We start from the raw sequence: 72,089 nt of genomic DNA, 5'->3' as shown, positions 1-72,089 counted from the left end.
AGCATCCTCTAAAGCAGTGGCACGAAAGCTGTCAACTAGATTAGTTTGTCTGGTACGAGACATACCCACCTGAAACTCAGGAGATGCATCCATCGGTATTGAGACATCTGGACCTTGGGTGTCATTTTGGCAAGTAGTATGTGTTGGAGTCACTCCTTGGTTGGAGATCCCTCCACTTGATGCTGCCAAATTCGGCGATTGGTGATTTCTTGCACAGAGATTGGGCCTCTTGTTTTGTGATGCTTGTTTACTTATCAAAGCTCTAAGGCGCTTTGCAGCATCATCAGCTCCTGCACCCTTGCATTTACCTCCGGGATTTTTTGTGCTAGTGCCAAGCAAATGCTCCCTTATTCTGGGAGCACCCCCAGATTTTACCAAGCCACAAAAATTACACTTCCATTCGACAAATCTAGAAAGATTGGAAGCAAATTGCCATTCAGGTCCCGGTGATTTTCCTCCGCTCCTCCTCTTGCCACTTTGAGACGCAACATTCAAAGTTTGTGCTGTCATATCTCGTTGCAAGGAAACTCCACTAGTTTCTAATGGTCTGTTGCTTCGTTGGGTTGATGTGCCGCAATTAGAAGCAACCATTGTAACACCTAAACAACAATCATGCAAGATTTGAGATCCAAAACAGCCTGAGTAAAACTAAAATATGCAATTATAAAGTCTAAAACCCACTTCTTGCCAATGCAACCGAACGTTTGGTGAGATGCATTTGAGGCAATGCATCCCTAAATAGAGATGATGTCCCGAACATCTCACCACCTATATCCTCCTCTAGAGAAGCTCCTACCCAGACCAAATGGCACTCGAGTAGACCACCCAAGAGGAGGTATTGCTAGTCGACCTAAAGAAACCAAACGTTTGGTGAGATGCATTTGAGACAATCCATCCCTAAATAGAGATGATGTCCCGAACATCTCACCACCTATATCCTCCTCTAGAGAAGCTTCTACCCAGACCAAATGGCACTCGAGTAGACCACCCAAGAGGAGGTATTGCTAGTCGACCTAAAGAAACCAAACGTTTGGTGAGATGCATTTGAGGCAATCCATCCCTAGATAGAGATGATGTCCCGAACATCTCACCACCTATACCCTCCTCTAGGGAAGCTCCTACCCAGACCAATTGGCACTCGAGTAGACCACCCAAGAGGAGACATTGCTAGTCCACGTAACAAATACGATAAACCATTTACAATCAAAATCTTATAAAATACAAAATATTATTAACAAGCTTCAAACAAAAATCCAGAATATTTATACTCACCTCTTGTGTCTTTTAGCCTGAGGTGAGCCACCCAAGTGCTTTGGTAAAGCACATTTGGAAGTGAGGGGAAACCCTTTATATAGGTCCCTCCAAAACAGCCAAGTTTTTGGCGCAAAAAAAAAGTCCCCGGGGCCCGCCGGGCTGGATAAGTAACCCGCCGGGCTAAACAGTGGCCCGCCGGGCCAAGCTAGTAGCCCGCCGGGAAAACCGGGATAGCAAGTTTCTCCCGGTTGTGTGAATATCTATGATATTAACAAGTGTGTGAGAGTGTTATTAACTAGTGTTATTACCACTTCGCGGTTAACGTGATCACGTGAATGAAATCCCAGCACCAACCATATACCCTTGCTTGTTCTAATCACCTCAATGCCAAGAAAGAACCTTAAATCACCAAGGTCTTTCATATCAAACTCTTTGCATAAAGAGGCCTTAACCTCATCAATGCCTTTCCCACAATCACCTGTGATAATCAAATCATCAACATAAATGACTATCATCACGATACCATCATGTGTCTTCTTCACATAAAGTGAAGAGTCTGCATTTCCAACCACAAATCCAATACTGACAAGATATCTGCTGATCTTGTCACTCCAAGCACGAGGTGCTTGCTTCAAACCATAGATTGCTTTCTTTAACCTGCAAACAAAAGTAGGATATTTTGGATGTACATATCCTTCTGGCTGTTCCATGTACACCTCTTCTTGTAGTTCACCATTCAAGAAAGCATTTTTGACATCCATTTGATGTAAAGCCCAACCTTTTAGTGCTGCTAGTACAATGATAGACCTCACTGTAGCCATCTTAGCCACTGGGCTGAAAGTTTCATCATAATCAAGACCATAAGTTTGTGCATATCCTTTAGCGACCAGCCTTGCCTTATGTCTCTTTAGGCTGCCATCTGACTTGCACTTTACCTTATACACCCATTTGCAACCAATTGCATTCTTTCCTTGAGGTAACTCAGCCAATTCCCATGTATCATTTTTGTCCAAAGCATCCATCTCTTCATCCATGGCTTTCTGCCATACATGCTCTCCAATAGCCTCTGTATAGCATGTAGGCTCCACATGCTTTACCATAGATGTCATGTATGCATAGTGCATAGCAAAATCTCTATATGTCAATCTTTCAACTGGATATCTGACTCTCTGGGATCTCCGCAATGCATGCGGGTCACTCTGTACACCTGTAACACGAGCATGTGGTGGTACATATCTGTCCTGCCTAGCACCAACAGGTGTGCGTAAAACAGGTATTCCGAGCTCCTCATCCAAACTTTCTGAACTAGAGGACTCATAGCCTGTGATCCCAATTCCTTCAACTTTCTTCTTGCCTTTATCCATAGCACTACTCCCAGTGCTCACACTCTCATGCCTCAAACGTCCTGACCATGGACGTACACTGCTACTCTCAGCTTCTGCTGTTGGCCCAGACATAGTAGTAGAACTAGAACTTGCTTGTGATGGCAAGTTCACAGGCACATTAGCCTCAAGTGTGTCAATGACTCCCTCATCTCTTGCTTTGTACCAACTAGCAAGCTCATCAAACACCACATCACGTGAGATGACTACTTGTCTAGTTTGAGGGTTATAACATTTGTAGGCCTTTCGATCCTGTGCATATCCAACAAATACACATTTCTCTGCCTTAGGATCCAATTTCCGTCTTCTTTCATCAGGCACATGGACATAAGCTACGCATCCAAAGACTTTGAGATGTCCAATGTCTGGCCTGTAACCTGTAAACCGCATCTCTGGCGTGCTTCCATGAATGGCTGCTGTAGGTGTTTTGTTCAGGATATACACTGCAGTAGCACATGCTTCTGCCCAATAGTAATCTGGCATGCTCTTTTCATTGAGCATTGCCCTTGCCACTTCACATATGACTCGATTCTTTCTCTCAGCCACACCATTCTACTGAGGTGTATACCTGCATGTCAACTGTCTCCTTATCCCATGCTTCCGCAAGAAATGCTCAAAAGCTTTTGAGGTGTATTCACCACCTCCATCTGTTCTTCTCAGACACTTAATCCAACAGCCATATTGTTTTTCTACAAGAGCTTTGAAATCCATGAATTTTTCCAGCACTTCACTCTTCTCTCTCAAAAAATATATCCATGTCATCCTGCTGAAGTCATCTATAAATGTCACATAGTATAGACTTCCTTTGATAGATGGGTTTTGTGCTGGGCCCCATACATCACTGTGCACTATCTCAAGTGGTCTCTTACTCATGTTTCCTTCTCTAGGAAACCTCAACCTTGCCTGCTTTCCAAACTGACAGGCTTCACAAACATGCATATGTCCATCATATTTAAATCGAGGCAATCCACTGACAATGCCTCTTGTTTGCATGTTCTTTAATCTCTGTATATTGACATGTCCAATCCTCTTGTGCCACATGTCAATGTCCAGCACAATCCCATTGCTCTTTGAAAACATGGCTGAGCTCAATTCTGGTATGCCTGCATCCAATTTGAACAACCTTCCTTCCTTCTTGCCCTTGGCAATCAATCTACAGCCATGCTTAAAGTCTTCCACAAAACAGCCATTCTCATTGAATCTTACTTGTAATCCCTGCTCAACCATTTGGCCTACTGATGCCAAATTCTTTGTGATGGATGGTACATATAACACTTCTGACATATTCTTCACATTTCCATCATGCATCCTCAAAGGCACACTGCCAACATGTGTTATAAGATGCTGAGTATCATCTCCTGTGACCACATAACCATTTGTATCCAATGGTTGCATCTTCTCAAACCACTCCCCATGACATGTCATGTGGTTTGAGGCACCTGAATCCATATACCATGACTCATCTCCAGCATTCTGAGAATCCATTGTCCCCATAACATGCTTCATTGCAAAAAGATGATTCGAACTCCCATCATTGTTACTGGTAGATGCATAATTTCCATGTTGTGGTCTTCCATTCCTCATATCATTCTGCTTTTTGTAACAATCTTTTGCCATATGTCCAAGTTTGCCACAATAGTGACATTCAATCCCATTCAAATTTTGTTGAGGACCTTGCCATCGTCCTCTACCACGAGTACCTGTTCCAAATCTCTCCCTATGGGATTGAAATCCACGACCTCCATGTGATCCAAATGATGACTGTGAATTCTGAAAATTCTGATTTGATTGTGGTTGAGTAGACCTGTCATTCCAACCACGTCCTCCACGACCTCGAGGGGTAAATCTCCCCCTGCCTCGAAAGCCTCTAGATGAGTAAAAAGCCTGATTCCTTGCATGTTCATCATTGCTTGACGAGGATGCACTACCTGTAACACTCATACCACCAAGGCCAAGCTTCAATTCTTCCACAATGAGCAATGACACAAGCTCATTAAAGTCTGGCATTCCTCCCAACCTTACTGAGATGGAAGTATCAAAAGATTTGTATTCTTTGCCTAAACCACGTAATGTGAGAGCAACCAAATCATCATCATCCATTGGGGCATGGATTGATGACAAGGAATCTGCATAACCCTTGATTTCCTGAACATACTCATGTATACTCCTATTCCTTCGTGTTACACTGTAAATCTGTTGCTTTAGTTGTATCTTCCTTGCACCAGTGTCTGTCTCATACATTCGGCACAATATACCCCATGCTTCTTTTGGTGTATCTGCATCTTGGATGTGAATAAGCAAGGCATCTGTTACACATATGGAAAAATAATGCAACACCTTCGAAGACCGCTCTACCCATTGCTTGTGAGCCAGTAACTGAGCATTATTTGGTTGAGGAGGTAGATATGGCTCCGGGTCTTCCTCCGAGACGAGACTCCATAAACCTTTTCCTTTCAAAAAACTCTTCATTTGAAACTTCCACACTTGAAAGTTAGTGCGATCAAGCTTCTCTCCAACAATCTGTATCGGACCATCTCCCATTGTTGCAAAAAAATTGTAGTAGATGTACCCCGTCGATCACAATGTATGAAGTACTTGTAATGCTCCAAATCTCTCCAAATCACATCAAATTCTTGCAAATTGTGTGCATTTACATCCCACAATGATTCATCAACAATGTACACTCGATCAAAGTTGAAAACAAATGATACTCCTTCACAAAAAATTTTCTGGTTTTTTTTTCTCGCCAGAGAACCAGTCAAAGATCTTGCTCTAAATCCTTCAAATCTTGTCCAAATTCAATGATTCAACTTGCATTGGCTTCCCAACACATTGCTCCAACATATCCTAGAAGGGTTTGATCAAATTCTTCAAGGTGAATGAGAACCACCAATTTTTGTAGCTCCCTGGTTTGCTTTTTTTTGCATCTGTCAGGTACCACCTCTCACTAAAAATGCTCTATCTCCTTCAAATCTTATCCAAATCCAAAAATTTTTGAACCAAAAGTTTAGCAACTCATAGGACTCTACTTGTACCAAAGGAATTAGGCCAATTTGATATAGACAAGGATTAATGCCTTGATTAAAACTGCTCTGTTTCTGGACAGACTTTCTGCAAACCTACACACCTCTGATAAATCACTTCAATGAGCTCCAAATACATCAAATGAGCTGCAACCAAGCATCACAAGGCCTTAGCAATGTCTTTGCTAAACTCCCCAAGCTTTGAATGGCATCAATTGGATTAGAAATGAGTGAATGGCTTGATATTAACTGAGACTGTCCAGAAATCTGCAGAGGGATGCGCCGCCTGCTCCTGGAGCTCTAGGAGAGAGGGTTTTTCACAATTGACTTGGTAGGTCTCTTAGCAATGACCTAATCTATCATGGGTATGAAGGGCTAGCTCCAATTTTGAGTAGAATTGCCACATTTGATCCTCCACGGGGCATATGTTCTCTGATTTTTGTAGAGTCCAAAAAACCAGAATTTTTTTCTTCACAAATTGCCTGTAATGCATCAATTTTCATGCAATGGTTTGCTCCAGTGTTGCTAATACATGTGCCCTTTCACAATACATGAGAACCTCTGTGTTTCCTTTGTATTTGCACCAATACTTTTGACAAAATACATTCCTTGACAAGCTTTCCATGAAAGCTTCAAAACGAGAAATTTTCTGCTTGCTTTATGTACTTCAATCTTCACTGAACTTGCTCTTTGATACCTGCAATCCGCAGAGGGGGTCTTGCTACACTCACCAATGGTCCTTAGCTCTCAGATCTGATGCCGATGTGTGCTCCACAGCTTCTCCTTTGCTCCAAGCTCCAATGGCTTCCTTCACAGCTTTTTCTTCTTCTTCCCTCTTCTCTCACTCACTCTCACAACACAGCTAATGAGCTCTTGGCTCTGATACCATGATAAAAAACAAAAGCAGGAGACAGCACACACAAGAGAAGCAAACCCTAATCCATATCCATCAATCATAAAGAAGGAGAGAAGCCATAGTCACCATCTCTCTCACACACACAAAGAAGAACACAACATAGTGTTATGTCCACACTACAAAGTAAACCTAATGTAATGTCCACATCACACATGACCAGCTGGACGCGGTCATAAACACACCACACGATATCTACTTACCATACTGTCACTCTGTCAGTCACTCTGTCAGCACCCTCGTGCTATCCTCCAGCTGTATACGAGCTTGACATTTCAACATAATTCTTTAGTAAATGAATGCTTCTCATTGATAAATTCTTAATTCAAAATCAATCTCTAAGCTTGTTAAGCTAGAGGTTAAGAAAATGGCTTTTTTATGCTTTTATGCTAATAAAATTATGGTAAACTTATGATTTAATTCCATAAATTGGATTTAAGTCTAAGGATAGTTCTTCTATCCTAATTGTATTACAAAGTCTTATTCTTTCTAGAAATATTAAAAATTATCAGTAATAGCCAACGAAGCTATGGTGGTGAAGTTAACCTTATTCTCAGGCTTAAGGGTTTTGAACCACTGATGAGCTTTTCCTTCTAAGGTCAGCGAAAAAGCATGTATCATGGTCACATCACTGACTGGTCTGCATGTTTCACATGTAGATTCAAAAATCTCTACATGTATGCTGGATAGGATCTCCATCCCCAAAGAATTTTCGGACAAGTTTTGAGATGATATGGGGTTTCATCTAGGAAGGTCAAGGTTCTAGAGTAGAACCTAACTCCCTGACCATCCCTAATAAGGAGTAGACTTATGATGGGATATCATGAAATTTGTTGTGAGCTCCTTAATTACGTCATTTATAAAATACGTACCATTGTCACTCACAAGTTCAAAAGGACAACCGAAGCATGTGATTATATTTTTAAAGAGGAACTTGGTTGTTGTCCTTACATCTGCCTTACGTGTCGCTTTCTCTTCAGACCATTTGGTCATATAGTTAGTGGCCACAATAATATAACGAGATTGTGTGTTGCGGGCCGCTGGGCTAATTGGACCTACAAAGTCTAAACCACCCCACTTTTCAAATGGTTGGTTTACTTTGATTGGATGTAGGGGCATCTGATCTTTCGGCTCAAGCGAATGGCCAAGCCGAGAGTACCAACAAGACTTTAATCTCTGTTTTGACAAAGACAGTTGAAGCTCATCGCACGGATTGGGATCTACAGCTTACGACAGCTTTATGGGCCTATCATACTGCGTACAAAGTGGCTATTAATTGCACACCATTCAAAATGGTATATGGCCAAGAAGCAATCATGTAGTGGAAATTTGTCATTCCTAGTCTTTGTGTTGCTACTCAAGAGGGTTGGGATGGTAATCCCTTAGTAGAGAGACTGTATATCCTTGAGCGGAAAGACAATTGGCTATGTACAATGCCCTTGCGGAGAAGGATAGAAGGAAAAAATGGTTTGATCGCCACCTAAAGGACAAGGACATCAAGGTTGGGGATAAAGTCCTGATGTATGGATATGCTGGGTGGTAAGGGACCGTATAGAGTATGTGAAATTACCCCGCAAGGTACCATCCGAGTGGAGACTCTCAACGGAGTTGAAACTATTGGATTCCTCAATGGGAGTAAATTCAAAAGATACTATGACCCCCTGAGCCAAGAGGAGTTACATGCAATCCATCAGAAGAAGGCAGCTAAAGAACAAACTGAGCTTAAGAAGATACATGCAAGAATTGAAGCCAAAGAACATCAACAGCGTGCTAGGCGCCAACGAGAAGCCAACTTGGGAATTACGCAAGTATTTTTTGAGGAAGCAGAGGAGGATTCACTGGAATCTGACCCACCTCTAAGATACCCAATTGAGTTACAGAGTCCTTATTATGGGGAGGTGCTGTATAATGCATTATTGGATACAGGAGCTCAACACAATTTGCTATCATATGGCGTGTGGTGTCAACTTGGAAAACTACCTTTATCCAAGAGTGCTATCCAAATTAAAGGTATCAACAAGAAGAAAACCCCTATCTCAGGAATTCTGCACACTCCGGTTGTCTACTATGACAAGGGAACCGTAATTCAAAGCTTTTTGGTTATGCCTACTGGTACCATGGAAGTAAACTTAGGGCGCAAATGGATGTTGGCCACCAAGTGCAATATCGATTGGGCAACCAGACAAGTCACAACGCAAGAACCAACACTCAGTGTATGACCGCTCAAAATCTCGCTCCTAGGCCATCGACTCTGGACAAAATGCTGGATAACGAAAAATCACAAAGTCCAGTGGCAAAACCATCTTTGATTGTTTGCCACCCCTCTAACGCTTCAACGCCAAGAGTGGAAACAGGCAGATTGGTCTCTAAGGCTCCGCTTACTATGCCAAAGAGTACATACAAATGGGTCCCAAAAGCTTCGTTAACAGGTGCTTCCCCCTGCTCAATCTCGTTCAGACAAGAAGCCTCGTAGAAGGAAAGCAGCTACCCACCCGAGTAAAAGCAATGTAACATCATGATGGATCCCTAAAAAATTATTAGTAGCCGAAGGGTACTACGAGGGGAATGACCAGATTTGGGTCCCTAAGCACAAGATGAATCCCTCTACATCACCTGTAAAACTGTCACGTAGGCTGTAATGCCTGTGATGACCAACGGGGCAGACCGCGGATGGCCATGTCCGGGGTTCAGTGGGAGAGGACGCCCATGCGGAGTCATGGGCGACCAGGCTAGTGTGGACGGCAGGCCACACACTATATAGCCTAGGGAATGAGGGGCAATCCTCATTCTTCCTCTATGGCTGGGTGGTGAGCCAGAGGCCGTCCCCTCTCATCGTAACGCTCGTAGTGGAGTTATGGATATCTAACACTAGTATCAGAGCGTGGTTGGATGGGGTTGTCAGAGTCCGCGCGTGACCGGGGGACCGGAGCCCACTCGATGGTTTTCGACCATTCATCTCCTCATCCTTATCTCCACAATGGAGTGTGTGGAGGGAGGCGGCCAAGAGATTTTTGAAGGGAAGAACTCTCTCTCTCTCTCCCCCCCGTCACACACAGCAAGCAAATTGGAGGTAAGCATCTCGTTTTTTTTTTCGTTAAGCTTGTCTGCGAAACAATTTGTGGGTCGTTTGAGGGGGGGCGAAGAGCCACCCGTAGACTATGTGTGGGGGTGGGGGGGCGAAGACCAGCCCCACGACTTGCTGTAGAACGCAACATATTAATGCAACATTCTCGACTGTGTGTGGGGGAGAGGTGGGGTGGCGAGAGCACCCATTTGCGCCATTTTGTGCACCGTTTGTGTGGGCGAAAAGTCTGCGTGAACTCTATGGCTGGAGGAGGCGCTGGCTTGCGTTGAAGAATCCAAGCGGCCAGCCCGGCGGCCAGCCAGGCGACGGCGGCGGCCACCAGAGCAGCCGGCGAGAGGCAGCCGACCAGCGCAGCAAACAGCCACGAGAGGAGAAGAAAAAAACATTTATTTTTTTAATATATTTTAATTATTCATTTTTAATTTATTAAAAATGAAACTAAATTCAAACGAATCCTCTCTCGGCTGGGGAGGAGGGATAATCCCGGCAAGGGATAATCCGAGTTTTTCAGGCAACTTCCCGAGCGAATTAAATTTTTATGAGTTGCAGGCATTTTTTCTCGTGGATCGGAGGTCCCGGACTAGTGACGCTTGTAGAGGCTCATAGGAAACACAAATCGACAGGCGACCGTAAAGGGGGTGACTATTCTCTCTCCACCACTGCTCATTTTATTAGCATTCTTTTTAGTAATTTTCGAGTTCTCGCATTGTTTTTTTGCAAGAATTAAAGATGTCTGCTAGGCGTAGTGTGTCCCCACTGCCTTTTACTTCTCTAGGTTTTTCAAGTCTCTTGTCCTCGGTCGCGAGTTTGACCCTGACCGAATTGTCAAGCCGTACACGCCCGACCGTTGTTCGATCCGGAGTACGCTCGTCGATCACGCGTGATCCGCCAGCGCCCTCCTCGTCTATTGACCCCGCCTTAGGACCCAGCGAGCCCGCGGCCGCATTGGCAGATGACCCCTTTCTGGCCGATGAGCCAGAGGACATGAACACTGACGTCGCCCAAGGGGACCGAGGAGGACCTCTTGGAGTACGACGACGATGATTATGACCTATTGGACCCTGCTGATGTCCTGACAGAGACGGAGCTCTCTAGTGGACTGTTTAAATATCTTAATGCCAAATTGAACAATATGGATAAAGTCCAGGCTGATCTAGTCACGATGCTACAGAGCATCTCCACACGGTTAGATGCACTGACAGCCGCCTCGGCTAGTACTCCGACTCCTCGTGGTAGCCGAGCTCCTGCGGCACGGGTGAGCGTAGCCTCGCCAGTGGTTGCAGGAGTACATGCCGATGCGCCTGCGGGGCCGTCCATAGCGACAGCTTTGTCGTTATTAAAAGACTTAAAGCCGCCTAGTTTTCGTGTGGCGGGAGGAGAAGGAGAGAAACAAGGACTCGGTCAATATGTTTCTAGCAAAGTGGTCAGATTTGCATGCACTGCGATAGCAGCCTAGCCGGATACAGCCTGTAGAGGCTAGCCTCTCATTAACCGGCAAAGCGTACAAGTGGTGGATGAGTTTGACAACTCGCCCTGCCACTTGGACGGAATTTGAAACGATGTTTTGAAAAGAATTTTTGCCTGTTAATGAGGCAGAGAGAAGCTGGGAGATATGGGACAAGTGCTCGATGGAGAATAAATCCCTAACTCAGTACATCTCAGACTACAGGGAGATAGTACTCAAGCTAAAGGGAATCGATGCATTCCAGACATTGCGAGGCTTTAAGAGAGGCCTCAAAGATGATTACCTTGAGTACGTAGAGCCCTTACAGCCTAAAGACTTAGCAGAGGCAATTCAATATGCACAGATATTTGATGACATTAAGCGCCGTAGTGCGCGTGGTGGTTCTAGCAGGGCCGAGGGTAGTGAAAAGAGGAGGTCAGGCCTCAAAAGAAAAGGGTTCCGCAATGATAAACAAGGGGATAGGACGGACCAGGAAGGACAGGGTGGTCATTGGTCAAAAAAACCGCGACCATCCAAGAAGAAAAGAAACAGTGAAATCCACAAGAAAGAGCAGTATATTAAAGCGCGAAAGGAAAATCGCTGCTTTAATTACAATGAAGTAGGGCACACGAAGGCTGAGTGTCCAAAGCCTAAAGCCAGCACGAGTGGCAACGAGCGGAAAAAAGATAGTAAATCTTCTAGGCAGTTGCATACAGTGCAGAGACTCCCTCTCAGTTCCGTAGAGTTCAAAGAGGTGACAGTGTGTCATTGTGATGAGCATCACGCTTGTTTAGAGACACCAGCGATGTGGTAGCCTACTGTAGGTCCGCATGACATGGTGCGCATGTATGGCACCATAGGTGGCCGTAGAGTCATAGTTTTTATTGATGATGGAGCTAGCCACAACTTCTTGAACTACTCATTAGTCAAGAAGTTAGGGTTGACTGAGACTCGGAGTGATCATGAGTATACTGTTGGCCTAGCCAACGAATATGACAAAACGGTATGGAATACCATAGTATTGGGGATCCCATTATCTATGCAGGACTACGAGGCTCCTCTTAACTTTCAGGTCATGCACTTAGCCAAAGCAGACGTATATCTAGGCAAGGAGTGGCTGTATGGCTTGGGCCCTAGTCTTTAGCTCGGAATTACTTACATAATACGCTATGTTTTGAGCACGGAGGTAGAGTCATTACCCTGCAGGGCGACCGTAGTGTCCCTGCCACACCACTTATTTCCTCCATGGAGCTGTGTACAGCGGTCCGCAGAGACCAGATAGCAGAGGTATATGCTTGTTACCCTCTTTTGAATTCTGTTTCCGTAGATGAAACGATAAATGATGTTTGCGTAGACAAACAAGGAAAACAAAATAACCTTGGACGAGACCCACTGTTTGAAAACCGTGTTTGGCATGCATGTGATTCAAACAAGAAAAAATCCAAGGTGAATGAGACATTAAAGAAAAAGTACGTAGATACTTTAATGAATTTATTAGAGGAATTTCAAGATGTTTTTCCTGATGATTTACCAGATGGTTTACCACCATCTAGAGAAGTAGACCATGGCATCGAAGTTATGCCAGGATCAAAACCTATAAGCAAACCTACTTATAGATTAAGCCACTCCGAGGCACAGGAGGTGGAAAAACAATTGACGGAATATTTGAACAAAGGCTTCATTCGGCCTAGTTCAAGTCCGTGGGCATCGCCTATTCTTCTGGTAAAGAAGAAAGATGGATCTATGCGGATGTGCATAGACTATAGGGCTCTTAATCAGATAACGATTAAGAACAAGTATCCAATGCCACGCATGGATGAGTTGTTTGATCAACTCTATGGATCGAGATACTTTACAAAAATAGACCTGAGATCTGGGTATCATCAGGTTAGAAATAAACAAGAAGATGTTGCGAAGACAGCATTTAGGACCCGTTTCGGGCATTTTGAGTTTTTGGTTATGCCATTTGGGCTAACCAATGCTCCAGTGAAATTTATGACGCTGATGGACAGTATTTTACGTCCATATCTGGGAAAATTCATAGTAGTTTTCCTAGATGATATTCTTGTGTACAGTAAGACACAGAAAGAACACATAGAGCATTTGCGTCTAGTGTTCGAGTTGTTGCGAGAGCACAAACTATTTGCAAAGAAGAGCAAATGTGAATTTTTTGAAACAAAAATTCACTACCTTGGCCATATTATATCCGCCGATGGTACGCGGATGGAGCCAGAAAAAGTAGAGGCTATTCTTAAATGGCCAGCGCCGAAGAATCTCGAGGAACTGCAGGTTTTTCTTGGCATGTCGGGGTTCTACCGACAGTATGTAAAGGACTATGCGAAGATCGTAGTCCCGTTGATGACTGACCAGTTACGGTCAAAAACAAAAAACATTAGTTAGGGGGAAGCCCAACAGAAGAGCTTTGATAAGCTCAAGGTGACCGTAGCAGCTGCACCTGTTTTGACTATTATCGATCCAAATGAGCCGTTTGTTTTGGAAACGGACGCTAGTAATGAAGCCATTGGGGCCGTACTTATGCAAAGGGGACGCCCAATTGAATTTGAGAGTAAAAAGTTAGACTGTGCGCAGCGTAACTACTCGGCTTACGAGCGAGAGTTACTAGCGATCGTACTGAAAAAGTGGAGACACTATTTATATGGTGCTACTTTTGAGGTTCGGACGGACCATGAAAGTCTGAAATGGCTTTCAAGTCAAAATGAACTGAAGGGTAGAAAACTTTCGGTGGGCGGAGATTCTATAGGAGTTTGACCTTCAGATACGTTACCAGAAAGGTAAGTATAATGTGGTGGCAGATGCACTTAGTCGCGTGCCACAGATTAATGAACTTAGTTTCACAGTCTTCAAGAATCATTTCTTGGAGTCACTACGTGGTTTCTGTGAGCATGATCCATCTTTTACAGAGGCCTGGCGCGCTGTACGCGTACGCACTTCTTCACAGACGCGACTACCTCAAGGGAAATGGGAAAGCATTTCTATGGATTTCATTACCGGTTTACCCAAGACGAGTCGAGGGAATGACTCGGTGTGGGTGGTAGTGGACAGGTTAACTAAAATGGCAAAGTTTATCGCCACGAAGAAAACTGTTAAAATGCCAGAGTTGGCAAAACTCTTTATTGAACATCTCTACAAGCTATATGGCCTGCCTGCAGATATAGTGTCGGATAGAGATAGAAAGTTCAACAGTCATTTTTGGAGGGAAGTCTTCAAAAAGTTGGATACTACTCTGAGTATGAGTACGGCAGATCATCCGGAGTCTGATGGTCAAACCAAAAGAGTTAACCAAATTCTAGAGGATATGTTGCGTTCTTATGTTAGTAAGAAGCAATCTAATTGGGAAGAGTACTTGCCCTTATTGGAGTTTGCCTATAACAGCTCCAAACACTCAGCGACGACCGACGACGACTGAATTTACACCATTCATGTTAATGTATGGATTCCAGCCGAGATCTCCGATGGCTGTAGGCCTAGAAAAGGAGAAGATTCAATCTGTCAAGGATTTCCTTGAAGATATGAATGATATGCTCAGAGCCGCACGTGAGAGCATTCGTAGCGCTCAGGATCGCGCTAAAACTTATGCGGATAAAGGACGTAGAAAGGTGACCTTTGCAGAAGGTGACTTTGTATTCCTCAAGGTTCCTGCGCAGTCAGAAACCATGAAAACGGGAAAGTGTGATAAACTTTCTCCGAGATATTGTGGTCCTTTTAAAATCCTTAAGAAGATTGGGGACGTAGCATATAAACTTGAGTTACCGGAGAGTTCTCAAGTCCATCCTGTCTTCCATGTCAGTAAACTGAAGAAATCAGTTCACGGGTTGCCGAGGTAAGGTACATAATGGCATGGACATGACTTTTTCACCGATGGTTAGCGATGTTGTTCTGTCTTCCCATTGGATATTGCACTTTTTGGCACAAATCCAGGATTGTCCTAAGATCATCTCCTCTTCCATTGTACCTACAGGCATTACAAACACCTTTCCAACCAAGGGATTATTAGTGATGGAAATGTTAACATTTAAATACCCAATGGCATTTGTGGTTGTTGTTAAGTGCACACTACGAACTTTTGCATTCGTGTGTTCCAGGTTTGGTCTCCCTAAGGCTATCCAAGTATCATATTGTCAATCTTTCCCAAAGTTTGCATCTTGAATTCAAGTTTTTCATGCAAGAAACATAGTCTCTCATAGACTCATCTTCCTTCTGTTTGATGTTATGTAGTTGGGCCACAGGGCTCCATCTGTCACCCCACTATGTGCAAACTTGGGCACTTTTTTCACATGTTGAGATGGGGTGCACAATGGGAATGCAATGTAATTGATTTTGATGATATTTGGATGTGGTTGTAAATCTTGGTATTACCAGGCACTTTACTTCACACTCAAGCATGTTTTATCAAAGATCAAGGGATGTGTGGGATTCGAGTCTTCAAGTTTTGAGAAAACTTTAACCACCGACAGGTGTGCGAGGTGCAAAGCCTAGGCTTTACCTTGGTACTTCTTAGATAGTTTTGAACATTAGTCTTTTTACCTAGGATTTTAGGAGACGTCATTTTGGGCTTTATTTTGAGATGTAACCTTTTGGATCATGCATTATGCAAAGAAAGTAACAGAAATCTTGGTGTTCATGTTGTTGTTCTCTATGTTTTTGTGTTTTTCTTGTGATTTCAAAATTCTATTCCTGTAATGTTGTAATGTTGGATTCTGTGTTCTGTGATGGAGATAGATAGTCTATTTCTTATCCTTGTGATTTGAAATGATGATGATGATGTGTGGGGAGTGTTTAAAGCCTATTCTCTGTAATTTCATATTTCTGTATATGTAGTATTTGTTTGGGGCTTTGTTTAGCCTTAACATACACAATGTCTAGCAAAAAAGTTTCATAAAGTGTTACAACACAAGCTTCATTCCAGCCAAGAGTACATTGTGCAAGAAGCTTAAAGCTTCTTGCATGCATGGGGTTTAGGAGCATCAATAGATGTACTTTTTTTGGTTTTTTCTAGCTACGATCCTTCAACCTGTCTAGGTGCACCCTTACTCTTCTTCTTATGTTGCATAGCAATGTCAAATAGGGTCTCTTCCACTTGACCATTGTCTTTGTCCTTCACTGCACTTGCAGTTTTCACATGTTCAGGAGCATTTTTTGACATGACAACACAATCAATTTTTCATGCATGTTATCATTCTACATCAATGTCTCTGAGGTGTTCAGTATATACCTCCGTGTTGTTGTTCTGCATCCCTAGTGGCGTGACCCACTTATGTAGTGTTGTCAACCTCCTCATCCACTTTGAGTATCTCATCTCCACTTAGTAGTTCATCGATACACTCAAATCTAGTTTTAGATTCCTCATCATGAGGATTTTCATTTGCATTCATGCATGTGGCACAAGTCAAAGGACGTGTGCACATAAGTCACATGACATACCAATTCATTGTAACTTCATAGAGGCAAAGACTAGCAAAATATAAAACTCACCCTTAGCCTCCACATATATGGGTGCCCAATAGCCCTGTACTTTGCAATTTCATGAATTTCCTCCCTACACTTACTATGAGCACACGTCGATTTTGTCATACACAATACCGAAAAGCAAAAAGGGTGGTACTTGTGTCTACAGGCTAGAATGAAAAGTCTTGCCCCATCATGTGGTCACTTGACAAGGGTTCCCCACATGGAGCGCACAGTCACTTGCAACGCAAATAGACTTGTAATCAGATGTGCTTCTCGTCGTCGTCGTTGCAGGTGAGGGTACCAAGAGAGCCCTCCCCTCACATTGTATGAACTGAATTGTCATTCCAACAAATGCACTACGGTTTGATAATTCCTCAACTTCAGATTCTACAAGATCATGTTTTTCCTATCATACCAAAAACCAACCAAAGTTACACAGATTAGGGAAGAGAGCAATGTAAAAGGGATATCATTTACGACATAACATAACATATGACTTGAAGAATATTAAAAAACACTTGATGAGTACTTGAAAAATGCATGTACAGTACCAAAATGCACTTGGAGAACTTAGAGTACTTGAAAAGTGCTTAGAAAGTGCTCAAAAAGTACTAGAGAGCACTTTTGAAAGTGTTTGCCAGTACCAGAAAGCACTTGGAGTGCCAAAAGGAACTTTTGAAAGTGCTTGCCATACCAGAAAACACGAAGGACTTTAAAGTACCAGAAAGTACTTGAGAGTAACAGAAAGTACTTTAAAGGACTTTACTACTTCAAATTACTTCAAAGTACTTTACCACTTTAAAGTAGTGAAGTACTTTAAAGTACTTTTAACTACTTTAAAGTAGTAAAGTCCTTAAAAGTACTTTAAAGAACTTCACTACTTTAAAGTGCTTTAAAGTGCTTGCAATATAAACATTAGGCTTAGGAAACCACCAAGCACCTTGAAAAGTGCTTGTGAAGCTCTAAAAAGCACTTCAGGCATTTCAAAAGTGCTTGAAAGTATAAAAAACACTTAAGCACTTGTAATGCAGTCATTAGCTAATTCAAAGTCTTAAAAGCACTCTAAAGTGCTTGAAATATGAACATTAGCCTAGGTCACTAGCAAGCACTTTCAAAAGTGCTTGTGGAGCTCTAAAAAACACTTCAAGTGCCTACAAAGTATAATTTTTCATAATCTTTAGCAATTATTATGTCAAGCCTAGTCTGAATGGATTGTATGGTTCCAAAGTTGATGGGATTTTTAAAGTTGAATACACACACACACACACACACACACACACACACAAAAAAAAAACCATCAATTTGAATCCTTGTTGTTTATCACTTTCAAGTATGCATGGTTTAAAAGCACTTGGCAAACGACTTGCACCTACAATGACTGCACGTCCTTCTTTAGTAGCTGCACTGTTGAAAATATACAAGTGAATAGGGTGTGTGCGGGAACAAGCCCTTGGTTAGAGGCTGTAAAAGAGATGTAATTGTGAAAGAACCTGTGAAAAGGTGAGAAGAATCTACTGGGAGAGAATAAAGGGTAGCATGAGAGAATGTAGGAGTGTGGAGATATTCTGGGAGATATTCAGGGAAAAGAGAAGAGGTGGAGAGAATCAGGCAAAAGGTGGAGATATTCTGGGAGTGAATCATGGAGAAATCAATGGGATTTGATGCTTGATGTAAACTCTATAAATTGAGGCATAGCCCTAATGAGAATTTGCTGGTTTTTGAGTATCCATGCCTACATTAATTTATTTGCTAATTATCCACTAATTACATCTTAATCATTTGCTAATCACTTTGTTAATGATGTTGATTCTAGTGTTTGGTCCACCATAGCTCATCATTATGCTCAAATTTCAACATGGTATCAGAGCCATGCCTAGAATCAATTAGGTTTATGAGCCCATTAGTTAATTAATTAGGATTAGTAGATAATTAGCAAAAAATCAAAATTTTAGTGAGTTTTCACTTCTCCCCTTTACCCCCAGCCAGTGGAGGATATCTAGCACCTTGCACACATAGAATTAGGTCTTGTGCTTCTAACACAAGCTAGCCAACACCCTGGCTACAAGCCCATTGAAACGGCGCAGCAAACCGCCAAGTAACGAAGGAGATTTCGCGTTTTCTGCCGGCACCTTTTTTCTCTGCAGATTTTGCCATTGCTACTTCATCAAGTCAAATCCTTCTAATTCCTCTTAGCCCAAGGGGTAATCAAGCATGCTCTACAAGCTGGTGAAGACAGAATTGAGTTTCATCAAGTCTACATTGAGATCCAAGCTCTTCATCAAATCTGCAGGTGACTTTGGTAAAACAGAGATTAAGCTTTCAATATTTGGTCAAATCTTGTGTTTCTTGGCTTAATCCTCTACTAGACTCATTGCTATTGATGCCTTTGAAAGCATTTGAGCTCATTTGAAGTGGAAGGCACCAGATCTGGACTCCCCGCATACTCTGTTTTTTGCACACAAAATAGAGCATTAATTTGCTAATCAATGATTAATCAGTGCTAATGACTATATTTTAGTGCAATTGAGGGTTCAAATTAACCATTAGGTATCTGATACAGATCCCTATAACTTCAGATTGCAAATTGGAGTTGGTTTGATACTCCAACCATCCCGTACAAATTGGTTACCCTTGATTTAATGTAATTTCTGGTAAAATTATGCTGATAAAATTGTGATAATCATCATTTTGCATTTAACCCTTGGTTAATGCCTATAAATCTCACTCAAATTCAAGATTATTCACAGCCAGAGTTGCGTTTGGAATGTGCATGAGAATGAATGCTATACGCATTATGTATTGGGCACATTGCATCAGTGTAAAAATGGGAACAGACACTGCTCTTGTCCAGATTAAGGCAAGAGGTAAGACCTCCCGCATAAATTTGGGTTTGCATTGCATAATGATACAAAATAAACATAAAAAGCCCAAAGGAACTGTCAGCAAAACATTGAAACATGTTGCTCACATGGAGCAAAATAACCTGACGGACAAGCTCATGGGCCCAGCCATGAAAGAAGAAGAATATCTCTTTCCAAGAAGAGGATCCACACCAAGAAGATCTAAAGGAAGACATGGACATGAGAAGAGAAGCTGCCACGAGAAGAGAAGCTGCCCCAAGAAGACTGAAAGAAGAGACGGACGCGTGGAGAGAAGCTGCCACGACAAGAAGACTGAAGAGAAGAGAAGATGTGAGGCTCCAAAGAGTGAGGAGCCATGTGAAAATCTCAGAGAGAGAGAGAGAGAGAGACCCCACAACCCAATGTAACCTTCCCCAATAAAGTAAAACCACCTCTGAGCCACCGATGATGTAGGCCACGTGGTAGATGTATGTGTGAGCACTTTAGTCAAGGTCGCGGGCAACTATAGTAAGCCTTAGACACATAGAGAGAGAGAGTGTCAAGGACTATGACTTTAGGGACTCGAGGCACTGGTCGCAGGCTATCAAGTAAGAGAGAAACTTGATATAGGGTCCAGGTGTGCTAAGATAACTTGAGGGGAGGAGTAGACACTAGTCGCGGACTATCAAGTAAGGGGAGGCAAACTTGGTATAGGGTCTAGGTGTGCTAGGATTATTCACTTGAGGGGAGGTGTTGAAAATATACAAGTAAATAGGGTGTGTGCGGGAACAAGCCCTTGGTTAGAGGCTGTAAAAGAGGAGATGTAATTGTGAAAGAACCTATAAAAAGGTGAGAAGAATCTACTGGGAGAGAATAAAGGGTAGCATGAGAGAATGTAGGAGTGTGGAGATATTCAGGGAAAAGAGAAGAGGTGGAGAGAATCAGGCAAAAGGTGGAGATATTCTGGGAGTGAATCATGGAGAAATCAATGGGATTTGACATTAACTAGTTGTGACCTGACCATGTTAACGTATATCTTCATCTTCTTTTGGTAGCGAGTCCTGAAAACTGACAAAACCACTTTTCTTCAGGGAGGTCATTCATCGATCAGATCCTTGGGCAGCTTGCCCTCAAGACTAAGCCCGTACTCTACATGGAGCTCCTCCGCCGAATTACAAAACTTTGTTAACTTTGGGTATGCATAATCACCAACATGACTTGGCAAGACAAATGCAATCTACCACTTTAGTGAACATCTTAATCCATATAGTAGGCTGAGGGCACTGAGAACCAAAAGCTTAAAGGGTGCTCACCTTTGATGGAAGATTTTGCTATGGGAGGTAGTGGTTTTGTTTCCAAAGATGCACTTGGTTCTCCTTCCACATACTTTTGAGGGGGAGTGTGTTGGAATTAGGGTTGCAGGAATGCACACACAACTTCAAGAAGATGAGGAAGCTTGAGCACAACACAGTAGTGTATTATGAGTGCCAAAAATGAAAGATAACAAGCCCTAGAAGATAATGGGCGTATATACAATGCACGGGGGAAAAAACCTCCTAGTGAGGGAAAAAGTGCCCCGGCGGTCCTAAGTGTGTTCACACACATCACTACTATAATATGGTAACAAATCCCTCCTGGAGTGATGCGGTGAACAAGAGCTAGCACTCATGTATAGGGAAGTGTCCAGCTATGTGGACGAATCCACAAAAGGGAGTAAGCCCAAAGCTTTGCGAAAAGCTTCGAACTTCTCACGAGGCAGAGCCTTTGTGAAAAGGTCTGCAAGGTTATCCTGTGTTGGCACATAAGCCAAACTGATCTCTCCTGCAGAGAGTCTCTCCCTGACATAATGGTAGTGCACCTCAATGTGCTTCGTACGAGCATGGAACACTGGGTTCCGCGCAACTGCCAATGCGCTCTGACTGTCAGTGAAGATGGTGGTGGCAGATGGCTGCCCAACACCCAAATCAGCCATAAGGCGTCTGAGCCACACACACTCAACCGTAGCTGTGAAAGCTGCCCTGTACTCAGCTTCACAACTAGAAGTGGCCACAGTAGGCTGCTTCTTGCTCAACCATGATATGCATGAGCTTCCAAGCATGAAGCAAAAACCACTCGTGGACACGCGTGTGTCATAACAACCAGCCCAGTCAGAATCTGAAAAAACATGTAAATCTGGCGGCAATGATCCCCCCTTGGGATAAAACAACCCAAGATGCCGAGTACCACTCAAATAGCGAAAGATACGCTTCACTGCCTGCCAATGCTTAATGCCTGGGCTATGCATAAATCTGCTCACCTGTGAGACTGCAAACTGAATGTCTGGCCTCGTAATGCATACATAAATGAGGCAACCAACAGCTGTCTGATAGAGTGTGACAGCAAAGTGATCTCCAGCATCATGAAGACTCAACTTCAAACCTGTCTCCATTGGAGTAGCAATAGGCTTGCAGTCTTCAAGGCCAAATCTCCGCAACAATGTTTCAATATACTTTGTCTGACACAAAGCAATACCTCCATCACACTGCTTAAATTGTATCCCCAAATAATGATGCAAATGCCCCAAATCTGACATCTCAAAAGAGGCATTCAAATCAGCCTTAAAATCAGCAATATGACTCTCATTTGGTCCTGTGAGCAGCGTGTCATCGGCATAGAGAGCAATGATTAGATGTACACCATCCACACGTTTAACATACAAAGTGCTTTCTGTTGGACTATTCTGAAACCCATGTGCAGTCAAATATGCATGTATTTTTTCATACCAAGCTCGTGGAGCTTGCTTTAAACCATATAAAGCCTTTTTTAACCTGCACACTTTGTTTTCCTGCCCTCTTTGAACAAAACCACGAGGCTGCGATACATACACCTCCTCATGCAAATCTCCATTTAAGAACGCAGTCTTTATGTCCAGCTGATGTACATTCCAACCATTATGAGCTGCTAATGCACAGATGCTACGAACAGTGGTCATACGACATGTGGGAGCAAAAGTCTCATCAAAATCAATGCCCTTCTCTTGAGCATAACCTTTTGCAACAAGCCTAGCCTTATGGCGATCCACTGTGCCATCAGGCTTACGCTTCAATTTGTATACCCACTTAGTGCCAATGGCCTTCTTGCCAGGGGGCAAGTCACATAAAGACCATGTACTATTCTTCATAATAGCATCGTATTCTGCTTGCATAGCAGCCATCCAATTTTCTGAACTTTGTGCCTCATCAAATGAAACAGGCTCACTTTCATCGCACATACTAGAAACAGCCAATGCATAACAATCTGACGCATAAGAGGCACCATGAGAGCCAGAACGAGTGCGACTAGACAAAGGGGCATCCAACTTGCTGTCACGCAAAGTCTGCACCAGCCATCTAGGCATGTTCCTAGAGCCCTCAATCTCTTGTCTCTCATCCTCAAGTGCATCATGCACATCTGCATCAGATATAGGCTGATCTGTGCCATCATTTAAAACCTGCATAGGCTGAAAAACTGCCTCATGAGGTATTGCACTTGACTGTGCACCACTGAAAAGAGGCAACAATGTATCATAGACATCACGTGAGCTGATATCTGTCTCCTTAGTACATGAAACCAAGGGCTGAACTGCATCTTCCACAAATACAACATCACGGCTAACCAAAATGCGCTTTGTCTGTGGATGATACAAACGATAGCCTTTGCTCTCAGCACTATATCCAACAAAAATACATTTGACAGCTTTGTCATCCAATTTTCTGCGATGTTGCACAGGTACTAATGCATATGCCAGGCAACCAAAAACACGCAAATGGCCAACAGATGGCTTGCGGCTATGCCAAGCCTCATATGGAGTGACAACCTGTAATGCTTTGGTGGGACACCTGTTTAGTACATAAGTGGCACACATGACAGCCTCAAGCCAAAAACCATGTGGTAGACTTTGACTCTTAACCATACATCTTGCCATTTCCATGAGAGACCTGTTTTTTCTCTCAGCCACACCATTTTGCTGTGGTGTATACGGCACTGTACATTGGTGTTTTATCCCACGCTCAGCCAGAAATGCATTAAATTCTGAAGACATATACTCCCCCCCTCGATCTGAACGGAGGGTGCCCATCTTACTTTCTGACACATTTTCAGCCATAACCAAAAACTGTTTGAAGCACAAAAACACTTCGGACTTTGCCTTCAAAGGATATACCCATGCATGCCTGGTAAAATCATCAATGAAAGTCACGAAGTAAAGGTAGTTTCCAAATGATGGAGTTTGCATGGGACCACAAACATCACTGTGAACAAGCTGCAATCTGCGTTCAGCTCTCACTGATCCATCTTTGGGAAAGGAAGCACGCTGCATTTTACCCAATATGCAGCCCTCACAAACATGCTTGACAGGTGCCTCAAGCTTAGGCAAAGAAGACACCATTTCAGATTTCTGCAGGCGCAGCAAACTTGCAAAATTCAGATGACCAAAACGTGCATGCCACAGTTTTGCATTTGAAATAGCCTGCGTATCCATAATAGCACATGCTGAATCCTCTACACATTTGCCATCCATATTGAGCTTATACAGCCCTCGACATAGTGAACCAGATGCTACAATGATGTCACCACAAGAGAGATCATGAACAGTACATCTGTCATCCACAAATTTTACAACCAAACCTGTTTTGGCAAATGCGGAGACTGACAGCAGATTCTTTTTGATCCCTGGCACATACAATGCATCAAAAAGTGTAAAGGTGTTGCCATTTGCAACATTCAGCACAATCTGTCCAACTCCTTCAACGGGATAAGAGGAGTTATTGGCACAAGTGACAGTATTCCCTGTGGGAGCAGACTCAAGGAAAGTGAATAAACTGCGCTGCGAGGTGATATGCTTAGTGGCACCACTGTCAAAGTACCATACATCTGAATCTACTGTAGACATACATGTGTCATGCAAAGATGGGTCATAACTGCACTGCGCATTGAATGCCCATTCTGTATCTAGCACAACATTAGCAGATTCATTGTTAGAAGGAGAGGCATCTGCAACAGCCATACCAGCCTCTTTCTTCTTAGCCTCTTTCGCAGCCAGCTTAGGACACGCTTTGATGACATGATCATTTCCCTTACAGTACTTGCAAAATGTCTTCTGTTTGTCACCCTTCTTCTCATCTTTGTCTTCCTTCTTTGGTTGCGCAGCATTTGCAGATTTCTGCTTACTAGAAGAAAAGCCAGCTTTACCTTTCCCGCTTCTCTGACTAGCAACGAAAGCTTGATCTGCGACACGCATAATATTCCTGTTTTGCCTTGACTGGTCTTCTTGCAGCAAAACAGAAACTAACTCCTCAAATGATAAGGCATTGGGATTGCCTTTCATCATCAAGCGAAGAGTGGAAGCAAAACCCTGATAAGAATCTGGTAGACCATTCAAAACAGTCTGCACAAGTGAACTGTCTGACAGGATTTCATCTGCAGAAATTAGCTGCTCTTTGAAATCCTTGATCTTTGTCAAAAAGCTATCCATAGAATCACCTTCGTTCATATGCTCACTCTCCAACTGTTTTCGGAGATAAGCAACACGAGCCTCATTTCTTGCCTGATACAATGTGGCAAGTACATCCCAAGCATCCTTAGAAGTCCTGCAGGAGCGAATATGTGGGATAATGGTACGTTTGACAGACAGCGCAATCAAGGCATGAGCCTGCGCATCTCTACCATCCCAACGAATCTGCTCTGCTGAAAGTGGTGGTTCTCGAACAGCTGCTACAGCACTTGTGCCTGCACCATCATCAACAGTACCTGTTTCTGATGTGTTTGCAGCATTCCCAGCCACAATAGGACGTGCATCAATACCCTGCACAATGTTCCATAACCCCTTTGCTACCAATACATGTCGCATCATATATGCCCACAATGGATAGTTGGTGCCATCCAACTTATCCTCAGCAGCCAACATGCGGAATACATCATTGTTGTCAGCCATGGCCAATGACTGTACTACTAGATGTAAATGCTGTCTATAAGAGGTAAACCTGTATAAAATCGACCTGTGCTATGTAGCACAGCCCAAAACAGACGAATGGGCACCTGTGCTGCAGATTTTAATCTTGACAGAAAATCTGCACAGTAGGACGATTTTGCCTGCGCAGTACTTGGAATGCAAAAACGGAGGGCGAAATGACTTCAGATCAAAATTCTGAAACGACCAAGCCCTACGGGCTCTCCCACGGCATATACTAACCTGCAGACGCTCGTGAAACCTCGTCGCAATCGGAGGAGATGAAGCGGCAGGTGCCGGTGATGCTGCCCGGGAGGAGGAAGCCTGCTCTGATACCAATTGTTGGAATTAGGGTTGCAGGAATGCACACACAACTTCAAGAAGATGAGGAAGCTTGAGCACAACACAGTAGTGTATTATGAGTGCCAAAAATGAAAGATAACAAGCCCTAGAAGATAATGGGCGTATATACAATGCACGGGGGAAAAAACCTCCTAGTGAGGGAAAAAGTGCCCCGGCGGTCCTAAGTGTGTTCACACACATCACTACTATAATATGGTAACAGAGTGTTCCCAGCTAAAGTTTGATCTTCTCTAGTCTTGGCCATAGACTTACGAGGAGCCGTCTCTTCATCCTACTGCAGGATGTGTGTTGCAGGGAAGGCGGTGGTTTTGTTATCACAAATGCTTGGTTCTCCTCTCAATCACGGACTTCTGAGGGGGATTCTTCCCAGCTCTAGTGTCATCTTCTCTAGTCTTGGCCAGAGACTTTCAAGGAGTCATCTTCATCCTACTCTGGTTTGTGTGTTGAGGGGAGGAAGGTGGTGAGAACCAACTAGAAGGATGCCTATGCTTTGCTTGGAAGAGGGAATGTGACAGGAAGGAATGTGAGGAGATAAAGAAATGTGAGGGAGCTCTCGGCTTGTTTTCCTCTCTAGCTACTCTAAACCGCAGAATGGGGCGAGCCACAAATCATTTCTGCTAGTCCGCACGCATGAAGACCCCCACTCCCATTCATAACTATCCTGCCTCCTCGTTACACCATCATTCATACTTAAATGTGTCCTTATTAATGACATTTGAAAAACCAAATGCACTTGAAATTCCTCCAAAGTTGCACAAGTGGTGGGGGGAAATGACGTTGTTATTCCTCAAGAAGATCATGCCCTTATGATCATGTAAGACTATTTTGTGGGGAGAATAGAGAAGTAGTGTGTTGTGTTGCTAGAGATTTGCATTAATGTTCAATTATCATTGTTCCTCAAAAAGGAATGGAGAAGGCTGGTTGGAAAACGAAAAGGCTAATCAAAATGGGTAAGGAAACTTTACAAGTGATTCTCTTTATAAATAATTTTTTTTAAAAAGAGACAGGTTGGAAATAATTAGGTCTACTTGCAAGGCTATGAAAAAATGCTTCACCCTCTCAGGAGAGAAATGTGGGATTATTATGTGAAGATGAGGTGTTGTTGAGGAGGCTTGTTTTTGGCAAGGTCTTGGCCCTATCAATTAGAGTATGACTTAATGGTGATGACAATCACAAACCTATTGTGTTTGCACGTTTCAAGGAAATCTAGGAAATGGTGGGTCATCTACCATGGACCACCATGACCCCCCCCCCATCTAGCGAGATACCTTGAAGGATGCCGATAGGAAGGCTATGGTGTATACAAATTTGCATTTATTTTATGCTAGTGGGCAAGTAAGTCTTGAGTCTTTATAGAGGGGATGTTAATGTCAAGGTCACTTCAATGAAACTAACCTTGTCTGGTAGAATGACCTTTACTGTTGTCTTATGAGTGAGATGAGATAGGGTATTTCCAAAAGTGGCTATTGATGATGACAAATATATGATAGAAACAACCTTCATATTCATGGTAGATATACCTTCTTTGGTGGGGCTAAGGGTTTGGTACCCTTCTTTTCATTATTTTGTGATGTAGCATACACTTGGTTTTTTGAGGGTTTCGGTAGTAACATCAATGATGAGGCTTGGGTCTTTATAGAGGGGACACCAATGTCAAGGTCACTTCAATGGAATTACCTTTGTCAATTCTATAGCAATGACCTCTGGTTAAGCGAGATAACTTAGGGATATTTCCAAAAAGGGCTACTGATGATGAAAATTTGGTGATAGAAACATTTTTCTCCTTTTGTGAGAATTATCTGAGTGGGGGACTCTCAAAGTAGAGGCTTTATTATGGGATACTATTGGTGTCTATCTCTTGTGTGATTACTAATTCTAGTTGTTATAGAGGATATACTCTTGGAAAAAGGGTGTATTATGGTTGAGATGGTTTTTTAGAATTATTCTTTTTAGAGTAAGATTCGATAATTGTTGTTGGTGTTGACATGGTTGGAGAGACATCTTAAGGACACCTTTGATGGAGAAGATGGAATGGGAGTAGAGGCCTCGTCAAGTGAGCTTTTGATGGAGAAGAGGCCTTGTCAGAGTGGGCTTTTGATTGTGAAGTTAGGCTTTCAATATGATGGGCTTTTTAGAAGGAAGCTAGTAGCCTTTTGCATTGAACATCATAGAGATCATTTAGTGTAGGGTCATCCTTCACTATAACATAATGATGGTATAGTAGTGAAAATAGCACTGTTTTTATAACCACAAGTCTTAGGAAATATCGAGGCTATTTTGCTGCTACAAATGCTATGGAACGAGATCGTTGCTAGGCATAGTAGCGAAATTTTGTTGTGCAACAGAATTGTTGCTAAGACATAGAAGCAAAATTTCACTACGGGGCAGTGGAATTTCACTTCTTGTTGGGAAGTGAAATTTCGCTACTATTATTGCTACTCTTAGCAACGAACAAAAATTTGTTAAAAAAAAAGATGGTGCAAACTGGGGAGTTATCACAGGACTCCCTAGTCTGCCTTAGATTTTTTTTTAATATAGAGATAGTAACATAGTAAAACTTAAAAACACAAAAGAAAGAAGTGAACACAAAATGGTTTTTATTCATTCGTATATTGAAAGATTTATACACAAGGACAATGGTAAGGCCTTTTTCCATATGGCCATATACAAAATAAATCATAAAGTAAAAGGAATGACTAATCATCATTCTCACCAGAATCCTCTAGCTCATCTTTATCTTCACTTACTTTTCCTTTTGTTGTGCATAGTCAGGATAATCATGTTCTTCATCATCTTACATACATGCATACATGACTAAGATAAGTATAAAATAATAAAAGAGGACATAAAGACAAGAAAAGGGCTTATGTATTACTTACCTCGTTTGCTTCAGTTCCCAAATCGTGTTAGTATACACTTAATGCCTGCCTCTCAACATGTATCTCCCTTTGATGTATAATGCACATTTGTTCGGCCCCCATTATGAGAAGTAGCCATGGTGCATGTCTTTAGTGGGAACCCCGGCTTAGACACCGATGGGGTCATTATTGTGACCATTGATGATGGTTAGAATATGGTCAGGGGGGTATGAGCATTAGCTAGGTATGGGGATACCAGGTCCATCATTAGTGGGTGGTGGTCAGTGGGCCATGTTCTTGATACGCGGGCAGACCGTGTCTATACAGTGTAACTGCCCTCATTGTATATGCGTCTACCACACTGCCCATAGTACTATATATGGACATGGTTGCCATGAGCTTAGGCATCCAATGCTTGTGAGTATCCACCCCCTTCTACACTTCGTACATCCAGTGATCCCACTTCCAAGTTTGGCTACCCAATTGACCGACAACGAAGCAGTGTCCACCTACTCGTCGATGCCTCTCACCCACTCTAACAGCATCTATCACCTACTTGTGCTTGGTGCCTTCTCACCTACTCCAAAGGCATCTATTAGTGACTACTTTTAGCACCTGGCTTAGGATAGCCCAGGTGCATGCCCATTGTATATAGAGAGCCTATTGTACTGAGAGGGGATCCCCAATGCAATACATGGTCTTGTGATGTCCCAACTATTGCCTACTTCTATCTTGTGTTGCATGTATGTCACTAAGGTAGCTCTTGTGTAGTGTTCCATTCTTGAGTCTGTGTGAGTGTAGTGGAGTGGAACAGAGAGGTCACCATCTCCCTAACCTGCGCCAATTCCTGAGGGTATACTATCCTAGAGAGGACCCTAGTAATTTAGTGTGCCTACACGACGAGCATTCCCATCTGCAATAATTTTGTAGGTTTTCAACACATACAAGTGACAAGAGATCTCTTTCTTGTATGTTTCTTCTTTCATGCTTTTACATGTTTAGAGGGTTTGTAAGTTTTAGGGATTTTATGATTAGGGTTTATTATTAATATATTTTTTTCCTTATTTTGGTTTGATGTTGTAAGCCTCACAAGGTAAGATATATCTTTCTTGTATGTTTCTTCTCTTATGCTTTTACATGTTATAGGGTTTGTAAGTTTAGGGTTTGTTTATTTTTCCATGCTCTATGCATGCCGGTAGCTACTTATGCACACTGGTACCTTCCTAGGCATGCCGATAGCAAAACCAATGCATGCCGGTAGCTTCTTACGCATGCCAGTACTTACCCACGCATGCCGGTAGCTTTATGCATTATGTCGATAGCTTCCTACGCATGCCGGTAGCTTTATGCATTATGCCATATGCATTAACCTTATGCATTAGCCATGCCGGTAGCTTCCAACGTATGCCGGTAGCTTCCAACGTATGCCGGTAGCTACCTCGCATGCCAATAGCTACCTACGCATGCCAATAGCTTTATGTATTATGCTGGTAGCTATCTACGCATGCTAGTAGCTTCCTACGTATGCTGGTAGCTTCCAACGCATGCCGGTAGCTTCCTACGCATGCTGGTAGCTTCAAACGCATGCCAGTAGCTACCCACGCATGATGCTGATAGCTTCCTACGCATGCCGGTAGCTACCTATGCATGCCGGTAGTTTCCAATGCATGCCGATAGCTACCTACCCATGTCAGTAGCTTTATGCATTATGCCATATGCATTAGCCATATGCAAAGGCTATATGCATAAGGCCATATGCATAAGGCTATATGCATAAGGCTATATGCATGAGTGTTAAGTATTTATGTTTTTTCTTGGATAGATGGCAAATAACTTGAGACGCGATGTTACACATGAAGGAGGAGTCGATATCCCAACGAAATTTGTAAGTATATATTAGCCTCAAATTGTATCTTATCTTTTAATTAAGAAGGTTATCTTAAATAACAACTTTCTAAAATGTTCATTTGTTTGTATGTCTATAGCTTGAAGCAGTGGACCGTCCTCCTACGCAAGATGAATATGATTTTGCATTACAACGGGGTTTGCAAGCTCTATTTGATAGGGTGCAAGGATATGTTGTTATTACTGGAGGACATGCTTGGCAAGCATGGCAAGTAAGTACATTCTTAAACCCTAAACCTCTTTGTTTTTGCCAAACGTATTTTGTTTTAGGATCATGAAACTAGAAACGGTGGTGCAAATGTCCATGCCGATAGCAAATGGAAACGTGAGAAGCGAAGGGGGTGGACTTGCAAAGGAACAATAATAATCGCACAGCATGAGATCTAGATAGCCCCTAGCTCCATAGATTTTCATTACTCTTTATCTTATATATGAGTTTTTTGGAATCATATACTTATGTAATTCCGCTTAGTATTGTAATTGAATTTTTACATTCCTAAAACCATGAATTGCGATTGTCTTTTAGTTTTTTGTATTTGTCAAGTTTTACATTACACTTGTCCATGATGATGTGAAGTTGTTTTAGTTTTACTGTGTCTACATTAGATAGAAAAGAGCTAGGGCAGATTGGGGAGTCCTGTGCAGACTCCCCAGTCTGCCCCAAATTTTCTTTATTATGCAATATTTTCGGTGTTGAGCAGTGAACCCATTGTAGGGAAAATAGCAGCGACATAGGCCCGACATCTCCGTTATTCACCTGCTAAACCCTCATTTTGCTGTAGTGAACCACATTTTTAAGCTTTGTCTTCTTAATCTTGGCAATGGCTATTCTAGTGGTTACAACCCGCCAGCTTGGGGATGCATGATCTTGGGGTTCACACAGTGAGGATGCCGACTTGGGGATGCCTGATCTTGGGGGTTCACGGGCTTGGGTGCCTGTCCATAGGTAGTGAGGGTGGCTACAGGTCCCCCACTGATTAATCCGTTCACCGTCCGGTGAACACAAAAGCAAAGAGGCAGATGTTGAGGTGCACTATAGGAGTTAGAGAGATTTCCACTGCAAGACATAAAGCAAGGAAGAAAGAGTTCACCGAGAGAGAGAGTGAGAGACAAAACTATCCACCATAGGATGAATAAGGAGAGAGAAAAGGGAAGAGAAACATCCACCGCAAGATAAAGAGAGAATAGAAAAGAATTATCCATCACAAGGTAAAAAGGGAAAGAGAGAGGGAGGAAAATACACCAAAAGATTTAAAGAAAGAAAGAGGGAGAATTTACCACGAGTTGGAGAGAGAGAGAGAGAGAGAGAGAGAGAGAGAGAGAGAGATTCACCACATAATTTGAGAGAGAGAAAGAGAGAGGGATAGCAGATTCACAACAAGAATTTAAGTATTTTGGGGTAAGAAAATTATCCATGCTATAGAAGGAGAAAAAATAGAGTTCACCATGAGAAAGAGAGAATGAATCATAGTTGGAGTAGGTGCACGACAATAACTCAAATTTTTGAAGAGAAGGTGATTACTAGCAGCTATGACTGTTGGGAGAAGTTGAACGAGAGCCGAGAGCAACGGTGTGTGCTGCCGTGGGCCACTAGGTGGTGGGTGGCAGTTCGAATTAGGTGGCAGTGACAAGGGCAAGCATAATGGCGACGGAGGCGGTAGGCGAGCATTAGAGTGGATGCGTGGTTGTACAGAGGCAAGGAGGTAGTAAGGAGCAGAATAGAATGAAGGCTTCGATGGCCGCACAATAGCAGCAACACTGAACCACCGAAGCATGGAGGCGGGTAATTGTGGTTTTTTTTAATGGTTCGTAAAGGGGTGTGAGGATGGGATGCACGAGAGAGGGGCGGCCGGGGGGTGCACGAGAGAGGGGCGCTGGGGGTTGACAAGTTTGGGGTGTCAGGTGTGCGAGAGGAGGGGTTGGGAGTTCGCAAGCGAGTTGGAATTGGGCGAAGGAAGGGTGATTGCATTGGGTGCCCGCGGGGGGGAAGGGGACAGCAGCAGGGTGTACAACGGGAAAGCGTGGGGTTGCGTGAGGTGAATCAAGGGGGTGCGTGATTATTTTGGAACGTTGGGGGTGCGCAAGCAGGGTGGCCTGGCGTGTGCAACGAGTTGGAAATGTGGTTGAAGTGGGCAAAGGAAGGGGCGCAAAACAGGGTGCGCAAGGGGAAGGCATGGATGATGGGGTGCGCGAGTGGGAAGGTGGCAAGGGAGCAGTGTGGTGGCCCCAAAATTTAGCGTGGGGATGCACAAGGTGAGGTGGGGTGCACAAGTCACGGGGAGCAAGTTGGGTGTTCGCAAGGTGACAGCGAGGGGGGCGGGACACAAAATCAAGGTGTGGGGTTGCCCGGGTCGGCTAGGGATGCGCAAATAGGGGTGCACTTGATGGAAACACTTGATGGAAAGTAAAGTACGTGAAAGCGAGCGGATGGTGAGGTGGCTGTGGGTGCGCAAAAGCAAGCACAAAGACTGGTGAGGTGGCCATAGGTGGGCACAAAAGCGAAGCACAAGTCATACTCCCAAGGTAGTATGTGGTTGGTTGGACAGGTGTCATGGGTGGTGAGGCTGGGGATGCACGAGGCTAGGGGGTGGGAGGTCGCACGATGGTGTGAAGGGTGCGGGAAGGAGAGAGAGGGGGGGACGGGGGGATTGAGGTCCGCAGAGGGTGTGTGAGGAGGGGGTGGGTGTGAGGAGGGGGGTATGCACAAGAAGAGTGCATGAGTGGGGTGGTGTGGAGGGTGCTCGTTTTTTTTTAATTTTTAAATTTTGTTTTGAAGGTGCGCAAGGATGGTGTTGATGAGGGGGATATGGGGTGAAGTGAGTATACCTGGGGTAGCTGGGTAGTGTGGGGGTGCACATAGGGATTTTTCTTTTTGGGTTGGATGGTGGGGATGCCCAAGGAGTGGAGGTGCACCGTGGGTGCGAGGATGGGGGTGCACGAGAGGGGGTGTGAGGGGACGAGGGGGGCCCACATACAATTATGGGGATGCGCTAGAGGGGTTTGTGAGGCTAGAGATCCACGAGGGGGGTCAGCGGGGATGCGCAAGAGGGCGAGGGGATGAGTGCACGAGGGGGGTGAGCAGGAATGCGCAAGAGAGAAGAGGTGTTTGGCTAGGGATACACAAGGGGGTGTGGGTGTGAAGCTGGGGATGCATGGGGGGGTGACGGGATGTGCAAAAGGGGTGTGGGGATGCAAAAGGGGGGTCCGTGAGGTGAGGGGATGGGGATGCACGAGGAGGGATGGGGATGCACGAGGGGGTCCATGGTGAGGGATGGGTATGCATGAGGTGCATGAGGGGATCCATGGTGAGGGGATGGCGATACCAAAAATGGGGATGCACGGGATGTGCAAGGGGGTCCACATGGGGATGCACGGATGGGAATGCATGAGGGGGCCCACGGTGAGAGGATGGGTACGCACGGAAGTGCGGGGATGCACGGGGTGAGGGGATGCATGGGTGGGGATGCACGAGGGGAATGGACGAAAGTACGAGATGAACGGGTGGGGAAGTGCAGGGATGCATGGGGTGGGGATGCACGAGATGCGGGGATGCACAGGTTGGGAGTGGGGGCCCCACGGTAGTCGTGACCTTGACTTGTGGCCCGAGATGGGTTTGGCTATGGGGGGCTATGGGGGGATTTGAATGCGCCTTCATCGTGGTTGATCCCTTGGTGGTGGGGCTGGTGGTTCAGATGTGATGGAGGTGGAGTGCTTGCAATGCCTCCTATCCGTGATAGGCTATGGGTTTGGCTATGGGTTTGGCTATGGAGGGCTATGGGGGGATTTGAATGCGCCTTCATCGTGGTTGATCCCTTGTTGGTGGTGGCCGGTGGTTCAGATGTGATGGAGGTGGAGTGCTTGCAATGCCTCCTATCCGTGATAGGCTCTCCCAAGCTAATCACCTCAAAGTGCCGACCGTGAGATCCTGAGGGGTGGAAGCATCATGAACCTCCGTGATGTCCACCATGTAGCAGGAGAGATCCCCTGCAGCCTGGAGCTAGTCCAGGAGCTCTGAGTCATCCCCGTAAGGCACTATGCCTTCCTCCATTAGTGTGGGTGCGACCACTGCACCCTGCACGGCTTGGTGTGGACTTTCTTCATGTTTGAACTCTTTTTGGCCATGGGACAAAGGGTCCACAACCTATCGATACCCCATTCGTGTAGCATGCCGGCACCTTGAAGCCATGGGCGGCTAATCAGTAATAAGGAGTATGCCCCTTTGACTTCTTCGGGAAGACGGATGACCACAAAATCCAGAGAGAGAAGAAGACATCTTGAATTTGGACTGGTACTCCCTCCACAATCCCCATAGGTTTCACCTCATGCTGGTCAGCCATCCGGACATGGAAGTTGGCTGATCTGGTGATCTGTAGACCAGTGGCTTTGAGAGTGAACTCCAGCATTAAGTTGACTCTGAATCTGCCATCCACAATGGCTCCAGAGAGAGGGTTACCCTTGATTTGTACTGTGAGACGAGGGCTCTTGAAATCAGTGTGAGGGCGCTGATGCGTGAGTGAAGCCAGGACATTTGCTGCTTTTTACAGGACTGCTCGAATCCGTGGCTCACTACCTGGAAGCTGTGACTCCTCCTCCAATTGGTGCAGTAGCAGATCCAATTGTATTTAAGGCAGCCGGGCTAAATTGGAGCAGTTGGTAGAGTGACATCCCCACCTTGCTCTCCTTGAGGAGGTCAGCCAAGGAAGCTGTTGAAGGTGCGGGGGGTGGGGAGTCACATCAGCATGCCTAGTAGGGTACATGGGTGGAGCCTCCTTTGATAGTTTGCAGAAAGGCGTGATCTACCACATTATGAGAGATGTGTGAGGGGACTTCACCTTGCTCCGTTGATGGTTCTTGTTCTCCAAGGATCCGCTTTTAAGCACAAGTGACCACACCTGTGGTGAGGTGCTCCACATGAGATAAGGGTGGTGGGCTGTTTGGGTGAGAGGACACTCCCAAGGTGAAGGATGGGTGAACTGGCACCAAGGAAGTGGTGTCTATAGCACTTCCCATAGAGACTAACTGAGTGGCAGCTTGCGCCTGGGAGGTGAAGTCAATGGAGGCACCAGCTCATTGCTTCAAGCAGTCTAGGGTGTAGTGATCCTTGGCCTCAGGGCAGTGAGGTGCGAAGGAAGGTATCCACTCTCGCAAACTGACTAAACCACTTGTTAGCGGAGCTTTCTAGAGTGGATGGGAATAAAGCCAAGTAGGCATCCTCCTACTCGAGGCTCTTGCACATAGAGATGAAGCGCTGCACGTGATCATCCCCATCTTCCGAGAGGTAGAACCCTTGAACATGGGAAATTGATGTTAATCTAGCCCAACACCACTCACAAGGGTTCTCAAACTGGAGGGTTGTTCCTGGGGTGACCTTGATTCATGGTGGCCATGGGTAGAGGTAGAGGAGCAAGAGCACCTTTTGGAGGCACAAAGTAGAATGGCCGCTTGTGGCTTGGACACCTGACAGAGAGGGGACTCTTGATGGGACTGATAGAACTAGAGCTCCAAGAACGGGTGTTGGGCATGCAGAGATGATGAACTATTACAGACTCCAAATCTTGGGAACTCTTGACTCACAAGAGTCCCCAGTAGGATCGCCAAATTTTTAGTGTACTTGTAGGAGAAATGGGATGCCCGTTGTGCAGGCACACTAAATCACTAGGGTCCTCTCTAGGGCAGTATACCCTCAGGAATTGGTATAGGCTAGGAGATGGCAACCTCTTTGTCCGAGTCCACTACACACTCAAGAACAGAACACTACACAAGAGCTACCTCAGTGACATACATGTAACACAAGATAGAAGTAGGCAATAGTTGGGACATCACAAGACCATGTATTGCATTGGGGACCCCCCTGGTACAACAGGCTCTCTATCTACAATGGGCATGCCCCTGGGCTATCCTAAGCCAGGTGCTAAAAGTAGTCACTCTGATAGATGCCTTTGGAGTAGGTGAGAGGCACCAAGCACAAGTAGAAGGTGATAGATGCCGTTGGAGTGGGTAAGAGGCACCGGACGAGTAGGTGTACGCCGCTTTGTCAGTCAAGTGAGTAGCCAAACTTGGAACGGGGTCGTCGGAGATTCCATTGTGTGGCCGGTGGTTGGCCTTGTGAGTGCCCTTGAGGTTAATGAACTTTGGGATGCCTAATCTTGGGGGTGCCCAATCTTGGGGTTCACACAATGAGGATGCCGACTTGGGGAGGCCCGACCTTGGGGGTTCATGGGCTTGGGTGCCTGTCCACAGGTAGTGAGGGTGGCTACAAAAACTAAACCAAGTCAAGAAAAAAAAGTATTAAGAAAAATCAAGATCTCTTACCATATGAAGCTTTAATGGAGACCTCTTAATTAGGGAAAAAGAAGAAGGGAGAAAGAAGAAAAGAAAAGCTTAAAAGAGAGGAAAGAGAAACGAAATACTCAAAAGATAGCTTTCATGGAAAGCTTGTTTGCATAGGAGATAAATGAAAACTATAGACATACCTTGCTTGAGCTTAAGGAGGATAGGGTAGGAGAGGTAGAAGCAATAGACAAGGCATAAACCTGTTAAAAAAAACTCAGAGTACAAGTTTATTGTATTTAAAAGATAAAACTACGCAGCAGCAGCAAAAGAAGCAACAAAAAAGCGGGGTAATGTTGCTACACAATGTTATTTCGCTGCTCCTGGGGTAATGTTGCTACACAATGTTATTTCGCTGCTCCTGGGGTAGCGATATTTCACTGCTTGGCAAAAATAGTGCGGAGAAACGATATATCGTCTCGTGAAAACCGATATTTTCCTTTCGAAAACAGTACTAAAAAACGTTGTTATACTCCCGATGCGTTGTAGTGGTTGATCACTACTGCAAAGAGGATGCATGCAGGTTGCATGCAACTAATAGCTCACAGCTAATAGTTTACAGACGGTAGTGAGAAATACAACATGGTCATAGTCCTAGGAAGTAGTAGTCTCTGTGTCGTCTGTAATGATACTATGATTTTGGAAGTCATTCATTATGTCTGTGTGTTACTCTTTGTAATGTGTTGAATAAGAGTGATGTGTCTCTGTTTTAATAAACATGCTCTGCACTAGAGAGAAAGCGAGAGAGTTATGTAGCAGAGTGAAAGCAAAGTGAGAGTGTGTGGAGTTCTAAAGCAAGCAGAGCAGTGTTCTGAGTGTCCCATGTTCTGAGTGTCCCGATGACCACTCTAGAGATGGTGTTTGAATCCAGAAGCTCTGACGGGTGGCTACTTTCCTCCCATGGCATTGCGTGACTGGTTTGTTTGCAAGGATTCTTGTTCTTCTTCACAAATGTCCGGTTCTTCTTCTTCACACCCTGTAGCAGTTGTGCACCATCATTTAATTTTACAAAAGAGGTGGTGAAGTTCCTCTTCAAGGACATTATTTCTAGGCATGGATTCCCAGTGGAAATAGTCAGAGACCAAGGAACCCATTTCATGAACAAGGTGATGAAAGGGTTGATGGAAAAATACCTAATCAATCATAAGAAGTCCTCAACCTATTACCCACAGTGCAATGGCCAGGCGGAATCTACCAATAAGGTTCTGACCAAAATCTTGAAGAAGATTATAAATGCCAACAAGGATGATTAGGACTACAAGCTAAATGCAACCCTATGGGCATTCCGTACATCTTACAAAGTCTCAACGGGGAAAACACCATTCAAACTAGTCTATGCGCTGGAGGGTAGTAGTGCCCATGGAATTTGTGGTGCACAGTTTGAGAGTGGAAATCCAAGAAAAGCTACCAATGGAAGAATTCTAGGAGCACAAAATATAGGCGCTCCTAGCCTTAGAAGAAGAAAGACAACTTAGCTCTCTATACAGGCAAATACAACTTAGCTCTCTATATAGGCGAAGATAGTGTGGCAGGAAAAAAGCTTGGATTAACAGGCATCTCAGGCACATAATTTTTAAGCAAGGAGACCTTGTATTGGTCTACAACTCCAAGTTGGGATTAAAATTTAAAATCTGGTGGATAGGACCATTCATGAATGAAAAACCCGGTTAATCAAAATGCCTTCACATTAGAAAGCTTGGATGGTATGCCTTTTCCCAAAATAGTGAACGACTTCAGGATGAGAAAATACATGGGCCAATCGGTGGAAGTTACACCAGAAGAAGAACAAGCAGAGGATAAGAATTTGGTCCAGAGCATCCATTGTGGCATGATCTCACTAACAGACATTGATGCATAAAATCCAAAATGCAGCAGAGCTGCGGAAGAATTCTGCAAGGGTGGCCAGTCCGCAAAAGAACACAATTCCGCAACAACAAATTAAGGCTAGGCGAGTAAAGATGCAAGTGACCAAGTGTACACCAGCCAGATCCACGTCAGTAATGTGAATTTCCATTATGTCGGCATAAGTAACCGCAAGAAGGACAACTATCACAATGAGATTAAAATTCCACATGCAATGGTAAGACAGGGAGGCGAAAAGCAAACTTTAATGCCTTTACGCTAAGACAGCAGGGATAATATGAATCAGGAGTCAAATCACATCAAGAAGTGGGAGGTTGAAAATGACAATGCCCTAAGAAAGGAAGGAACAATTAAAAAGCATCGCAAAAAAGAGCACAAGGAATCAAAATGCGCATACTCTCAACCTAATTTCTTGCACACAACTCTCTCACCAACTCGCAATGCTCTCTCAGAAGACAAAGCCATGCCAAAGGTCAGCAAGAGTTTAAGGCCAAAAAAGAGGCAAGAGAAAAGCCTTTGCATGCCAATAATGATTCATGACAAGAGGAAAAAAGAACACCAGGCATTAGGAATTTTTTGGACCCAAAAAGGGCCTCCTAAGGATTCCTAATTTTAAGGGATTAGAGCTTAAAAAGCTGGGCTTAAGGGAGACAAAGGCTATGATGACCCCTATTTTTTGTCTTACCACATCAGCCATACCCCCTAGTTTCACTTTTTAAAGGGAATATTCTCATACTCTCTCTACTTTTTGACTCATACTTTCTCTCTTACGTTTTGAATTTTTTATCTTCACTCTCTACAAATTGAATCTTTCTTGTCAGTTTGAAATCTCCTTTCTCATTAACTCCCACCATATCTCCCTTCCACATCAGCAAAACATTCTCGTATTTAGGTGGATCCCAAAAAGTTTAAAAAAATTATTTTTTATTTTTTTATATTTTGAGGTGAAAAAAACACCACCCAACCAATATGTATAATGAAAATAAATTTTTCCCTCCAAAAAGCTTGTAATTCAACAGTCACGTCAGAAGCTTGTTAGGAGCGAGTATATCCATAACTAACTGTCAGGTCTCCACAACCCCATAAACATAACTAACTGTCAAGAACCACTACATCCATGAGATCCCGAAATTGTGGGGACCCCAAAAATTATTATTTTTTAAATTTTCTCATAAATGTAATTTATTGATGAAAAACTCCATGTTAGTATATTTGTATATCAAAAATATCATTTTCTACTTAGAAAAACGAATTTGTGTTAAACCTGCAACAACAGCAAAGTTTTAACAGTCTCTCTCACTCACTCCCTCTCTCTCTCTCTCTCTCTCTCCCTATGAGGATCTCTCTGCTTTAGCTTCTTTCTTTGCTTAGCTATGGAGTCTTTGCAAGCTATGTGTGTAGTCCCTTGTGAAGCTAGAAAACGAAAGGTTGATTTACACATTCGTATTCCTGAAGAGTATGGCAGCTCTAAAAAAACCCATCCTACTGATGCACAATCTGTCCAAGCTCGTAGGATAGCTAAGGAGAAAAATGTAGATCTTTGGGTTGATGGGCATCTCTATCCAGTTGACCCTCCATTAAGAGCAAACCCTCCTTTCCATAATTTATCATCTTTTATGCAATTTGTTGGTGAAGGAGAGCTTGGCTTGTGAGGATACTGCAGAAGATTGACTACAAGTGGAGCTTGGCAAACCCATATTCTCGATGTGGAGTACCCTAGGGATGGAGAAATCACATTATAAAGAAAGAGGGGTTTATTTCAAAAATACAAGACATGGAGGTGGAGCTTCTGCAAGAGGAACACGTACAAACTATCTACAAGAGATGTTCAATTGGTTTTATCACACAACCTTTGGAAGGGTATTGGTTAGGGAGCTGGCCCAACAGTCTAAGCTTGCGCAAGAGGCACGCAAGGCTGCAAAAAGTCATGCTCGGCTTTAATGGTTGCAGACCAATGCTCCCCCATAGGCATGGTGCTTGGCGTGCACGAATGAGGAGCAAGGGAGGCGTTGAGTTGTGCACGCACAACATAAATCTAGATGTAATAAGGCTAAGAAAATAAGTTTAGTTAGGTTTTTTTTTCCCTTAAAAAAAATATTAATAGTTCCTTCTCTCACTTCATTTTCATTTCACTTTTTTAGAGAGCTTGAGCTCAAGATCTACGTAGACACACCCACGTAAGGACACTAACATATCACCACACTAGCATAGTAGTACATGGATATGGTACATGGATATGGCACGCACCAAGAACACCGCGCGTGTTACCATGCCTTCACCACAAAACACAATGCAAGGCACCCAACGACCACATACTGGCGACACCACGGAAGAGAGTGACCCCTTGGATTCTAGGACACTCCCAATGGGATCACCAGAGTCCAACCCACCTCCCCCACAGCAACACCAGTGCACACACATGCAGGCCCTTCTAGTGGGAGCAAGCGTATGAAGAAGACCCCACAATGCAGCCACCCCAGAGATCAAGACAGAGAGGCCGATGATGAGCAGTTCGACTGGGTTAGTGAAAACATTCCTACATTATGCAGCACCATAGGTGGCAAGACCCTACTACCAGGACAGGGTCCCCTACCTACCCGGGAGGAACTTGATACACAGGTACCACAGCAACAGGAGGAGGAGGATTCAGACTATGAGAGAGACCAAGAGGAGGTTCCTCCAAGTGCGCACAAGCGTAGAAAGGTCAAGCTCTTCAAGCCAAGGAAGTCCCAACCTCGCCAATGCACTAACACAACACAGAGAGCTCCAAGGAGAAGGATGCGCCAAGGGCATAGGGCTCTACAAGAAATCAAGTTTTATCAGAGGAACACTGAGTTGCTGATAAGAAGAGCCCCTTTCGCTCGCATAGTGAAGGAGATTCTCCAATGATATAGAATAGAGTTCCATGTGTAGGGGATTTCCCTTGAAGCATTGCAAGAAGCCTCCGAGGCTTACCTTGTTAGGCTTTTTGAAGACACCAACCTCCTTGCAATACATGCAAAGAGAATTACCATATCTGACATGCAACTAGCTCGGCGCATTCGAGGCGAGCGAGACACGATCTAGAGATCTTAGATGTTAATCTTTTTTTTGAAGTAACTCTTTTGTTTCAAACCCCCCTTTGTAACAAGCCTATCTGACTTTCATTCGTAACCTTCTAATAATTAAAATTTTAAGTTCCTTTTACAATGTCTCGGTGTCATCATGTTTGTTTAACATGGAGTGTCATTATGTTTGTTTAACATGGAGTGTCTATCATGTGCCAGTTTATCACCCAAGGCATTCGAAATGCTTCTGGAGGACTGAGGAAGCTGTGCCAGAACAGTGCGAATTTGGCCTCTGCAATGGCGATGTAGGCTCAAAATTCGGCACTTCTCCCCTAGCCACTCAGGATCATTTCTGATGCATTTATAATGAAGTTGAGCACACTAATTGTGACAAACAGTAGTTTATAAGATAAAAACACCTTTAATCATGTGTAAAAATATAGTGCTTATCATCTAATGCATCAGAATTACTCCTGGAGAACTAGGGAAGCTATGCCAGAATAGTGCGAATTTAGGCTCTGCAACGACGGTGCAGGCTCAAAATTCGCACTGTTCTGGCACTGCTCCCCCAGCCCTTCAGGATCATTTCTGATTTATAATGAAGTTGAGTACACTAATTATGAGAAATAATAGTTTATAAGATAAAAACAGCTTTAATCATGTGTAAAATTACATTGTTTGTCATCCAATGCATCAGAATTGCTCCTGGAGGACTAGGGAAGCTATGCCAGAATAGTGCGAATTTAGGCTCTACAACGGCGGTGCAGGCTCAAAATTCGCACTGTTCTGGCACTGCTCCCCCAGCCACTCAAGATCATTTCTGATGCATTTATAATGAAGTTGAGCACACTAATTGTGAGAAACATTAGTTTATAAGATAAAAACACCTTTAATCATGTGTAAAAATATAGTGTTTATCATATAATGCATCAGAATCGCTCCTGGAGGACTGAGGAAGCTATGCCAGAACAGTGCGAATTTAGGCTCTACAGCGGCGGTGCAGGCTCAAAATTCACACTGTTCTGGCACTGCTCCTCCAACCACTCAAGATCATTTCTGATGCATTTATAATAAAGTTGAGTACACTAATTATGAGAAACAATAGTTTATAAGATAAAAATAGCTTTAATCATGTGTAAAATTACATTGTTTGTCATCCAATGCATTAGAATTGCTCCTAGAGGACTAGGGAAGCTATGCCAGAACAGTACGAATTTAGGCTCTTTAGCGGCGGTGCAGGCTCAAAATTCGCACTGTTCTAGCACTGCTTCCCCAGCCACTCAGGATCATTTCTGATGCATTTATAATGAAGTTGAGCACACTAATTATGAGAAACAGTAGTTTATAAGATAAAAACACCTTTAATCATGTGTAAAAATATAGTATTTATCATCCAATGCATCAGAATTGCTCCTGGAGGACTGGGGAAGCTATGCCAGAACAGTGCGAATTTAGGCTCTACAGCGGCGGTGCAGGCTCAAAATACACACTGTTCTGGCACTGCTCCCTCAGCCACTCAGGATCATTTCTGATGCATTTATAATGAAGTTGAGTACACTAATTGTGAGAAACAATAGTTTATAAGATAAAAACAGCTTTAATCATGTGTAAAATTACATTGTTTGTCATCCAATGCATCAGAATTGCTCTTGAAGGGCTAGGGAAGCTGTGCCAAAACAGTGCGAATTTGGGCTCTACAGCAGCGGTGCAGGCTCAAAATTCGCACTGTTCTGACACTGCTCCCACAGGCTCCCAGGGTCATTTCTCATGCATTCACAAAAACATTGATGGTACAAACTAGAGAAAACAATGATATACTTGATGAAAATAAGCTTGCAAAAATTGTATTGTATTCATAATAAGAAGTGATACATCATCTTTACAAAAGCTTTCTTACAATATTGAGCTTCCTTCTCTTGTTATTGGGCAGAGTGTGCTCAAGGAGTGATTGGGCTATTTCTTGAGGATCCTCTATGCCTATGCTTTTGGCTATACCTATACGAGCAAGAAGCTTATCCCTAAACATCGAAGGCAATGGATTTTTTAATCAGAACTATATATTTGGTACTCTGTACCATAGAGGCTACATAGAGCACCTTAGAGAGGGCTTTCAAAAAGAAGAGAGTGAAGACAGATTGAGGGGTGTAGTCCCTGTGGACAATGGCAATGCTATCCACAGGAAGTTGACCAAGATAGTGCGCCAACGCAGCATCATGTCCATGGACCTTGGCTTGGTCTCTGCCGCCGCCGCCTCTCCCAGCAGCAAATGCGTCAATTTCAACTACCCTCTGCAATCAAAGAAAAAATCAAAATATTTTCCTATACATAATTACAAATATTTCTAGGTTGTAAAAGGTCGATTATTACCTCTTGCTCAATGTCTTCTTTTGTCAAAGTGCTGGTGGGGGCGAAGAGGTCAATCGAGGACTAAGCCTCATCCTTTTTTGGTGCTTTGGTATCCTCCATCACTCCAGCAGCAAGGGTATCCTTTTCAGTCCTAGCTTGTCCTGTAAGGTTGTGAATTCCTCCTCTGGAACTAGGGCTTGCTCTGTGGTCTCAACCACAGTTTCCTTGACCAAAGCAACCGTCTCTGCGATAGATTCTCCAAGGGGTAATATAGCACTATCTAGGTGAGGACCGAGGTTGGACGTATCAAGGTCCACCTCACATCGCGTGCATATAATGCCCAAGCATTCATCCATTCTCAAGCTATATAATGACCGAGGTTGGACGTATCAAGGTCCACCTCACATCGCGTGCATATAATGCCCAAGCATTCATCCATTCTCAAGCTAGCAGCCTTTTCAAAGTCATGAAGAAATAAGTATTCTTCACCTGCCACCACAATGGTGCTCAAGAGATTGATCTCAAGCTTTGGCAGCACCTTGCTCTCCTCGTGTGGGGAAGATGGCCCCGCATCTTCTACTAAAGTGGGCTGTTTAGCTCTGCAGATTGTGCACCCTCTGGAAAGTGCTCTGATGCAAGCTGCTCTTCCACACTAGCACTCGTTCCTACTACCTTCACTTCCTTGTCATCCCTCAAATACCCTGCCACACCTGCAATGCAGGCATCTCTACCTCCTCATCCGAATCCTCATCGCACTGATGAGGAACGTAAAAGTGGCGAGCCATGAGAGTAACCTAGTTCCTAAATTGCCCTTCCCCAACCTCTTCATCTCCTGCTTATTGAAGGTACAGTAAGCTCCTGCAAGGATACAGATGTCAAATGAAGCGTTCAAGGCACTGGATGTAGGGGCGGGCATATTGTTGAATGTAAACAAGCAGCTCAATAGTAGGCACCCATCGATCATTGGGGCAATGGGGAAAGGAGATGGAGTGGGGAGCCAAGTATTGCTCCATGTATGCAATCTGCGTCTCATAATGTTGGGATGCAAGGGTGAGCGACTTTTCAAAGTCGACTTCTTCACGAGAGAACATGACAAAGATCTCACTCTTGCCCGCCTACGCGGTGGTGGAGAGGAACTCACAGAAGTTGTCAAAGTGGGTAGCCATGTGAATGCAAAGAGATAGTGTGAGCTCGTGCTTGGTTTCTATCATGTGAAAATGAGAAAGAAGGCACCTTTGGCTATTTATAATTAAAATTTAAAGTGGCCTTTTCACACTAGACCGCTAGACAAAAAAATTACAGTTTGCAAAAATATTAAGATTTCAATTAAATAAAGATTGGTTAAAAAAGATCTTGCTACAAAATTACAAGCATGTCATCTAATCTAAAATTGTTATAATGTCTTTATTTTTTGCCCCTCTTGTGACATTTACTTCATGTTGATCTCCATCTCCTTGTTGACTTGAAAGCTTGTCATTGCCTTCACCTCGATCCTGAAACTCTTGCCCCTCACGTGCATCAAAACAAAGGCTATTTTCCCATATACTCAGTTCATCTTCAAGCTCTTCCACATGCCTACTAGGTGTTGGTAGGGCTATGCACCTTACTGTTGAAAATTCAAGGTCCCCCATTTGCCATGATTCTGAGACCATGGTTGTCCCCTCCTTATGCTTCCCAATGTGTAAAAATATAGAAAATGGCACAATAACCAAAAAGTGTAAGGGTTCATTCTAGACATGTAGTGGAATCAGATATACCTTTCTTCTTATCAACTTGAAGCTTGCTGCCACTCGCTTAATCCATCCATTTTGCATCATCATAGCTACCTCAATAGGCATAATTTCTTCTTCTAAGACTTGAAGTGGGATCCATGTCCCATGCTTTTGCATCCATCTTTGGTAGTGCAAACGCATGTACAAAATAGAGCGTGCCTGCAAGAACATGAAAGACACTGTCGAATCTACTACATTGCACTTGTACACATCACCTTGATGTGACCCCTCATTAACCTCCCAACACTCTCCTAGTAATCCTTGAGTGAGGTCAGACCGTACCTCCTTACAAATATACATTGTTTTTGTTTGGTGCATTGGCATGGAATTGAGCATGTGCAAAAAACATGTAAGGGACAAAACCAATTTAGCCCTACTGACCTAGATGCCTTTGAAAACTTGAGTGATGTCTTGATATCACTTACCATCTTAAACTTTAAGCATAAGATGGTCCAAGCATCAGGTTTGGGCCATTCGGGATTGTTAAGAGAGGGGTTGGGGATCTCTTCTAGCTTGCCAAATAAACCTAGTTTTTTATCTACAAAATATGAGTGAGAAAAGAAAAAGATATTGTTTTGTACAAGATCACTTGGGCTTTGAGATACAAACATTGCCTCTCCAATGGATGCATGCATAGCATAGAAAACTCCAGTGAGGCTTTGGAGTGGTTGTTCCTCAACATAATTGGGGAAAATATCTGCAGAGAGGCATAAGAAAATGGAGAATCATAAGAAATTTGTTGAAACAAAAAATCCAATATTAGCATGTTGTTAAAGCTGTGTTTATGTGACACTGACAATTTAAAGGAAACCTTGGTCGTTGGCCTTGAATGTACACGTCTCCAAGGATATACACATGTTGCACTATGGAAACCAGTCCTTCCTTCTTAGCATCCTTGAAGCCTTGTAGCCGCCCTTCTAATGATGTAGCATATTCCCCAGTTGATGCACTCGATGTGGTCCCTTAGAGCTTGGTTGCATGTAGACCCAAGCCCCAACCCTGAATCTTGTTGGAGCCCAAACTCCATTCTCATCTCTTGTGTTATGCAGCATAAGCTCTTCCACCTTCTCCCTAGGTCTTCTCACATTACTGGAAGAGGCCATGGTTGTGTAAGGAAAGAGAAAAGGAGAAAAGAAAAGCTTGTTTTACAATAGAGGAGTGGAGAGGAGAGAAAGTTCAAGGTTTTCAGTGCAGCAATGGAAAGCTTAAAAGAGGGTTAGAGTTTGAGAATAGGCTTCCTGAACCTAGAGTAGACTAAAGAGGGATAGAGTTTCTGCAGCAGCAGCAATGGAGAGGGAGAAAGCTTGAGAGAGAGAGAGAGAGAGAGAGAGAGAGAGAGAGATTGAGAGGGAGGGAGCTTGAGAAGGAGGGAGAGCTTGAGAGGGATGGAGTTTCTGCAGCAATGGAGAGCTTAGAAAAGGAAGAAAGAGGGAGAGGGAGCTTGAGACTGAGGGAGCTTGACAAGGAGGGAGAGCTTGAGAGGTATGGAGTTTTTGTAGCAATGGAGAGCTTAGAAGAGGGAGAAAGAGGTTCAAAATGAGCTTTCCAAACCTAGAGTATGTTGGGGGGAAGTTTGACAGGGAAAACACACTTTTGGGAAAAGATTGAAAATTTTCAATTTTTAGGGTTTTTTAATTTGCGCGATTCTAGGTGGGGGGACCTCTAAGTTTGGGCCCAAGAGGTAGGGAGACAAGAGTAGTAATTAGGCCCCATTAGCAAACCAAAGCCTAGGCTCGCTAGGGTCAAAGAAGTCAAAAATGTGCACCCAGCCCTCTTCCTATTGGTCCATTCCTAATCAAAAGTTAATCCAAGAGGCCCTCTTTGGGTCCAAAAAATTTCTAATCAAAAGTTAATCCAAGAGGCCCTCTTTGGGTCCCAAAAATTCCTAATAGAGTGGGCGAGAAAGTGCGGCTTTGAAAAGCTACTCGATCACCACCACTAGGAGGATCTTCAGGACCCCGAGGATGGGAGCAAACTCATCAACCAGTTTCTTAAAATGAACATTGTACATGTGGAAGGGAAGGAACCTATTAAGATCTTGGAGCTCACAATGTACCATGCACTAGGGTTGCTAGCCCAGGAGGCCACCTCTTAGAAGGCAGCTCACTGGGAGAAGGAGGATAAAAATCTAGTACAAGAAATTAGGAATTACACTAGGAATTGCAGGATGCCACACCCTTCCATGGAGTATGCAGAGATCTTGAGAGAAGCCATGGAGGATGGAGATCTTGAGAGAAGCCATGGAGGATGGAGACAAGGACAAGACACAGGCAGAGGAATACAAAGAAAATCTTGAGAAGAGCAATAAGTTTGAAATTGACACAATCAATTAACTTAATGTGCTAGAAATAGAGATGTAACGTTGTCTCGAGAATGAGGCTCAACATAGAAGAGAAAGGCCCAGAGATTGGACGGAGTACAAGATGGCACTCCAGAAGCAAATAGAGGAAGTGCATCTACTGGCAAAAAGGGTACAGAAAATCGAGAAGACTAGACTGCAATGGGTGATAGATTTGCTTGAAGCAAAAGAACAGGTTGCTATGCTACAAGCAAAACTCGCGACTTGGCTAATACGGAATTAGCCACAGACAACCCAAAGATGTTGTCGATCAATGTGCTAAGGAAAGAGCACGGAGAGCTATTGGTTAAGGTTTGGAATCAACAAGATGCCAACCAAGATCTAAACAAATAAAATGTGCACCTGAAAGATAGGCTAGCAAATAGTTTAGTAGCCCCGTGGGGCTAGCACATATAAACACTTCTTCGAGGCCTCCCATGTCATGTTCTCAAAATTGTTGAAGGCTAACAAAGAACTGCCAACATACTTTCAGAACAGAGATAGAATAAGTTCTATACTGACTAGGAAACCCCTTTCTTCAAAGCATCCATATTCTCAATACTTGTTCTCTTAGACTCTAGAGGGAAGAAAGATGATGCCACCAAGGATGACACCACCAACTAGTGATGTCTAGAAGTGGGGCACTAGAGATCCAAATGCAGAAAAGACACAAAGTCCACTTCCAAAACATTTGGCAGAATACAAAGAAGCCACACAAGTTGAGTGGAGGCCTATCCCCATGGTAGAAAAGGAAATTCTAAGGTAGACCCCACTCTGACTGGTGGTGAGAGTTTTTGACCTATAGTTTCTCCAGACCGACAACAGAGGTCTTGGGTGCTCAGAATAGTAGTCAACAAGGCTGAAGAGAATGCATAAGCATGCCACTTACTTAGATAATGTATACATTCTAGATTGTACTCCTCCACAGATTCTCATAAGGTTTAAAGATAAATTTGTCAAGGGAACAAGTTCCGGAGCAGATGCTCCAACATCGGGCGTGCTAGGTGTTGCACCCACCAGTGGCTTAAAGTGCATAGTCGGACCACTTTCCACATCATGAGCACCACCTCGGTAGTACTACACGTGTGAAGGTGGCAGACTGTAACTACCAAAATATCCCTTACCAAGATCAAGAAGACAAACCTTAAAAGGGTGGCTAATCACTACTGCAAAGAGGTTGCACACTGCTAATAGCTAACATCTAATAGTTAACAGCCGATAGTGAGAAGTAAAACATGGTCATATTAATTAGGAAGTAGTAGTCTCTGTGTCAAGAAGTTGCTCTGTAATGATCCTGCAATGATTCGAGAAGTGATCCAGTAAACAAAGAGCAATGTTGCCATTCATTATGTCTCTGTGTTACTCTCTGTAATGTGTTGAATAAGAGTGTTGTGTCTCCGTTTTAATAAACAGGATGTGCACTAGAGAGAGAGTGAGAGAGTTATGTAGGTAGAGTGAGAGAAAAGTGAGAGTGTGTGGAGTTCTAAAGTGGAGCGGTGTTCTGAGTGTCCCCATAACCACTCTAGAGATTGTGTTCGAATCCAGAGACTCTGGCGAGTGGCTACTCACCTCCCACGAAATTGCCTGATTGGTCTTTTACTTCAGACCGTTGTCTTGCCATTCCGCGCTGAGAGGAAAATTGGTGAGAAACAAGACTCCAACCAAGAAGAACAATCCTGCATCCTCTACTATAAAACTACGTATTTTCTTTGTTAACATTGAATCCTCAAGGTCATGGTGATGCATGTTTATAGTTTTGATGTTTTATGGGCCATGGCTCATGCATGTTAAAGGTCTTAATTTTTTGGCTTCTAGGCTAATGTCTTTTGGTTTTTCCTTCAAGGATTCGTAAGAGGACGACAAAGGATTATGAATATCCTTGTTTGGCCAAATTTTGCTACACAGCTGAGGAGTTGCATTTAGAATACGGGTTGAGCTTGTCAAGCAAGCTCCCCCAATAGCTTCCCAATATTGAAGAGAAAGACAAGTTAACAGTCTTCAATTTCGGTCACAAAAAGAACACAAAGATATTTCTGAACATGCTACGCCTTGATTTTGTCGAAGAATGCTTATTGTTATACCGGAAGGTGTACTAGGCACCCCCCAACAATGGTGAGCTACCAACAAAGTTTGTGAGGTGCTTTGTGTATGAGCGATTTCCTTAAGTCTGGGAAAATCCAAATGAACATACAATAGCGTGGGCATTGTTTGGCGGGAATGTTTTGAGGAATGTGAGCTCATCATGCGGAGGGCTTGATCAAAAAATTGACACCTAGAGGAATTTCAATGGCCCTCCGTGTGCTTCTAGAAGTGTAGCCTTAGAGAAGTGTGCTTTGAAGGTTAATGGCCCTCCATGTGGTGCTAGGAGTGTAGTCTCAAAGAAGGGTACCTCGCGAGGGGGCGGGGGGAGGCCCTTCTAAGAGTGTAGACATCAAACGGATTTGGTATTGGCTACTTCTAAGATAATTCAGCAGGCAAACATGATCCAACAGAGAGCAAAAGCAACTATGCTGGAGAAAGCACAAATTTTGAGCCTTTGAAAATTTGAGTAATGAAAAGCTGAGTATAAGAGCAAGAGACACAATATATTGCGCCAAGAAGAAGCCTCGGCTACGGCACAAATGTTCATGGCTGAGTTGGACAACTTGAAAAGATAGCTTGAGGAAATAAGAACAACACCTTCTTCGGACAATGTGCAAATAAGGCGCGTGCAAGGGAAGATCGAAGTAAGCAGGAAAGGGTTGTCCTTTTGTGGCATGGATTCACATACATTATCTACTAGCAACAAAGACACGTTTCAAGAATTACAAGTAACAAAATTATAAGTTTCTCACTGCAAAACTTTGTCTGCATTAATAGGTACTTTTGAAGTGTTTTAAAGAAATTTTAGAAGTTTGATAAAATAATTTAAAGTAACTAAAAGCAATTCACTGTGTCACAGAAGCACGTTATAGAGCCCAAAGCACTTTTGTAGTGCCTAGAAGTATTTTTAGAGTGCCCAAAGTACTTTTTATTGTATTTAGGATCCTGGAAAGAACTTTTGGATAGCCTTTTTTTTGCAGTGCCCAAAAGTACTTTTTATGATGAAAAGTGCTTTTCACCTTTAGGGAGCCCAAAAGCACTTTTTATTATGTTTAAGATGATGGAAAGCACTATTCATTTTTGGGGAGCCCAAAAGAAATTTTTATTGTCTTTAGGATCTTGAAAAGCACTTTTGTAGATTCCAAAAGTCCTTTTGTAGTGCCCAAAGCACTTTTTTTTATCTTTAGGATATTGGAAAGCACTTTTGTAGTGCCCAAATCGCTTTTTATTCTATTTAAGATTTTGGAAAGCACTTTTGTAGAGCCCAAAAGTCCTTTTGTTGTGCCCAAAGCACTTTTTTATCTTTAGGATATTGGAAAGCACTTTTGTAGTGCCCAAAGCACTTTTTATTATCTTTAGGATATTAGAAAGCACTTTTGTAGTGCCCCAATCACTTTTTATCCTATTTAAGATCTTGGAAAGCACGTTTGCTGAGACCATAGCACTTTTGTAGTGGCCAAAGAACTTAAGATCTTTAAAAAGGTGTCTAAAACTACCTAGCAAGTGGTTACTTTATAGTCTTGTATTGCTTGGTACTTAGTCTTTTCATGATAATGATGATGTTTTTGAAAATATTGATTTTAGTAAATGATGTTCTCCTTGTAGGTAAGATACAAAAAGGCCTTGATTGAAGAGTAGCTCGCAGTCTCCCACTTTGAATTTACAAAAGGCCTTAGTTCAGTAGCTTAGGTGTGCTGGATTGCTGACAATCACCCCTACACCACAAAATGTAGAGGCTTGTGACTTCAGCACAATATATCTGGATGGGAATTGTGATGGTAGGTATAGATCTAGAGAAGCCTCAAAAACAGTTGAAGAGTTTCCTGTAACATGCCAAAAATGCACTCCACAGCCAACTCCAAAATGAGATTTGGTTTCTACGTTTAAATCGGATGGTGGGAGTGATATAATGGAGAACGAAGAGATGGGACATGCACAAGAGTTTCTTCTCCACGACAAAAGAAACGATACTATGCCCACTCATCCTATGGCATCTCATTCTCGTCCACCCAAGTCACAGGCATGTAAAAATCTCTAAGGTTGTTGTGTTTCCACTACCCCTACTTGGTTATCTTCTTTGTATAAAGTTGCCAACCTTTGCATATGCCTCTTTCTAGACCATGTAACTTTTTTTGTGTCAACTTTGTATACCTATGTAATTTCCATATGAACGAAGATTATAAAGGATTTGTTGCACTGATACGAATATATATGGCAATTTTGTCCTTGTAGATTCTGATGTATTTCAACTCACACTTTCATCATTTTTTTGAAAGAAGAGTAGAAATTTATACTAAAAAGCAAATCACTGTACAAGAGAGAAGTGTGGAAATAAAACTTCCCACATGGGATGAAGTAGGATCTCAAGGTATGGAGTAGATAAAACATGAGTAAAGGCACAAAAAAATAACTATTGAAATTTCACCCTAATGAAATAAGTCCAAGCACCTAAGTTTCACGAGGATAACTATAGGTCAAAAGGCATGGGGAAAAGCAGGATCAAACTACACATTAAAAGGCTGTTATAAATATTTTTCGGTCTCTTGATCTAACCTATAAAGCTTTGTTTGACCAAGTATAGGCTCCATATGGAACTTGAATTCCCGGATCAAGTGTGAGTATATGAGAACAAGAGGCTTGTCCATAAGCAACTGCTAAACATCATCATGGAGTTTTTCGTAGTAGTGTCTTGTAACTACTAATGAATGTGTAACTACTAATGGAGTTTTTCGTAGCAGTGTCTTGTAACTACTAATGAACGTGTAGCCAAAGATTACCCCAATCATCCAATCATCCTCTGCCAAGTTTTTCCTTTGTAGCAATGCACTTAATGATGTAAAACTCTATACCATTCTCGATGTCCTGCACATTTACAGCAAAGTTGTCTCTCCTACACACAAGGCATCACTCAAGGCATCTAGGTGTGTTGAAATATGCAAGTGAATGGGTGTGTACGGGAACAAGCCCTTAGTAAGAGACTGTAAAAGGGAGCCTATAATTGAGTGGGTAGCAATGAAAAGGTGAGAGGTATCTACTAATGAGAGAATCAAGGGTAGCAGTGGAAAGATGAGAGGTATCTACTAATGAGAGAATCAAGGGTAGCATGAGTGAATATAGGGGTGTGGAAAGATTCTATGAAAAGGTTCCCCCACATGTAGGAGAGGTGGCACAAATCAAGGAGAATGGGATTAGATGCTTGGTATCTTGTGGATGTACAACCTATAAATTGAGGTATTGGCCTAATGAGAAATTGCTGGTTTTTGAGTATCCATGCCTACATTATCTGATTAGATTAATTTCTCACTAATCTCATCTTAATCATCATCTAATAACTTGCTAATTATGTTGATTCTTGCATTTGATCCACCATAGCTCATGACATTGCTACAAATTTAACATGGTATCAGAGCCATAGCTTAGGACTCATCTAATTTTTAAGTAATAAATTATCAGAGCCATAGCTTAGGACTCATCTAATTTAACATGGTATCAGAGCCATAGCTTAGGACTCATCTAGTTTTTAAGTAATAAATTATCTTGCTAATCATGATTAATAGTTAATCACATTTTTTAGCCTCTTTCAACAAACTTTCTGTACCCCTAGTTGGTGGAGGAGCTCTCTCTCCCTTCACACACACCCAATGCCCAAGCCCTCTTAGAGGCATAATCTACACTCATTGCTCCACATGAAAACCAAAGGAATTGGCGAAATACGGCGCAGATCGTCGGGGCGGCAGCAAGTTTTGCAAGCGCTAGCAAAATTTGGGAAAAAGCTTCATATGGTGAGCTCGCGTCAAATTGGTCTAATTTCAACTAGGCGTGGGGGTTTTCAAGCATGCTCTATAAGCTGGTGAAGACGGTTTTTGATTTCATCAAGTCTACAATGAGACTCTTCATTAAAGATTCAATCTTGATGTTTGTGGGCTCAAAACATATCTAGACACATTTATCTACTACTATATTGAAGCATTTTGAGATTAGATTTGTGCAAGTGGATCAATTGAAGACTCCAAGTGGGGACAATCTTCTGCACATGAATAGTGAATTATCTTGGCAAATTGCTTAATTAATTCACCTACTCAATGGATCTAATCCAACATTGGGAAGGTGCTAAACAAGTCTATGTCTCAATTTGAATTTTCCATCACAGTCACTACCCCGATAAATCCCTCCAAATCAGTAAATTTTTTGCACACACAAAACAGGGGATTATCTATCAGCACTAAGCACTATATTTTAGTACAATTGATGGTCCTATCACTTCAAATTGCAATTCAAAGATGGTTTGATATCCCAACCATTCAGTATAGATTAGTTACCCTTGGCTTTATGTAATTTTTGGTGAATTCATGCTGAATCATCATTAAACATTAGATTAGAGTTGTAAAAGAGTAGACACTGCCCTTGAATCTTGGATTGGATCAAAAGGTAAGACCCCCTTCACATCATCATGAGAACTGCGCAAGAAATAGCTACATTTAATGGGGAGCAATTCCATACATGGAAAACAAAGACCATGTATTTGCTCACATGAGGAAAAATCTGTGGGGGCTAGTTAGGGAAGAGATGAATGTCCAGAGAAGCATGGGGAGAATGAGTGGAAGAACAGGAATGAGAAAGCATTAGGACTCATTGCACTCTATTTAAATGATGAAATCATTCACCACATTGCAGGGATACAACGGGCTAAAGACACATGGGATGAACTTAATAAATTATTTGGCACTCAAGCAAAAAATTCAAAGATAAATCTGCTAATGCAATTCTATAAACTTGACATGAAGGAAAGTGAACCTCTAACCACACACTTGAACAAATACAAAAGAATTAAGCAACAACTAGAAGCCATTGGGAAGAAGGTAGAGGATTATGAGGCACTAGCAGTGCTTCTTAAGAGTGTGGAAAAAGGAGAATATGAGAACATTGTGGCAAACCTAAAGAATGTACCAGAATTAAATCTGCATGAGATAGAAGGAGCTCTACTAGACCAAGAGACCAAGGTCAAACAGAAGAAAGGGTTGGACCCAACAACTGGAGAGGAAAGAGCATTCTACGCCCGAGGAGGATTCTCACGTGGACGAGGATGAGGAAGAGATAGGGGAGGAGGAAGGACCTTCACTTGTCACAATTGTGGGAAGCCATGACATATGGCTAGAGACTGTTAGCAAACCCAATGAAGAAGGATCGACATCAGCAAACTTCATGGAGACTCCTAAGGAAGAGGAGTTAGGACATCTTTCTGAGAGAGAAACTCCACAACCCAATGTAACCTGCCCCAACAGAGTAAAACCACCTCTAAGCCATGGATGATGTAGGCTCTGTGGTAGATGTATGTGTGAGCACTTTAGTCAAGGTCACTGGCACTTGTAGTATCCTTGGACACATAGAGAGAGCGAGTGTGTGTCAACAAGGACTATGAGTTAGGGACTTGAGGCACTGATCGCGGGCTACCAAAGTAAGAGGGAAACTTGGTATAGGGTCCAGGTGTGCTAGAGTTATTCACTTGAGGGGAGGTGTTGAAATATGCAAGTGAATGGGTGTATGCGGGAACAAGCCCTAAGAGCAAGAGACTGTAAAAGGGAGCCTGTAATTGAGTGGGTAGTAGTGAAAAGGTGAGAGGTATCTACTGATGAGAGAATCAAGGGTAGCATGAGTGAATATAAGTGTGTGGAAAGATTCTCGGAAAAGATGCATCGAGATGATGTAGGGGAGGTGGCACAAATCAAGGAGAAATCAGTGGGATTAGATGCTTGGCATCTTGTGGATGTACAACCTATAAATTGAGGCATTGGTCTAATGAGAAATTGCTGGTTTTATAGTATCCATACCTACATTATCTGAATAGATTAATTGCTCACTAATCTCATCTTAATCACCATCTAATCACTTGCTAATTATGTTGATTCTTGTATTTGATCCACCATAGCTCATCACATTGCTACAAATTTCACAAGGTGACTGCATACAATGGGACATCGGTATCATCCTCATCACTTGAGCTACCGTCATCCTGTTAAGCATCAACTAAGGGTTCAATATTGTGGTACTCCTAGCTCTATACAAATGGCTTATTCATGCATCTTCTTCAATGCCCATCCATACATTTATCACAAAAGCATGATAATGTTTGACATCTTATAGCTTATGTATCAATCAATGGGGCTGATATCCATTCACTGAATGCATACAGCGGGACTTTTCTATGCGCTTGCAATCCCACTTATTTTCTCTTGACACTTCACCTACCTTGATCTCCCAGAAGACCTTGTGTGCACATCATTGTGAGAAAACTGTGTCCTCAAGAAAGTAACACAATCGTATGCACATTTTAGCACGCATCCATTTGGTTTTAGTTGTTCATGTGTCAACTCTCATTTTATGACTGCACACCAGCTCCATTGTGTTCTCCCATTTCATGCCCTGAACATGTAAAATTCCACAACATCTCCAAGACAGTCATGGCAAAGTATCTTGCCACAAAATAGAATGGATGTTTCGTATTGAATTGTGTTGCACAACCACCCAATGATGTTTCAACTCATGCCCTTGATCCTTAAGCCACCTGTCATCATGCAAAAGCAAACAATGTTGGACGAACAATGTTTCATGTGTTTTATCATCAGAGATATAGAAGTGATAAGTCTTTTTCACATCATCTTTATTGGCATGAATATAAGTAATGTGTACTAATATTGTGACCTGCTCACGGTACCAATGCATAGGCTGAATCTCATTTTTTTCCTTAAACGAGTAGTGCTCTATAAAAAGTCAATCACTGAGACCACACCGTCATCAGGAAACCTTGTCGGACAGTCTTTGAACTATTGAGCTTGCCACTTATAGATGAAGTTATGCACCATGAAGCTCTTGATTTTGTCTTTGAAAAAGGATATGAAATCTAGACATCCCATTTGTACCACTGTGAGATCTTTCCTATTTTTCTTTACACCATCCTCGTTGACTCGTTTCTATGTCTTGAAACACCTTAACAGGCAGCAAGAATGATGTATTGCTTGTCTCAATTAGACACAAAGCGAGTTTTTTTGTGCCACAATGAGAAAACACTCCAAAAATACATTTTTTGTCATGAAACATAGAGTCATCAACTTTTGTGCAAAGCAAAGACTCCCAAATAGATGTGACATCATTGTAAAGAGAATGAGCTACTGCACAGATAAAATTGCCCACACTCTTGACACAAAGAGAGCAAGTACACATGCATGTTCTATCATGAAGCCTTTGATGCATATAATTGAAATCATCCTTAAGAAACATCATTTTCACATGAGCTATGTAGCAACGTATGAAATAGGGCTTCGTCCCCTCAAAGCATCTCAACCAGCTCTAGAGATGGGGATAGACTGACTTAAATCTCTTGAATAGCTCCACCTACATGAAGGAGAAATTTACAGTCATGAGAGAGATGGGGATAGACTGACTTAAATCTCTTGAATAGCTCCACCTACATGAAGGAGAAATTTACAGTCATGAGAGAGCTTAAAGCATGAAACAACCATTACAATATGGGAAAACAAAATAAATGGCATTAGAGAAAACAAATAGTTGATAACAACAACAGAAAACACTTGTTTGCTCCTGAAAATCACATTTCAAATCTTATAGTAGCTTACATTTTCTCATAAGCACTTTTCAAACACTAGTACAAAAACCAAATCAAAGGACTAGTCTACTCAACCGATGTCTCATGATCCTTTGCTGACACAAGTGGATACCTGAGCACTCTTCAAACTTTTCAAACTATCCTTAGCTGACTACTCCAATGGTCCTCCCAGGTCAGCTCTCTGACCTCCCACACATTAGATATCCCCTTTAAACCCCTCAATTGACCTCTTAGCTGACTACTATAGTTGACTTGAAACCTCCCCAGCCAACACACAACTAACTGGAATCTGAATCTGAATGTTGATGCTAACTTCCATCCAAAAAAGTCCTCCAGGTCCTTCTATAATCCTCCAGCATCAGCCAACCTCAAATCCACAATCTCAGGGCCTCACTGAACACTTGGCTGACCCTATGTTGAACTTTTGGTGATGCCCCTCTGACTAAATCCAACAGAAACCGACTCAGCAATCGAAAATCAAGCTAGCCGACTCAGCTGCCTCAACTGAATCAGCAACTTTCTCACACGTTTCCTTTGACACTTCCCAAATCTCAGGCTACACTAATCTCATACTGGCAGTAGCAACAGCTAACCACCGACTGAAACTAACCAAAAACTGACTCAGTTGATTCCGACAGTTAACTACTTACTCAATCGGATCAGGCTAGAGAAGCCTTAAATCTCAAAAAGTGCTTTTGGAGTTCTTCTAGAACTTTTAGCAGACAACAAATAGCACAAAACACTTATGGGCTTCTCAAAAGTGATTGGTTTAAGATAAAAAGTGGTTTTTGTAAGATGAAAAGTGTTTTTTTTGTAGATCTACATAATAAAAACCACTTATGTCTTCTGAAATGTGCTTTGCAAATCTTAGAAATTTAAGAGATTCCTCCTTTTGTTTATGATCTCATGTCATAGAATGCAGCTTTAGTTTTAGGTTGGTGGACATTCTCTCCATGTTAGCTTCTTTTTGTAGTATGGTTTCCCTGTTGTTGGCCTCATGGAGTTGCTACATCAATCCCTCATTCCGCCTTTCCCTGTTGTTGACCTCATGGAGTTGCTACATCAATCCCTCATTCTGCCTTTGCAAATACCAACTTTCTCATGGCTCCTTGAATGTGATTTTGGAGCTCAGAGAAGTTGTACCCCATCAAGGCCTATGATACTGCCACACTCTCCTCCCCACAGGTAAGGAATCATCTAGTTCACGAGTTGAAGTGGATTTGTCACCAAGAAGATTTCGCCAGAGTTGTGAAAGCGATAACTTATAAGGCATGGGAGAATCCAACTTGTGGAACTTAAGGATTGTCATGTCTAGATGAAGTTCTTGCTCAATAGAGCTGAATCTGGGCCACCTTCTCTTTTGTGGTGTATGATGTAGGATTCCATGGTGGGATTCGTGGTGGGAGAGGGATTGTTAGAAGAGGTGAGTTATGTGGAATGAGTGGCAGAAGATGTGGGCAAGGGAGTGGAAAATGTGGATGGGGATTTGGGTGAAGAGGGTAGTGTGAGGTTGATAATAAGGGGTGGTAGGGCTACCAAAAGGATAGAGTCTCCAACACCAAGTCTGAATTCATATTATGTTGATGCGATGTAGATGTGTGTTGTTGCTCGTCCGTGTTAACCTTGAGTTAATGTGGTTCGTGTTAACATCAAGGTAACACCAAATTTTTATTTTTTATGGTTAGTTGGATTTTTAGTATATGCATAGGTGCTATATGTTGTACATGTTGGTGCAAGCTATATTATCATGGGTTAACTCTATCCAACATGCTCCCTCCTAATATGGACATGAAATTTATCAAGGAGCAAAACGTGGGGGATAAAACATGGTTAAAAATAAGATACCTCCATGAATATATAAGTGTAGGTGGGTTGACAATTATTTCTCCTCTATAAATCTAAAATTATTCAAAATGGGGCCCAAATGTTTTCAAAAAATGTCCAAAATTGGATGAATATTTTCTAAAACCCTTTAAAATGGCCAAAATTTGGGCGAATGTTTTAAGATACTTGGCTTTTTTTGGGCTTTTTTTGTAAAGAAATAACCAATTTGTGAAGATTAGACCCTATTTTTTTTCCTTGGAGTAAAAGTAATGATGTTAGCATGAGTCCCTCCAGGTTCATGTTTGCTATCATATCCTAACCTCACGGAAGGTATTGTAAGTTTTTTGTAACCATCCCTTCTAACTGTGCTCCATTAGTGCTTGTTGGCTAGGAGCACCATTTGTTACTTGTCAACATATCAATTTCCAGCTTTAAGGGCGGTAAGGGGCTTCCATAAGACTAGATGGAGCTAATGGATTCTCTCTTATAGATAAGCAATGGAGTTGACACTTGCGGCAAGGCAATCTGTACATGTGTAGTGGATTGCTCTAAGGAAACCAATGGGGTTTCCTTGGATAGCCAACAATGGTTTGATAACGTTTTGTGATGTAAAAGCTTTAGCATCAATCACCATGTCTCATGTGATAGGGTTTCTCTTTGGGATCCACACTTGTATGGGTGTTGGTGGTGAAGGTTCCCTTACAATAATCTTCCTTTTGTTGGAATTCAAGATCTATTGAATCTTTTGTCCATCACTCAAGAGACTTGGGTATTTATTAGCAGCGGAAGTGAGACTTGGGTATTTATTAGCAGCGGAAGTGAGGCTAGTGGTATACATTTATGTTTTGGTATCCAAATACAATGATTGCCCTCGTAGTAGCCGTATCCATTTTGGTGTAACTTGTAATTTGGATTTCTTGCATTGATTATTATGTTGAGGTCTTCTTTGCTTGGTCAGTTGAGGTGGTATATATGGAAAAATCTTAAGAACCCATTTCATTCCTAAAACATGTTCCCTATTAAGTACTTTAATGTCACATATACATACATACATACATACATACATACATATATATATATGATGAAATCTCTCTAGGCTCAGTACTTAACAAATTAGATGAGCCGAGCCTCTGCGTGAAGTTGACATATGATAAAAAAAATTGGGGGGGGAGGGGGGCGGGGTACTCACTGTAGTTTTTTAATTTTTAGATGAAAAAGCTTACATCTCCCAATACAATAGTACTGAGGGTGTATTTTATATATATATTTTATGATTTCTAGAGGTATTATGACTAAAACCTCCTAAAAACCACTACTTTTTAAACCTTCAATATTGTTTTTTATTATTATCAAAATTGAAGATCCAACACACTAACTATAACTGGGCTTTTTTTTGTGAACACTGGTCCAGTGCTCGAAAAAAGTGTTTTTTACCCTTAAAATTAAAGGTAATGCTTAGACTTAATCAAGATTTAGACTCGAAAATCTCTAAAAATCATGCAAATGCAAGGATTTACAACTAAAATGTACAAATTTCAACCCTTTTAAAAAAAATGCAAGGCAACATCAAATTCTAACTGGTATTTCTAAATTTTAGCGCACTACAAACCGGGTTATGTGAGCACTGCGTGATTGGGGGTTATGTGAGCAGTGCGTGCGTGGTCCTCCACCACTGAGATTATTATTGAATGTGCTTACGTTACAACAGAGTATCCAGTGGAGCTGTAGTCCATTGTCAATTTGTGAGGAGTAGATAAATGGATTGGTGGAATTGGGTGAGCAGTAGTAAATCTCCCACTATGTCTACTGCACATTAAATCGTGATTCTTTCTGCGCCTGTAAACAACTCCGTGAGAGGACATATTAATTAAGATCAGTTTATTTGGGCACATAGATGGGAAAACGGGCCCATTGGGACGTTCATGAGAATTGTGTATGGTGAATAGAGACCAAAGCCTTAACATGGGTGAATATAAATAATTGTTCATGCATTGGAAAGTTTATATGGGTACATAGATGGGAAAATTGACCCATTGGAAAGTTAATGAGAATTGTGTATTGTGAAAAGAGAGGAAAGCCTTGGCACAATATTGAGACCCCCACAAGTGTGCATTCTCGCTCTCCAACTTGCTTTTGAAATGAACTAAATTGCAAAGATGAGATCGGCTTTGCATGAACAACCTTATAATTGTGTTGAACATGTCGATGTGAGGTGGAGTGGAAAGCCCAAATAAACAACACTCACTAACATGAAGTTAACCAAGTGAAGAGTACTCACCTTTTGTGTGTCGTGGGTAGCTTAGTAGATTACCTACCATCTCATGGAAGAGGAAACTGTAGAATGCAAGCTAGCACTTACAAAGACCCACCTCCCGCTATTACCACGAAAGTTGTCTATGTAGAGCTTGGCACTCCCTGTTGGGCCAAGACCGTGCTCCACCGCGCACAAAGACCATAGCTCACTCTCACTCTCTCACTAGCTAGACATGGCAAGACTAAGAGAGCAAGAAGGTATAACTCTCACACACACTCACTCTCACATAAGCACTACCAAGAGAACAAGAGGATAGGGTAGACAACTAGAAAACAAGGAACAAGAGCACACTCTCAATCAACAAGGAGCAATAGCACACTCTCAATCTTGTTTTTTTTTTTTAATCAAAATTGAAGATACAACACACCAACTATTTGATGAAATCTCTCTAGGTTCAATACTTAACAAATTAGACGAGCCAAGCCTCTGCGTGAAATTGACAAATGATGATTTTTTTTTGGGGGGGGGTGGGCTACTCATTGTAGTTTTTAAAATTTTTAGATGAAAAAGCTTACATCTCACAATACAATAGTATTGAGGGTGTATTTTTCTTGAATATTTTATGATTTCTAGAGGTATTATGACTTAAACCTCCTAAAAACCACTACTTTTTAAACCACTAGCTAGACATGGCAAGACCAAGAGAGCAAGAGGGTATAACTCTCACACATGCTCACTCGCACATAAGCACTACCAAGAGAACAAGAGGATAGGGTAGACAGCTAGAGAACAAGGAGCAAGAGCACACTCTCAATCAAACTTCCTTTCTCATTAGAGAAATTCACTTATGTACAAGGGAGTTATAAGTTTTAGAGTCCAAACCCAATAACTCATTGGGAACCCACTTATTGTCTAACCTTGTCTAGGCTAGTCTAAGCACACATTGAGTGGATTCCAGCTCTTTCACTTGGCTCGGTCATCCCTTGAGTACATCATTAAGCACAATTATTTGAGAAATACAATGATTGGAACAAGTTATTAATTCTCTCTTAGGCGAACAACACGTAAGTGAGGGTGGACAAGGATCTTTTAGGTGGTGACCATTATGTATGTATATCCTTTAGTAACTTTGCACTGCTTGTGCATGCTCTTGGCTTACTGTCGACATCTCATCTCCACTTGTGACCAATGCACAACTCCACTAAGCTTATCATTGATGTAGATGTGCATTGTTGATGCATGTCAGTGGTCCTCTGTTAACCTCGAGTTAACATCGTCCATGTTAGCCTCGAGGTAACATTTTTCCCTCCCAATCCTAGGTCCGCCATCCTCGGAAACAAATGGTTGTGGTGTGAGGCTTGAGAGGAAAGTAATTCAAGAGTTTTGTGGTGGCAAAGTTATAAGACATGTCACAGTCAGCGGTGTTTTATTGGAGAGTCGATGTTGAGGGTACAAATGTTGGTACAAATGCATGTGCATGGAAAAATATAAGTGTGCTTAATGCATGTGCTTGAACGTTATAAAAACCTACCTACTTATATGCTTTACAAAACTGAATAGTAAGCTATACACAAGAAAGAGTTGATGGGACGGTGTCGAGGATCAAAGAATGGTCAAGGTCCATAGTGCGTGGGTGTCGGCCAATTATGAGAAAATGATCTATATATCCTTCACCCTTCTTCCAAAAACAATGAGGTGGCCTTTATACTTTCCATGTGTAAGGACAACCAACTTTGACTTCGACTCTTATGCATGTCTCTCTAGCACACGTGGAAAGTATATCCTTCACCCTTCTTCCAAAAACAATGAGGTGGCCTTTATACTTTCCACGTGTAAGGACAACCAACTTTGACTTCGACTCTTATGCATGTCTCTCTAGCACACATGACTTGACTTAGACTCTTATGTGTGTCGAGAGTCTAGAACATGCAACACGGACTAAAGGGAAGTATGTGAGATACTTGGACTCACAGCTCTAGTCTTGTGTGAACTAGGTCAATTTGGCTATGTTGGGAAATATTTTGGATTACTAACAAAACTTTATAGCCTATGGCTAAGGATAGGAGTGTGTCGATGATAGGTAGGTTCTGGGGTTCAAATATGTCTAGATCATATCTTCAAAAGTGACATGATAGTGCCCGAGTAGGTACTAGAAATGATCGTAGTAAAAGGTGATGTGATCCATGCCCAGGCCTTTATTGAGGTCAAAAAATGAAGTGGGAGTTTCCCCATGTGGTTGGTCGCCTTCTATCGAGATGAGGATAATGGTGAGATTAAGAAAGCACATGGCTGCAACAACAAAATCTAGATCTGGAATATCTTTCCATAGAAGAAGTAATGACAAGATGTAGGAACAAAAATCCTTGAAAGGTGACTCGTGGGTTGACTAGAAGTGATGGAAATTGTAGAGGTGGTTGGGATCTTGCTTTTATAGGTTGTAGAACTCCAAATATTGGACCATCTTATTTCATGTGGCATATAAGTTGGTTCAATTTTGTAGCAAGAAAGAGGTGCATTGGCATATAAATCTAAGTAATGTGGTTTGATCAACCACTTGATCCTATGTTCAAGCTATTCCCCACACCATCCTTCACTCTGGGCCACTCTGTCTTACTCAATGATTTTGTACCCTCCTATGTTCTCAGGGCGGTGTTCTCGGCTCTATCTTTTATACCATCTATGAATAATGAAAGTTACCATTCATATCAAGTCCGAGAGATCCGCCACATGAGGGTTTGAGAGATTAGCATCATGTGCTACTGTGTCCTGGAGTGGCTTTGCTCCTGATCATGGTCATAATTCCATTTTCACTTGCTTACTTAGGCATGATGTGTAAGTCAAGAGAATCCGTTAGACATCATCCTTTGGGAGGGCTAGTTTTCTTAGAAGATCATATGGAATAGTCGGCCTTACCGCCCTCTACAAAAAATCTGGTCTTGTGTGGATTTCGCCTTTGATGATGAAGTCGTATTCCCATGTCTCAATCGGTGTTGGAGGAGCGACCATAGCAACAACAAAATGAGGCTACACTGTTATAAAAATTTATAAAGACTAAATAGGGATTGATTTTAGGTTATACATATCATGTTTATACAATTAGAAAAGATGATTTTAAAAAAAACCCTTAAAGCCATGTTTGAAAAAAAATAAAGATAGTTTAAAAGATCGAATAAAATGATTACATAAACAATTTCAAGATCATGAATCCATCCCATCTTAAAATAGATCCATTTATGTTGCTTCATCAATCTCTACGTCTAATGAAAGCTCAATGAAAAGATGGAGTTCAATGTCAATATCACTATCATTATCTAATAAAGCATTGTCATCATCTCATGATCGATAGGTGACTCATTATCTTCTTTATGGAATGATGTTCCTCACGCTCTTGATCAGCCTCCTCTAGATTATTTTACTTTTTTTTTATTTGTTGTCAATGAGTCAATTTGAGGTAGTACTTGAACCTCATCCAAAGATTTGGCCTCAACATCGTGATCTTGAAAGATATATTTTGAACAAGAGGAACCTTGCATAACATACCACCACTTTGGATTAATTCAATCCATGTGAAACACAATCTAAAATCACAAATCAAAGGGCTTATCATTAATCATGCTTGCAATCTACACATTCATTATACTACATCATCATGACTTATTGGTGATCGGTTTGGGTACTAACCTGTTGACAGTGTTAAGGTAGTACGAAAGTATCTTTTTCATCATTCCAAAACTTGGTGGAATCAATTTGACAAACTCCATTTAGATGTTTCTTACGGTTGTTTGAGCACCTCTATATATCACTTTAAACCATTTGACATCAAAGATGAATAGACTAAATTCTCTAAGCCAACCTCAAGAATATCTTGAATAGTTCCACAATACTCAAGATTGTCCTCTATGGCATTGGTATCATGTTTAGTAGCTCGACTTTCTTACTCAAAAGTTACAATAACACCATAATCAAATGTGTTTCTTTTAGAATCCACATGCTCCATGAAAGTACCTTCACTCTGACCATATTACCACATGCTCCATGAAAGTACCTTCACTCTGACCATATTACATTATATAATTTATACTAACAATAAACAAAGGAATGATATTTAGTATAGTGCATTAAACAAGGTATATAACAATCAAAGCATGAGAAAGAGATGAAGGATATAATTACTTGAGGGTCACATCCTCATGCATACTCATGCTCTTCTGTTGTGATTATCTCTTCATTTTTTAATGCCTTTGATATTGCCTTAGGAAGCCATTTCTATATTGATCACACTTGGGAGAGGTTCTAAGCTAGGTGGAAATGGAAAGCATCTATTTTCTCTTCTAAAAGCTCTTCTCTCATCATTTTGTCTATAATTGATTATATCCTTGTATCTCCAAATCCACTTCTCCATGATAGAGGTTCTAAGCTAGGTGGAAATGGACTATTTGCTCTTCTAAAAGCTCTTCTCTCATCATTTTGTCTATTGATTGCATCCTTGTGTCTTAAAATCCACTTCTCCATGATAGAACTGTTTAGAATGCAGAATGTATTCACCTTTTGGTGTAATTCTTCATCCATTCTTTACTTCCTTTTCATTATGGCACATTCATGATTAGTCAGTCATCCTGCTCATTTCTCCACAATCATAGCATGGAAGGATCTATTTGAGAGAGATGTTATGAGACTCTTGTAACCATCCCTCCACCATGCTTGCTTCTAGCCTTAATCTTTGTCTCACAAATTCCTTTAAGGTTTTTTAAACCTTTCAAGGAAAAACATCCATCAAACATGAACAAAACCATGTCAAAGTGCCACTTCATCAACCAAATGCACCACAAGATGCAATTTGGCTAGTGAGTATTATTCTAGGAAAGTTTTCCTCGATCATACACACTATCTCAATAGCATTGCGATGAGCCATATCAATGGATGTAGGATCTATCTCCTTTGAGGATATATATCTACATACATGGAAATCATGTATAATACTATTTATCATACATAACTTGTGATTGCATGAGAATACTAAATATTAAATGTAGCTTAAATAGTGAATTCAAGAGAAGATTCATACCTCAGGAAGCTTCTCATTTTGTAAATAGCTTCTCTCACCTTCTTATCTCCACAATCAACTCTAGCTATTGGAAGAATAAAGTGTCTATAGAAATAAAATAAAAGTTAGTATATGAGTCTATAAATTATGTACCATAAAGAGAAAATGAATAAAAGAATATTTGAATACTTGTAATATCTTATGCCAATCATGCGTCTTAAGGCCATATAATTCCACCTCTCCTTTCTTTTTGGTCTTTGTGTGAAGGCACCCTTCAATGAATACATTACTCCCATTGGTGTGTACAAAAAGAGGCAATCATGCTTTTCACCTTACTTTGGTCCTTCTTGGTTAATACCCATGGTGCCTTTGGTATGACCATGCTGCCACTCTTATCTGTAATTGGCCATGCAATTTGAAGGCGACCAATATTTTGTAAGTCATCCCTTGCACCCTTGGTATCTCTTTTACCAGTGAGCTATAGAGCTCTATTGGAAATCACATAGCCCAACCCCATGGGGTAAGAGATCCCACACTCGTGGGCAACCAATGAGCTATAGATCTCAAGAGATGAATTCTATAGACCTTGGCTAATCCTTAGCTTGTTACACTTATGGAGGAGCATACCTCAAAAGTGAGTGCTCATATCGCGTCTTAGTAGAAGATACCAAAAACATCTCTGCTTTGTTAAGATGGTGTTTGAGCAGCAATATAACTCACATTATCCAAGATTACCCTTACAAACCTTTGCCAAGGAGTGATCAGGGACCTCGGGGGGTTTATCTAAAAATATGTAAGTGTAGCATGTGAGTTTATGAGTAGGGATATATTGATTTAAAAAAGTTACAGAATTACATTTATAGGAAGGGTTTTTTAAACCAATTTTGAAAAAAACACCGTAAGTTATGAAGAAAAAGGGGTCATTGAATTCATAAAAGTACGTAAGTGTGAGGGGTTTTTTAAATACCCCTTGAACACATGTGATACATAAAATTTCCTGGAGGTGAATCCCCCGAGTTAGGGACGCCAAGTGAAGATCTCACCAATCTTAATGGATGCAATGGTACTCACATGAGCTCAAACCAAATCCAACGTTATCTAAGACTCAGTAGATTAAGAGAGTGATGAAGTTTCGCACACTTCCATGAAGAGGTCCAAGGGACAAAAGAAGAAGGAGAGGAAATAACGTAAGAACTCAAAACCCTCAACTAAATAGATAGCTAGGGCTAAGAAAGAAGTCAATGTGATCATTGAGTGTGTGATGACGTGAAAATCACAAAGAGCACCAAGAGACAAGATTCTGGATTATGGCTCAAAAGGTTGTATAGCTTAAAGACCCAAGTGGACTAAGCCACTAAATCTTTCAAAGAAATTGTTTCAATACCCCAATCCCATTAATGAAAGAACCAAGTTTAAGGCTACTCAAGAATTTATGAAAGAAACCCAGATTTGATTATAGGGACCTCAAGGGCCAGTTTAATTGGATTCCCAAAAATTCATACGCAAAACCACCCTTGATACTATTGCAGAAGGATCTAAGGAAGGAATTGTCTTATTTCCCTAAGGACCTTACCCTGGACTGGCTTGGAGAGAAAATTTGGGGGGGCAAGGTAATTCAAATGAGATCAAGCAACTAAAAGAACATACACATACACTTAAATTAACCCAATATAACTTAAATTAATATAAATTAGTCTAATTAATCAAAATTCATAAAAACATATGATGAAATGATTAAAAAATGATCTTTCCATACCTAGAGTGATCCAATTTGTTTTTCCATAGATGCACTATTACAAGTACACTAGTCCCTATAAGTTTTAGATGATTTACATGAAAAATGTAATTTTACTAATTAGATTATTAATATTTGCAAGCCTTTTGATAGTTTGGAAGAATTTTAAAAATGAGATCATTGAAAATCCAACCATTGGATTTGCAATTTTTACTAACCACCACATTCTACTAATGTATCACTATCTACCACTCTTTTGATCTACAAGATTGAGCATTTTAAGTGGTAGTTATTGTGGGTACAAAAAGTGGCATATATTATAACACTTTAAAGACCTTGACATATTTAAAGAAAATATACAAATAGCTTAAAAGTTTCTCAAAAAATCAAGTTAAGCTTTGTATTATCTGAAGATCTAATGTACAAAGTGGGAATCTCATATGAGTTTATCTATAAAAGATATTCGCATTTTATGAAATCAGTCCAAATTTGGGACAGGGTGTATACATTAACTTTGTACCTAAAGAAATGAGGACTTTGGCCTATGTAATGCTTAATCAGATTATGCAACTATATTTCTAACTTTGAATGTGATGTTCCAACAAAAGAACTTGAGAGAAAATTCCTTCATTTGCTAGGAGAGATTAGCCACTAAAGGTAAATAAATGCCTATTTTTTTACTATTTACAAAGGGTACCTGAGTGGACAAAATTGGGCAGTGTGATCCTGCAACCACACAGGTACTAAGGGATCCGGAGAACAAAAGGGTTTGCCAAATGGCATACACTATAAAGCCTAGGCTTTACCTTGGTACATCTTAGATACTTTTGAACATTAGTCCTTTTACGTGAGATTTCAAGAGACATCATTTTAGGCTTTATTTCGAGATGTAACCTTTTGTAACATGCATTATGCAAAGAAAGTAACTGAAACCTTGGTGTTCACGTTGCTGTTCTTTGTGTTTTTGTGTTTTTCATGTGATTTCAGAATTCTATTCCTGTAATGCTGTAATGTTGGATTCTGTGTTCTGTGTGATGGAGATAGATAGTTTGTTTCTTATCTATATGATCTTAAATGATGATGATGTGTGTGGGGAGTGTTTAAAGCCTATTCTTTGTAATTTCATATATCTATGTGTAGTATTTGTTTGGGGCTTTGTTTAGCTGTTGTAACACTTTTGGCGATCCTACTGTTTTGCATGCCCAATTGGTTTATCTATGGCAAAGATGCAAGGTTGTGAAGAGTTCTTCCTTTGTTGAGGAGAAGATGGACAGATGGCTTCAAGAATTTGGGAATTGGATGACGAAAGAGAAGGAATTTGAGGCCTATGCAGAGAGAATGTATGTGTGGGATCTTGATGCAACGAGTTCAAATCAACCCGTTTCAAGTAGTTTTAGATAGTTGCAACTTGTTTTGAAACTTTTAGACAAATCAACCTACTTTTAAGCAGTTTCAGGCAGTTTCAGGCAAATCAACTTGTTCTAGGTAGTTTCAGGCAAATCAGCTTGTTCTAGGTAGTTTCAAGAAAAATGGGCAGTTTCAAGAAAAATGGGCAGTTTCAAGAAAAACGGGTAGTTTCTGTAAAAACGGGTAGTTTCAAGTAAGACAAGCAATTTTAAGCAAATCAGAATATGGAAAGTCAATTAGATCAAGAAAAGAAGATCAAATCAAGTTTTGATTAGAGATGATTGAAGAGGACTCAATTTGAAGTGTTGGAAATCGTCTCATGTCTCTACCTTTTCACTAATTAGAGGAGGTCAGATAATTGCTTACTCATCTCCAATATGCATAATCTATTTTGTGAATTTTTGTAGAATCAAAATCTCTCTAAATGACTTGTTTGGGCAACCTAGTGTCGGATTTGTTGTGGATCTTAGTATAGCACCAAGCTCTCCATCCTCAAAGATGCACTTGGTCTTGCATTGGCATGGTGCATCTTTGCAGGGGGCCTATTCTTTTCATTTAGCCTGATTTTTAAAAATGGGAAAAAAGAAGAAGAAGAAGTGCTCAATTTGTTTGTAACATGATCACTACACAAAGGAGTGTCCCTACATGTGTGAGGAGTGTTGCATGGGGGATAAATGCAAGTACTATTGCATGGTTGATCTGTGTGAGGAGTTGCATAAAATTGTCAAGAGGTTGCATAGTGCATCATCTCATAGATAGCAAGATGGAGGGAGCTAGGAAGAAGTTAGAGGAGTTTAAGGATCTTCTTGAGGAGGCATATGAGTGGCATGGTGATCATGAGGGGAAGCGACGTAGGTTTATTCTAGTAAGAAGATGATTTCCATGTTGCAAAAAGCATGTGAGAATTAAGTGAGAAGTATGAAGATGAGTTTCAGGAGGAGAGCTAGAAGAGCCAAAAACCATCCTCGAGTACCCCTAATCCAACATCAGAGCTACCTTTGGTCACCCATAAAAATCAGCAAAGTAATCAGAGAGATAAGGGAGTGGAAGAGGGTGAAGGCAAGAAGAGCCAAGAAGAAGCCCCAAATACCCCTAGATTAAACTCAGATGCAGATTTTGTAGATCATCCATTGATCAAAATAATGAAGGTCTTTGCAGGATATAGAAATCTTTGCTTTTCCAACAATGATGCATTAAAGCATGAACCAAAACCTCATGATGTTCTTGATGTTGAGCATGATGATGTGGTTATTCATGATAAGTATGTTTGTGCGGAGGATGACGTGATTGAGGAGTTTTTTATTGCTCTTAAAGAGAAAAATGATGTTTTTGCACATGAAATTTGCATGTTTTATGATGATAAGATGCATGAGGGTAGGGTAAATGTGCATCCCCAAGTGGTGAAAGAGAAACCAAAGTGTCTTCAACACTCAAAAACCATCCAAGAAGATGGAGAACCAAGTTTTACAATTTCAGGAAAATTTGGATCAAAGCTTCTCATACATTCAAAAGCAAGTCAACTAGATCAAGAAATAATCAAATTCAATAAATAAGAAAACAAAGTCAATGAAGAAATAGTGAAAACTAGAAAGGAACTAGTTCAATGCAGTTACGAGAATCAAGAAACACAACAAATGGTGGATCTGATTTTGAATCAACCTAAATGATGAAGATGAAGGTGATTTTCTCAAAAGGAATCATGTTGAATATCAAATCTATTCTCAAAGGAAGTTTGGGAGATGTTACAAGTTGTGAGAAGCCATTTTCAAAGAGTTAAAACACTAGAGACATTTCAGCAACTTTCTTTTTGCATAGTTTTTGTATATGACCTAAATCCCATAATAGATCAATCTCCAATAGTACTAGATCTAAGGAAATACCTAGATCAACTGTAAAACTCTCAAAGTCAATGTCATAGGATATGC

At 41.9% G+C, this 72,089-nt stretch overlaps 1 long non-coding RNA gene across 1 annotated transcript; it reads left to right on the top strand.

Annotated features, from left to right (window-relative positions):
• Positions 1-26,497: 26,497 nt before the first annotated feature.
• LOC147621603 (uncharacterized) lies at positions 26,498-31,639 on the top strand. Its single transcript, XR_015269863.1, has 2 exons — positions 26,498-30,481; positions 30,582-31,639. It is a non-coding gene; the product is annotated as an uncharacterized LOC147621603 (long non-coding RNA).
• The last annotated feature ends 40,450 nt before the right edge of the window (positions 31,640-72,089 follow it).

The sequence above is a fragment of the Cibotium barometz genome, chromosome 30, assembly GCF_041138505.1.
Source record: "Cibotium barometz isolate CiBa-2024 chromosome 30, ASM4113850v1, whole genome shotgun sequence".
Taxonomy (NCBI): Eukaryota; Viridiplantae; Streptophyta; class Polypodiopsida; order Cyatheales; family Cibotiaceae; genus Cibotium; species Cibotium barometz.
Note: the sequence above shows the minus strand (reverse complement) of the source record. Positions and strands in the feature narration are given on the sequence as shown.